We start from the raw sequence: 71,833 nt of genomic DNA, 5'->3' as shown, positions 1-71,833 counted from the left end.
CCACCCCCTCACCAGCCGCTCACCACCACTCACCACCCACTCACCACCCCTCACCACCCACTCACCACATTCTCACCACCCCCCTCACCACCACTCACCACCTGCTAACCACTCCGACACAACCCCCTCACCACCCGCTCACCACCCCCTCACCACCCACTCACCACCCCCTCACCACCCGCTCACCACCCACTCACCACCCTGACACAACCCCTCACCACCCGCTAAACACCCCGGCACAACCCCTCACCACCCGCTCACCACCCACTCACCACCCACTCACCACCACTCACCACCCACTCACCACCCCGACACAACCCCCTCACCACCTGCTCACCACCCCTCACCACCCACTCACCACCCACTCACAACCCCCTCCCACCCACTCACCACCCCACACCACCCACTCACCCACCACTCACCACCCACTCACCACCCCTCACCACCACTCACCAGCCGCTCACCACCCACTCACCACCCCTCACCACCCGCTAACCACCACTCACCACCCACTCACCACCCTGACACATCCCCCTCACCACCCCCTCACCACCCCTCACCACCCACTCACCACCCCGACACAACGGCCTCACCACCCGCTCACCACCCCTCACCAGCCCTCACCACCCCCTCACCACCCCCTCACCACCCCAACGCAACGGCCACACCACCCACTCACCACCCCTCACCACCCCTCACCACCCCCTCACCACCCCGACACAACGGCTTCACCACCCTCTCACCACCCCTCACTACCTGCTCACCACCCCCTCACCACACCCTCACCACCCGCTCACCACCCCCTCACCACCCCTCACCAACCCCTCACCACCCGCGCACCTCCACTCACCACCCGCTCACCACCCCTCACCAGCCCTCACCACCCCCTCACCACCCCAACGCAACGGCCACACCACCCACTCACCACCCCTCACCACCCCTCACCACCCCCTCACCACCCCGACACAACGGCTTCACCACCCTCTCACCACCCCTCACCACCTGCTCACCACCCCCTCACCACACCCTCACCACCCCCTCACCACCCGCTCACCACCCGCTCACCACCCCCTCACCACCCCTCACCAACCCCTCACCACCCGCGCACCTCCCCTCACCACCCGCTCACCACCCCTCACCACCCCCTCACCACCCTGACACAATGGCTTCACCACCCGCTCACCACCCCGACACAACCATCTCACCACCCCTTACCACTCGCTCACCACCCCCTCACCACCCCGACACAACGGCCTCACCACCCGCTCACCACCCCTCACCACCCCTCACCACCCCCTCACTACCCTGACACAACCCCCTCACCATCCCGACACCACACCGATACTACCCTGACACAACCACCTCATCACCCCCTCACCACCCAGACACCACACCGACACCACCCTGACACAACCACCTCACCACCCCCTCACCACCCCGACAGCATCCCTGTGGTGAATGTATAATATGTATAATTCACACTGTGTATCATTGTGTCCCTGTGGGCTCCATCTGTGAGCCGTTGCGCGGCTCTGCCCAAAGGGGGAGATGAGGAGCATGTACAGGGCTCCACCCTTGGCTCCGCCCATGTCTCTTCCCACAACCGGAAGTATAAAGTGCTGCAGTTTTGCGAGCCTGCCCTCAGTTCTTCTGGTCGCAGGCAGGCTCAGTTGTAAGTCGATTAAAGCCACAGTTTACTTCTACTCATGACTTGAGTGAATTGATGGTCGCATTAACCCCGACACCACCACTCACCATCCCCTCACCACCACCCCAATGTGCGATATGTTGCTTTACATACCGCTCCCATTGGAAGGTATTGGGGGATCCATGGTTATTTTGGAGAAATTCAGCTGGTTCTCTGAATACAAGTTAAACATGGGGAAAAGGTCTTTCCAAGCCTGGCAAGGGGGCACGAGCGGAGGTTGGTGAGCTGTTGTTTTCGGTGGTAGTGCCACTGACACCCTCACCACCCCCTCACCACCCCGACGCAACGGCCACACCACCCCCTCACCACCCCCTCACCACCCCCTCACCACCCCCTCACCACCCCCTCACCACCCCCTCACCACCCGCTCACCACCCCCTCACCACCCGCTCACCACCCCCTCACCACCCCCTCACCACCCGCTCACCACCCCCTCACCACCCCCTCACCACCCGCTCACCACCCCCTCACCACCCCCCTCACCACCCCCTCACCACCCCCTCACCACCCGCTCACCACCCCCTCACCACCCCCTCACCACCCCCTCACCACCCCCTCACCACCCCGACACAACGGCCACACCACCCCCTCACCACCCCCTCACCACCCCCTCACCACCCGCTCACCACCCACCCTCACCACCCGCTCACAACACCCTCACCACCCCCTCACCACCCCCTCACCACCCCCTCACCACCCCCGACACAACGGCCACACCACCCCCTCACCACCACCCCCCCTCACCACCCCCCTCACCACCCCCTCACCACCCCCCCACACCCCTCACCACCCCCTCACCACACCCGACACAACGCCACACCACCCTCACGCATCCCACCACCTCACCACCCCCCACCCCTCACCACCCTCATCCACCCTCACCCCCATCACCACCCCACTTCACCACCCCCTCGACACACCCGCTCAACCACTCACCCCCTCACCACCCCTCCTACCCACCCGACACAACACCTCAGCCACCTCACTTCCCAACCCGCAGCCCCCTCACGCCACCCCGACCAACCCCTACACAACCCGCTCACACCCTCTCCACCCACTCACCACCGCTCACCACCCTCCTCACCACTCACCTACGAAACGGCCACACCACCCCCCTCACCACCCCGACGCAACGGCCACCCACCCCCTCACCACCCCCTCACCACCCCCTCACCACCCCTCACCACCCACTCACCACCCCGACACAACACCCTCACCACCCGCTCACCACACCGACACAACCCCCTCACCACCCGCTCACCACCCGCTCACCACCCCGACACAACACCCTCACCACCCCCTCACCACCCACTAACCACCCGCTCACCACCCGCTCACCACCCCGACACAACACCCTCACCACCCGCTCACCACACCGACACAACCCCTCACCACCCCTCACCACCCACTCACCACACCGACACAACCCACTCACCACCCGCTCACCACCCCTCACCACCCCCTCACCACCCCTCACCACCCCTCACCACCCCCTGACCACCCCAACACAACCCCCCTCACCACCCCTCACCACCCCAACACAACCCCCCTCACCACCCCTCACCACTCATCACCACCCCCTCACCACCACTCACCACCCCCTCACCACCCTCACCACCCCTCACCACCCCGACACAACCCCATCACCACCTGTCCACCACCCCTCACCACCCCTCACCACCCCCTCACCACCCCTCACCACCCCCTCACCACCCCTCACCACCCCGACACAACGTCCTCACCACCCGCTCACCACCCCGACACAACCCCTTCACCACCCGCTCATCACCCCTCACCACCCCTCACCACCCCAACACAACGTCCTCACCACCCGCTCACCACCACTCACCACCCCTCACCACCCCGACACGTCCTCACCACCCGCTCACCACCACTCACCACCCCTCACCACCCCGACACAATGTCCTCACCACCCGCTCACCACCACTCACCACCCCTCACCACCCGACACAACACCCTCACCACCCACTCACCACCCCGACACAACACCCTCACCACCCCCTCACCCCCTGCTCACCACCCCTCACCACCCCCTCACCACCCCCTCACCACCCCTCACCAACCCCTCACCACCCCCTCACCACCCCCTCACCACCCCTCACCAACCCCTCACCACCCCCTCAGGGGGATTTCAAGAGGTGGGATGTGCTCCCACTATCATTGGCGGGGCGGTGCAGTCCGTGAAGATAACGATACTCCCGAGGTTTTTACGTGTGTTTCAGAACCTTCTGATTTTTATTCCAAAGGCCTTCTTCAGGAAGATTAATGCTTTGATCTCGAGATTTGTGTGGGCGAGGAAGGCTCCACGGATGAGGAAGGTGCTGTTGGAATGGGCAAGCAGGGGGAGCGGACCGGCCTTGCCAAGTTTGATGAACTACGACTGGGCAGCAAACATAACCATGGTGAGGAAGTGAGTAGTGAGGGAGGGGTCAGTGTGGGAGCAGCTGGAGGCAGCCCCATGTCAGGGCAGTAGCTTCGGGGCATTGCAAACGGCGCTTCAGCCGTTCTCACCGGCCAGGTACTCCACAAGCCCGGTGGTGGTGGTGGCCCTGAGGGTGTGGGGGCAGTGGGGACAGCATCTGAGGCTGGAAGGTGCATCGGCTGTCATAATATACACCAGTATATCATGGTGCAGACACACACTGATGGACACACAGAGGGACCAATCAACATGTACAAACACCGCAGCCAATCACCAGTTAGAATACACACACTATAAAGGCAGAGGGCACCACGGTTCCCGTTCATTCTGGGTGCTGCCTCTGGAGTGTAACAGGAACTTATTCAGCCCAGCACGGACTCACAACACGTGCTGAGAGAACCAACTGGTTCGGAAAAGGCTTAGGTCTCTAGTTCAAGTTAGCATTATTTAGACCCACAGTCCTCGTGTGTTAGTTAGTTAGAAGTAGTTAATAAAATTGAGTTGAACCTTCATCAGTGTTGGAAGTGTCTGTTCATCTCTCAAGCCTACACTAGTCAACACATCATCAGCTTTGGCACCGATTTGCGGGAACCAAAGGTTTGCTCCGGGGGGAGGGGGGATGGACACGGTGTTCCGGGGATCGAGCAGTTTGGACACCTGTTCATGGGGGGGCAGCTTTTCGAGCTCAGAGGGGCTGGTGGAGGAGTATGAGCTGCCCAGTAAGAATGGGTTCTGGTACTTACAAGTGAGGAACTATGTGAGGAAGCAGCTGCCGACCTTTCCCGACCTGCCGCCCCCGGGGTTGCAGGACAGGGTGGTGTCGAAAACAGGGGTTGGCGAGGGGAGGGTTTCAGAGATCTATAAGGACTTAATGGACTGGGAGGGCGCCCCGATAGGAGAGGTCAAGAGGAAGTGGGAGGAGGAGCTGGAGAGGGAGGTGGAGGCTGGGCTGTGCGGGGAGGCTTTGAGGAGAGTGAACGCATCCTCTTTGTGTGCTCGGCTTCGCCTAATTCAATTTAAGGTAGTCCACAGGACACATATGGCGGTGGCCAGGATGAGCAGGTTGTTTGAGGGGGTGGAGAATAGGTGTGGGCGGTGCACGGGGGGGGTCCTGCTAACCATGTCTCCATGTTCTGCGCTTGTCCGAACCTGGAGGGGTTCTGGGAGGGGTTCACGCGTGTGATGTCTTTCCTGTTTGTTCTGTTCGGTTTTGGTTATGTTTGACATATATATATCAGTGCCTTAATAAAAACATTTTTAAATAAAACAGCTTGGACCAGTCACCACGGGTTATGGCTGAGGGTGTCAGCGGATTGCCTGGTTGCTGGCTGACGTCAGCCAGTCCCAGAGGGATGTGGCACAGTCCCACAGGGATGTGCACAGTACCAGAGGGATGTGGCCCAGTCCCAGAGGAATGTCACACAGTACCAGAGGGATGTGGCACAGTACCAGAGGGATGTGACAAAGTCCCAGAGGGCTGTGACAAAGTCCCAGAGGGATGTGGACCAGTCCCAGAGGGATGTGGCACAGTCCCAGAGGGATGTGCACAGTCCCAGAGGGATGTGGACCAGTCCCAGAGGGATGTGGCACAGTCCCAGAGGGATGTGCACAGTCCCAGAGGGATGTGCACAGTACCAGAGGGATGTGGCCCAGACCCAGAGGGATGTGGCCCAGACCCAGAGGGATGTGGACCAGTACCAGAGGGATGTGCACAGTCCCAGAGGGATGTGGCCCAGTCCCAGAGGGATGTGGCACAGTCCCTGAGGGATGTGGCACAGCCCCAGAGAGATGTGGCACAGTACCAGAGGGATGTGCACAGTACCAGAGGGATGTGCACAGTACCAGAGGGATGTGCACAGTACCAGAGGGAAGTGCACAGTACAAGAGGGATGTGGCCCAGTCCCAGAGGGATGTGACACAGTCCCAGAGGGATGTGCACAGTACCAGAGGGAAGTGCACAGTACAAGAGGGATGTGCACAGTACCAGAGGGATGTGCACAGTACCAGAGGGAAGTGCACAGTACAAGAGGGATGTGGCCCAGTCCCAGAGGGATGTGACACAGTCCCAGAGGGATGTGCACAGTACCAGAGGGAAGTGCACAGTACAAGAGGGATGTGGCCCAGTCCCAGAGGGATGTGGCACAGTTCCAGAGGGATGTGGCACAGTCCCAGAGGGATGTGGCACAGTACCAGAGGGATGTGGCACAGTCCCAGAGGGATGTGACACAGTCCCAGAGGGATGTGGCACAGTACCAGAGGGATGTGGCCCAGCCCCAGAGGGATGTGCACAGTACCAGAGGGATGTGGCACAGTCCCAGAGGGATGTGGCCCAGTCCCAGAGGGATGTGGCACAGTCCCAGAGGGATGTGACACAGTCCCAGAGGGATGTGGCACTGTCCCAGAGGGATGTGCACAGTCCCAGAGGAATGTGGCCCAGTACCAGAGGGATGTGCACAGTACCAGAGGGATGTGACACAGTTCCAGAGGGATGTGACACAGTTCCAGAGGGATGTGACAGTCCCAGAGGGATGTAACACAGCCCCAGAGGGATGTGGCCCAGTCCCAGAGGGATGTGACACAGTCCCAGAGGGATGTGCACAGTCCCAGAGGGATGTGGACCAGTCCCAGAGGGATGTGGCACAGTCCCAGAGGGATGTGGCACAGTACCAGAGGGATGTAACACAGTCCCAGAGGGATGTGACACAGTACCAGAGGGATGTGGCCCAGTCCCAGAGGGATGTGGCCCAGTCCCAGAGGGATGTGGCACAGTCCCAGAGGGATGTGGCCCAGTCCCAGAGGGATGTGGCACAGTCCCAGAGGGATGTGCACAGTACCAGAGGGATGTGGCCCAGTCCCAGAGAGATGTGGCACAGTACCAGAGGGATGTGCACAGTACCAGAGGGATGTGCACAGTACCAGAGGGATGTGCACAGTACCAGAGGGAAGTGCACAGTACCAGAGGGATGTGGCCGAGTCCCAGAGGGATGTGACACAGTTCCAGAGGGATGTGGCACAGTTCCAGAGGGATGTGGCCCAGTTCAAGAGGGATGTCGCCCAGTCCCAGAGGGATGTGGCACAGTGCCAGAGGGATGTGGCCCAGCCCCAGAGGGATGTGGCCCAGCCCCAGAGGGATGTGCACAGTCCCAGAGGGATGTGGCCCAGTCCCAGAGGGATGTGGCCCAGTCCCAGAGGGATGTAGCACAGTCCCAGAGGGATGTGGCCCAGTCCCAGAGGGATGTGACACAGCCCCAGAGGGATGTGGCACAGTACCAGAGGGATGTGCACAGTACCAGAGGGAAGTGCACAGTACCAGAGGGATGTGGCCCAGTCCCAGAGGGATGTGGCCCAGTCCCAGAGAGATGTGGCACAGTCCCGGAGGGATGTGGCCCAGTCCCGGAGGGATGTGGCACAGTCCCGGAGGGATGTGGCACAGTCCCGGAGGGATGTGGCCCAGCCCCGGAGGGATGTGGCACAGTCCCGGAGGGATGTGGCCTAGTCCCAGAGGGATGTGGCACAGTCCCAGAGGGATGTGACACAGCCCCAGAGGGATGTGGCCCAGTCCCAGAGGGATGTGGCACAGTCCCAGAGGGATGTGGCACAGTCCCAGAGGGATGTGACACAGTCCCAGAGGGATGTGACACAGTCCCAGAGGGATGTGACACAGCCCCAGAGGCATGTGGCCCAGTCCCAGAGGGATGTGGCACAGTCCCAGAGGGATGTGCACAGTACCAGAGGGATGTGCACAGTACCAGAGGGATGTGACACAGTTCCAGAGGGATGTGCACAGTACCAGAGGGATGTGGCACAGTCCCAGAGGGATGTGGCCCAGTCCCAGAGGGATGTGGCACAGTACCAGAGGGATGTGGCCCAGTCCCAGAGGGATGTGGCACAGTACCAGAGGGATTTGGCCCAGTCCCAGAGGGATGTGACACAGTCCCAGAGGGATGTGCACAGTATCAGAGGGATGTGGCCCAGTCCCAGAGGGATGTGGCACAGTACCAGAGGGATGTGGCACAGTCCCAGAGGGATGTGCACAGTACCAGAGGGATGTGGCACTGTCCCAGAGGGATGTGCACAGTTCCAGCGGGATGTGGCACAGTTCCAGAGGGATGTGCACAGTACCAGAGGGATGTGCACAGTACCAGAGGGATGTGACACAGTTCCAGAGGGATGTGCACAGTACCAGAGGGATGTGGCACAGTACCAGAGGGATGTGGCCCAGTCCCAGAGGGATGTGGCACAGTACCAGAGGGATTCGGCCCAGTCCCAGAGGGATGTGACACAGTCCCTGAGGGATGTGACACAGTCCCAGAGGGATGTGCACAGTATCAGAGGGATGTGGCCCAGTCCCAGAGGGATGTGGCACAGTACCAGAGGGATGTGGCACAGTCCCAGAGGGATTTGGCACAGTACCAGGGGGAAGTGTCCCAGTCCCAGAGGATGTGGCACAGTACCAGAGGGATGTGGCACAGTACCAGAGGGATGTGCACAGTACCAGAGGGATGTGGCACTGTCCCAGAGGGATGTGCACAGTTCCAGCGGGATGTGGCACAGTTCCAGAGGGATGTGCACAGTACCAGAGGGATGTGCACAGTACCAGAGGGATGTGACACAGTTCCAGAGGGATGTGCACAGTACCAGAGGGATGTGGCACAGTCCCAGAGGGATGTTGCCCAGTCCCAGAGGGATGTGGCACAGTACCAGAGGGATGTGGCCCAGTCCCAGAGGGATGTGGCACAGTACCAGAGGGATTCGGCCCAGTCCCAGAGGGATGTGCACAGTCCCAGAGGGAGGCGGGGCATCGTTGGAGGCCCTGGAAAATACCGCGTCAGGACCACTAATGAACAAGCGTTGAGTAGAATGCGTTGACACCGCTGTCGAGACACTGGAGTCTGGCATTCGGTCGGCATTCGCTCAGCGCCAGCCACAGGTTTTGCCTCACGCATAATTCTCCGCCCAATCGCGTTTCGCGATTCTGGTTCACTGGACGAAGAGGCCCGTCCTGTGATTCTGTCTCCCTTCGACTCTGCGAATACACATCTGCCTCATATTTCTGCATCTGGGGTCTTAGTCCGCACTGACTGTCTGACAGTACAGAGCTCCTTCAGTACTAACCCTCTGGCCGTGTAGTACTCCCTCAGTACTGACACTCTAACAGTGCAGCAGTCCCTCAGGACTGACCCACTGACAGTGTTGCAGTCACTCAGTTCTGACAGTGCAGCACTCCCTCAGTACTGACCCTCTGACAGTGCAGCACTCCCTCAGTACTGACCCTCTGACAGTGCAGCACTCGCTCAGTACTGACCCTCTGACAGTGCAGCACTCCCTCAGTACTGACCCTCTGACAGTGCAGCACTCCCTCAGTACTGACCCTCCGACAGTGCAGCACTACCTCACTACTGACACTCTGACAGCGCAGCACTCCCTCAGTACTGACCCTCTGACCGTGCAGCACTCCCTCAGTACTGACCCTCTGACAGTGCAGCACTCCCTCACTACTGACACTCTGACAATGCAGCAGTCCCTCAGGACTGACCCACTGACAGTACAGCACTCCCTCAGTACTGACCCTCTGACAGTGCAGCACTCCCTCAGTACTGACCCCCTGACAGTGCAGGACTGCCTGAGTACTGACCCTCTGACAGTGCAGCACTCCCTCAGTACTGACCCTCTGACAGTGCAGCACACCCTCAGTACTGACCCTCTGACAGTGCAGCACTCCCTCAGTACTGACCCTCTGACAGTGCAGCACTCCCTCAGTACTGACCCTCTGACACTGCAGCACTCCCTCAGTACTGACTCTCTGACAGTGCAGTGCTCCCTCAGTACTGACCCTCTGACAGTGCAGCACTCCCTCAGTACTGATCCTCTGACAGTGCAGCACTCCCTCAGTACTGACCCTCTGACAGTGCAGCACTCCCTCAGTACTGACCCTCTGACAGTGCAGCACTCCCTCAGTACTGACCCTCTGACAGTGCAGCACTCCCTCAGTACTGACCCTCTGAAAGTGAAGCACTCCCTCAGTACTGACCCTCTGACAGTGCAGCACTTCCTCAGTACTGACCCTCTGACAGTGCAGCACTCCCTCAGTACTGACCTTCTGACAGTGCAGCACTTCCTCAGTACTGACCCTCTGACAGTGCAGCACTCCCTCAGTACTGACCCTCTGACAGTGCAGCACTCCCTCAGTACTGACCCTCTGACATTGAAGCACTCCCTCAGTACTGACCCTCTGACAGTGCAGCACTCCCTCAGTACTGACCCTCTGACAGTGCAGCACTCCCTCAGTACTGACCCTCTGACAGTGCAGCACTCCCCCAGTACTGACCCTCTGACAGTGCAGCACTCCCTCATTACTGACCCTCTGACAGTGCAGCACTCCCTCAGTACTGACCCTCTGACAGTGCAGCACTCCCTCAGTACTGACCCTCTGACAGTGCAGGGTGATTGAAGGAGCCGTCTGAGTTATGCATCACAAATTGCTGTGTTTTTTCAAGTCTTGGTGCATTTGGCCAGTACAATTGTGCTGGACAAATAGAACATTCCAGAGCTACATGTGGCTTATGGTGTTCTTTTGTTAGAAACCATTCAGGATCACACAGATATTTTTTCACATGACGAATTTAATCAGCGTAATTTAGTTGAATAAATGTGAAAAATCAGGAACAGGAGGAGGCCCATTTAGCCTCCTTCGAGACTGGAAAACGGTGTCAGATTCGCCGGGGTCACGATTGCCACTTGAGAGGCTGACAAGCTGCAGCCGCATATTAACACTCCGCTCCCCACACACTCATCCCAGTCAACAAGATGACAGCGTGAAGAGCGTCACCCCGGTTCACAGACATGGGGCTGGAGACCCTGCTAGACGCTGTGGAGGAGAGGTGGGCTACCCTATACCCCCGGGTGGGAAGGAGGTTGCCACCTGCCACAGTACACCGGGCCTGGGCGCAGATAGCAGATGCCATGAGCGCCGTGGGCCTCACTGCCAGGACCGGACAACAGTGCCGTTAAAAACTGCACAACCTCCTCAGGGTGGCCAGGGTGAGTAGGCAGCACTGTGTCCCTGGCACCAATCCCCGTCCAACACACACGTAACCACCCTCCCAAACCGGAGGGCAACCGAACACCCACCATGCACCACCTGCCAGCAACCATACAGGCCTCCATGGCCGGGTGCAGTGGCCATGAAGGCCGCCAGCTACCCAACCCTTGTGCTTCATGCGTCCGCCTGTCTAACACTGCCTTATCTGTCTCCCTCCCCCAGGGAAAGGACGTTCACAACCACCAGGAGAGTAAAAAGACTGGAGGGAACCACCGGACCTGCAGCCCCTCAGGGCAGAGCACCGTCTGTGTTAATGTGGTGAAACTCACTTTAACTTCCATCCATTGTGCCAACCATTTGCCGCACAGCTGTAGCTTATCGCTAATAGGGAATTGGCAATTCGAGTAATGTGAGCACCTCACTGCTCCCAAGTGGATCCCTGTGGGTACACGGGCCCTGTCACAGGAGGGTGTTACTGCCTAACATCCCAATCAGACTGTGAGGCCTGGACACTTTGCCTGAACCCAGGAGGTTTCAACATCGCAGGGGCAGCAGCCAATAATCAAACACCCAAGAGCTGGCCTTCAAAGCTGGGGACATCCCCATGGCCAGAGGGTGGGGGCAAGATTCTCCGAAATTGAAGCCAAGTGTTCGCGCCGTCTTCAACGCCGTCGCGTTTCAAGACGGCGTGAACAGGGCCCAGGCACAACCTATTCTGGCCCCCTCAGGGGGCCAACATGGCGCTGGAGCAGTTCATGCTGCTCCAGCCTCCTTACGTGGCACCAAATGGGTACCGCGCCAAACCGCGCATGCGCGGGGAACTTCGTACGCGCGCCGGCCCCTCGCCAACATGGCACCAGGGTTCTGGGGCCGGCCGCGGAAGGATTTAGGCCCGGGCGGGGAGAGGCCGGCCCGACTATCGGTGGGCCCCGATCGTGGGCAGACCCCATCGGAGGCCCTCCTCCAGTGAAGGAGCCCCCCATCACCCCCCCCCCCCCCCCCCCCCCAGGCCGCACACCCCCCAGCGTTCCCGCAGAGCTCCCGCCGGCAGCGACCAGGTGTGGACGGCGCCGGCGGGACTGTCATTTTTTACGCCGGCCGCTCGGCCCATCCGGGCCGGAGAATCGAGCAGCCCAGCGCGATTCTCGCGGCGTTGGTTTCGCGGGGGTGGGAGAATCGCATGCAGGTGTCGGGGCGGCGTGGCGTGACCCGCGCGGCACCCCGGTGATTCTCCCATCCGGCGTGGGGGGGTGGGGGGAGAGAATACCGCCCAGGGTGTGTGGATCGGGGAGGGAGGGGGCCAGGACTCAAACCCGGTCCCAGCTCTGTTCCCAGCACGGGCCTGGGGTCGGTGCCCAGGTTCCCCTTTCGTGGCTGAGGGTGCATGTGCAAGGCAGGGTCCCCCAGCACAAGTGGCTCATTGGGTGGCACACAGAGATGGCAGGGAATGTAAGGGTGGGGAGGAATCCCAAACTGATTGTCAGCTCTCACCCTCTACAATTCCTTACAGATATCACGGTATGGACGGTATTGATGACCCTGCAGCAGTTGCCCTCGCGACGGCAGTACAGGCAGCCAGATGCCGGAGAAGATGGCAGCCCATGTGCACGGCCCCGCCCCATACCTTGAGGACCCGGCTGCCCATCAGGCCTTTACACCTCGGGTTCATTCCAGGACTCGAGTGGAGGCCTGTGTGGCATCTCACAAGCTGCAGCCCACAAGTTTATCCATGAAGTTAGATGCCCTGTTTGCCCAAGCAGCTATCTTTATAAACTTTGACATGGGCCAAGCCCAACAGGATGTCCGGGCTGTAGGATTCTCCGCCATCACCTGGATGCCCCAGGTCCAGGGAGTGGTGGATGGCACACATGTCAGCTTGCGTGCACCAGGTCGTCTGGGAGCGCTCTTCACCAACAGTAAGGGGATCCATTCCCTGAAGGCTCACCTTATGTACAACAACCACCTCAATATCATGCACACTTCCCCAGGAGTATACACGACAGCCATATCCTGGGGAATTCGGACACCCCTGGCATCTTCGAGGTTTACCCCCGGATGACCAGTTGGAGGAATAAGGGGTACTCTTTTAGGACTTGGCTGATGACACCAGTATGGAGGCCAGTGGCCCGATGAGGAGACCTGATACAACAAGGCCCATTTGTCATTGAGCAGTGCATCGGTCTCCTCAAAATGCGGATCCAATGCCTCGACCGCTCTGGTGGACACCATCAATAATAGACGATGAGTGATAAACATAACTGAGTCTTTAATACACTAAACAGCAAGCCTCTAGCCTCTGGACCCTGGGTCCGGAGGCGGAGACTTGCCACTTTTATACAGAAGCCCCGAGGGGAGGAGCCGCAGGCGGAGCCAACCTGGACAAGCCCAAGCATGTACAACAAAGCACAGTCAATATAATACAATGAATACAATAACCAAAAACGTGGTTTACCACATTCACCCCCTGTTTAAAAAAAGCCGGCGGAGATGAAGTGGTGTTAAACGTCAAGTCTGTCTGGGGCCTTGACCTTCCGCCGTGATCGTCTCAGTCCCGGCTGTGGTGTTGGCACCAGCGTCGGGACCTGTGCATCCGGGAGCGTGTTGTCTTCTTCTTTACCCAGATGTTGAGTCGGCGAAGTGGGGGGTGGGGAGAGGGGGGGGGGGGGGGTGCTTGTCCTCGGTGGGCCTGCGGGTGTCAGTTCGCGAGGGAGGTGGTGTAGAGTGGGGGGTGGTGGTGGTGGTGATGGTCTCCGGGGAGCCTGCAGGAGCTAAATCCCGAAGGGAGACTGTGTCCTGCCGCCCGTCCTGGTGTGTCACGTAGGCCTATTGGGGGTTCGCGTGGAGCAGCTGGACCTACTCGACGAGGGGGTCGGTTTTATGGCTCCTCGCATGCTGCCAGAGAAGGACAGGCCCTGGGACTGTCAGCCAGGACGGGAGCGAGACCCCAGAGGTGGACTTCCTGGGGAAGGAAAACAAGCGTTCATGAGGAGTCTGGTTAGTGGCCGTATATAGAAGTGACCGGATGGAATGGAGAGCATCGGGGAGGACCTCCTGCCAGCGGGAGACTGGGAGACTTTTCGACCGTAGGGCCAGAAGGACGGCCTTCCAGACCGTTGCGTTCTCCCTTTCCACCTGTCCGTTTCCCCGGGGGTTGTAGCTGGTCGTCCTGCTGGAGGCGATGCCTTTGCAGGAACTGACGCAGCTCATCGCTAATAAAGGAGGAGCCCCGATCGCTGTGGATGTAGGCAGGGAATCCAAACAGGGTGAAAATACTGTGCAGGGCCTTGATGATGGTGGCAGAGGTCATGTCAGAGCAGGGGATGGCGAAGGGGAATCTGGAGTACCCATCAACGATGTTGACGAAGTACACATTACTGTCAGTGGAGAGGAGGGGCCCTTTGAAGTCAATGCTCAGGCGCTCAAAGGGGCGGGAGGCCTTAACCAGTTGTGCTCTGTCCGGCCGGTAGAAATGTGGTTTACACTCCGCGCAGACCTGGCAGTCCCTGGTCACGGACCTGACCTCCTCGATGGAGTAGGGCAGGTTGCGAGCCTTGATAAAGTGGAAAAAGCAGGTGAGCCCCGGGTGACAGAGGTCATTGTGGAGGGACCCAAGTCGGTCTACTTGTGCGCTGGCACATGTACCGCGCGATAGGGCATCTGGGGGCTCATTGAGCTTCCTGGGCCCATACAAGATGTCATAGCTGTAGGTGGAGAGCTCGATCCTCCACCTCAGGATCCTGTCGTTATTGATTTTGCCCCACTGTGTATTGTTAAACATGAAGGCAACCGACCGTTGGTCAGTGAGGAGAGTGAATCGCCTGTAGGCCAGATAATGCCTCCAATAACTCACAGCTTCTAATATGGCTTGTGCCTGTTTTTCAATGGAGGAGTGTCGAATATTGGAGGCATGGAGGGTACGAGAGAAGAAAGTCATGGGCCTGCCTGCCTGGTTGAGTGTAGCGGCCAGAGCAATGTCCGGCGCATCGCTCTCCACTCGTCCACAGCGTGCATCGTGGCTTTGGCGAAGTCTGCTTTGATGCGATCGAAGGCCAGTCGGGCCACAGTCGCCGGGGAAACATGGTGGACTTGATCAATGGGTGGGCCTTGTCCCCGAAGTTGGGGACCCACTGGGCATAGTAAGGGAAGAACCACAGGCATCTCTTCAGGGCACTGGGGTAGTGGGGAAGGGGAAGTTCCAGGAGGGGGCGCATGCGGTCGGGGTCGTGCCCTCGGACTCCATGTTCCACGACGTAGCCGAGGATGGCCAGGCGGGTTGTGCGAAAGACACATTTCTCTCTATTATAAGTGAGGTTCAGCAGTTTTGCGGTGTGGAGGAAGTGTCGGAGATTCTCGTCATGGTCCTGCTGGTTACGGCCGCAGATGGTGACATTGTTCAGGTACGGGAACGTGACCCGCAGCCCGTACTGGTCAACTATTCAGTCCATTTCCCTTTGGAAGACCGAGATCCCGTTAGTGACACCTAAGGGAACCCTGAGGAAGTGATAGAGGCGGCCATCTGCCTCGAAGGCAGTGTATTGGCGGTCCTCCGGGCGGATAGGGAGCTGGTGGTACACAGACTTTAAGTCGACTGTAGAGAAGACTCGATACTGTGCAATCTGATTGACCATGTCAGATATGCGGGGGGAGGGGAGTACGCATCGAGCTGCATATACCGGTTGATGGTCTGGCTTGTAATCGATGACCATCCTGTGCTTCTCCCCATTCTTGATGGCCACCACTTGGGTTCTCCGGGGCTGTTACTAGCCTCAATAATCCCCTCTCACAGGAGTCGCTGGACCTCTGACCTGATGAAGGCCCTGTCCTGGGCACTGTAGCACCTGCTTCGGGTAGCGACGGGCTTACAGTCCGGGATGAGGTTATCAAAGAGAGAGGGTTGGACGACCTTAAGGGTCGCGAGGCTACAGACAGTGAGGGGGGGGCAGGGGTCCGTTAAACTTTAGGGTAAGGCTCTGGAGGTGGCACTGGATGTCGAGCCCCAGTAATAGGGCAGCGCAGAGATGGGGGAGGACGTAGAGCCTAAAGTTGGTGTACTCTACGCCTTGCACAGTGAGGGTCGCAATCGCAACACAGTACCCTCGGATCTCTACTGCGTGGGATCTGGAAGACAGGGAGATTTTCTGGGTCGCGGGTAGGATGGGGAGGGAGCAGCGCCTTACCGTATCTGGGTGTATGAAGCTGTCCGTGCTCCCGGAGTTGAAAAGGCAGGCCGCCTCGAGCCCATTGATCTGGATGGTCATTGTCGACTTTGTGAGGTGGTGTGGGCGGGACTGGTCCAGTGTGACGGAGGCGTGTGTCGGAAGACAGTCGGTGGATCGGTCGGCGGTAGCGGCAGCCAGCGTACGGTCAGGCGAGCTGGGTTCCCGGGAGGCAGAGGAGGGGGTCCCAAGATGGCGGCCCCCATGAGTCGCGCGTGCCGGGCGAGGTGCAAGATGACGTCCAAGATAGCGGCCCCCGTGAGTCGCATGTGTTGGCTGAGATTAAAGATGGCGGCACCCATGGCTCGCACCTGGCGGGTGGCACGGCCGCTAGGTGCGGCCCCGACAGGCATCAGGCAGTACTGCTGGGCTGCTGGGCCTAGAAGATTTAATGGGGGGTCGGGCCTGGCAGGCTTTGGCGAAGTGGCCCTTCTTCCCACAGCCATTACAAGTCGCGTTCCGTGCAGCGTTGTCAGAGGTGAGTACCCTGCCAGCAGAACTGTCACTTCAGGCCTTTCTAAGCCATGTATTATCTTGTAAGTCTCTATTAGATCTCCCCTTAACCTTCTAAACTCCAATGAATACAATCCCAGGATCCTCAGCCGTTCATCATATGTTAGACCCGCCATTCCAGGGACCATCCGTGTGAATCTCCGCTGGACACGCTCCAGTGCCAGTATGTCCTTCCTGAGATGTGGGGCCCAAAACTGGACACAGTACTCCAAATGGGGCCTAACCAGAGCCTTATAAAGGCTCAGTAGCACATCGCTGCTTTTATATTCCAACCCTCTTGAGATAAATGACAACATTGCATTCGCTTTCTTAATCACAGATTCAACCTGCATGTTTACCTTTAGGGAATCCTCGACTAGCACTCCCAGATCCCTTTGTACTTTGGCATTTTGAATTTTCTCACCGTTTAGAAAGTAGTCTATGCTTGGATTCTTTTTTCCAAAGTGCAAGACCTCACATTTTCTCACGTTGAAATGCATCAGCCATTTCCTGCACCACTCTCCCAAACTGTCTAGATCCTTCTGCAGCCTCCCCACTTCCTCAGCACTACCTGCCTGACCACCTAACTTCGTATCATCGGCAAACTTCGCTAGAATGCCCCCAGTCCCTTCATCCAGATCATTAATATATATGGTGAACAGCTGTGGCCCCAACACTGAACCCTGTGGGACACCGCTGGTCACCGGCTGCCATTCCGAAAAATAACCTTTTATCCCAACTCTCTGCCTTCTGTCAGACAGCCAATCCTCAACCCATGCCAGTAGCTCACCTCGAACACCATGGGCCCTCACCTTACTCAGCAGCCTCCTGTGTGGCACCTTATCAAAGGCCTTTTGGAAATCCAGATAGACCACATCCACTGGGTTTCCCTGGTCTAACCTACTTGTCACCTCCTCAAAGAATTCTAACAGGTTCATCAGGCACGACCTCCCCTTACTAAATCCATGTTGACTTGTTCTAATCCGACCCTGCTCTTCCAAGAATTTAGAAATCTCATCCTTAACGATCGATTCTAGAATTTTACCAACAACCGAGGTTAGGCTAATTGGCCTATAATTTTCCATCTTTTGTCTTGATCCTTTCTTGAACAAGGGGGTTACAACAGCGATCTTCCAATCGTCCGGGACTTTCCCTGACTCCAGTGATTTTTGAAAGATCTCAACCAACGCTTCCGCTATTTCTTCAGCCACCTCTCTCAGAACTCTAGGGTGTAGCCCATCGGGGCCGGGAGATTTGTCAATTTTAAGACCTTTTAGCTTTTTTAGCACCATCTCTTTTGTAATGGCAACCATACTCAACTCAGCCCCCTGACCCTCTATAATTTTTGGGATATTACTCATGTCTTCCACTGTGAAGACAGACACAAAGTACTTATTAAGTTCTCCAGCCATTTCCTCGTCTCCCATCACTAGCCTTCCGGAATCAGTTTGAATTCGCCCAATGTCTACTTTGGCCTGTCGTTTGTTTCTTATGTATTGAAAGAAACTTTTACTATCATTTCTTATATTACTGGCTAGCCTGCCTTCATATTTGATCCTCTCCTTCCTTATTTGTGTCTTTGTTAACCTCTGTTTGTTTTTGTAGCCTTCCCAATCTTCTGATTTCCCAGTGCTTTTGGCCACTTTATAGGATCTCTCTTTTTCTTTGATACATTTCCTGACCTCCTTTGTCAGCCATGGCTGTCTAATCCCTCCCCGGATAATCTTTCTTTTCTTGGGGATGAACCTCTGTACAGTGTCCTCAATTATGCACTCAAACTCCTGCCATTTTTGCTCTGCTGTCTTCCCCACTAGGGTCTGCTTCCAGTCAATTTTCGCCAGTTCCTCTCTCATGCCCTCGTAATTACCTTTATTTAACTGTAACACCATTACATCCGATTTTGCCTTCTCTCTTTCAAACTGCAGACTGAACTCAACCATATTATGATCGCTGCTTCCTAAGTGTTCCCTTACTTTAAGATCTTTTATAAAGTCTGGTTCATTACATAGCACTAGATCCAGAATAGCCTGCTCCCTTGTGGGCTCCATGACAAGCTGTTCCGAAAAGCCATCTTGTAAGCATTCCATGAATTCCTTTTCTTTGGATCCACTGGCTACGTTATTTACCCAATCCACCTGCATATTGAAGTCCCCCAAGTGGTACCACAGTGGTGCCCTGCAGTACACATCCCCCTCCTGGAGAGCCGCCCGCTTTGTGGTAGTCTGCTGTGCCCACTACAACCTGGCATAGCAGCGGGGCGAGGTGCTGGCGATGAAGGAGGAGGGACATGGGGCATCGTTGGAGGAGGAGGGGGATGAGGAGAAGCCGGACCAGGAGGTGCTGGAGGGTGAGCCCGAGGAGGAGCTGCAGGAGCAGCAGGAGGATGGAGGACAGGCAAGAGGCCGGCAGGGAGGCCCTCAAACAGTCCTCAAGGCTTCATTCGCCATCTCAACCTCATTTCACCTCCCACCCTAACCACCCCCGGTATGACCCTTCCTACCCCTACCCACCCCCCTCCCAATTGCCCTGTTCCACCCTCCCAGGGTCTGTGTAACACCACTCCAGGGTGCTGGGCCCATGTTGGCGGGTCAATATACAAGGCAGGAGGGTGATGATAACCCACTGTGAGCTGAGCTCCGGTGCTCATCAATCAGTGCCTTAGTCTGACTCCTGCCTGTCTGCTGACAGTGCTCACACCCATCACATGCATGTGGCATGCCTGGGGTGGCAGCCCCGATCTAGGGTAACCCTGCCTGGGGGATTGGGGCTGGGGAGGGCAGAGACTGAATGGCGTAGTGGGTGCAGGCCGGACCGCAGTGCGGAATAATATGACAGAGGTTTCACATGTCCCCGGGGTGTAACGTGTTTTAATAGTGTACATTTATGACCCCTAACTGCCCCTAGCCACCAATGGTGCCCCCCGTGCCCCCCAGTTACCTCTGAGTGATTCTCTATCTGCTTAGCCCTCTGTGCTCTCTGCTACGTCTAGGTGTGTCCCCAGGATGAACATCAGGTGTGGGGGCAATCTGCCTCTTACTGTGCCCTGTGGCCTTGATGCATCAGGTGGGCGTCCTCTGAAGGACTTGGGACCGGAGAGCCCCGGCTGACTTGCCAATGCCACATGACTCGCCGTGCCACCCTGTTCCGCCGTTGACCCTAAGAAGCACCATTGTCAGGAGGGAGGGATCCGAGAAAGCTGGTTGCCATTGTCATCTCCCTGTGGGTCAGTGCCTGTAGGGCCCTCGGGGTCACCTGGGGATGGAGGGGCAACTGGATTGAGTCCCAGGGGCTCCTGCGTCATCTGGCTCAGCCACATCTGGCGGCACCCCATTCTCTGCGCCGTGGTGTCAATGCCCTCAGCGACGCTCTTCTGTGAACAGGCCACACTCTGCCGCGCCTCAGCAATGCCCACCTGAGAATGGGACAAGCTCCACAGTGCCTTAAATATGTCCACCTGCTTCAGGAACATGTTCACCAGTGACTGGGACATGTTGTCGAGGTGGTCAGCCATGGACGTCACTGATTGATCAAAGCCTTTGACACCTTTCTTCATGGTGCTGACATTGTGCTCCAGACTCTCCAATGCGACCGCCACCCTCGTAGTGTTGGCCTCAGTGCCACGCATTGCCGGCGGCACCTCCTGCGCCCACAGCCTCTGGGGCTCCTCCAGTCGACTATGGACCCACTGGAGTGTCACTGACATCCCCCTCTGAATACCATGGCACCACCCCAGCATCTACATCAGCTCGGGGATAACCTGGTCCAAAGGTTGGACATCTGACTGGGACCACAACACTGACAACGAATTTGGTTAGATCACAGCCTCTCTCTCTCTCTCTTATCTGTTTCTCTCGCTCGTTCTCTGTTTTTTCTGCCTCTCTCTCTGTCTTTCTCTGTTCTCTTTGTATCTGTCTCAGTCTTTGTCTCTCTCTCTCTCTCTCTGTATCTCTCCAATTCTCTTTCTCTTGCTGCCTCTCTGTTTCTCTCTCCGCATCTTTCTCTCTCTCTCTGTCTCTCTCCGCATGTTTATGGTGTCACAGATGTTTACAGCATGGAAACAGGCCCTTCGGCCCAGCTGGTCCATGCATCCCAGTTTCTGTAACTAAGCTAGTCCCCACTTTCCTGCATTTGGCCCATATCCCTCTGTACCCACCCTGCCCATGTAACTGTCCAATTGTTTTTTTAAAGGAAAAAATTGTACGCGCCTCTACCACTGCCTCTGGCAGCCCGTTCCAGATGCTCACCACCCTCTGTGTGAAGAAATTTCCCCTCTGGTCTCTTCTGTATCTCTCACCTTAAACCTATGTCCTCTAGTTCTAGGCTCTGCCTTTGGGAAAAGATGTTGACTATCTACCTTATCGATGCTCCTCATTATTTCATAGACCTCTATATGTTCACCCCTAAACCTCCTACACTCCAGGGAAAAAGGTCCCAGTCTATCCAGCCTCTCCTTTTGGCTCAGACCATCAAGTTATAGTGGCATCCTAGTAAATCTCTCTGCACTCTTTCTCGTTTAACAATATCCTTCCTATAATAGGGTGACCAGAACTGAACACAGTATTCCATGTGTGGGGGTCTTAACCAATGTCTTGTACAACTTCAACAAGACGTCCCAACTCCTATATTCAATATTCTGACCAATAAAACCTAGCGTGCTGAATGCCATCTTCACCACCCTGTCCACCTGCGACTCCACCTTCAAGGAGCTATGAACCTGTACCCCTAGATCTCTTTGTTCTGTAACTCTCTTTGTCTGTCTCTCTCTGTCTCTCTCCCTCTGGCTCTCTCTCACTCTCCAATATTCTCTCTGTCACTCTGTTTCTCATTCTCTATCTCTCGCTCTGGTCTTTGAAGGTGCCCCTTTAAAACCGAACTCTTTGACTGAGCTTTCAGTCGCCTGTGCCTACTATCTCCCGGTGGGAGGTTGGGTTTGATAGATTACTGGTGTGAAGCACCTTGGGGTTGTTTTTTGTCTTCAGGCCGCTATATAAATGCAGTGTTGTTGCTGGCGGTTTCAGACAGTCTCTGTTAAGTACAGAGTGGCCTCACATAACAAGGTGTTGCTTGTCAGAGACGAGCAGCCTAACCCTAGCTGTGCAGCAGAACCGTGAGTTAGAAACAGGAGCGTGACTGATCCTGTTCCCTGTCCCTCAAGGGGATTTCAGTGAGCTCCTCACCTCCTTACTGTTTTTCACAACCATCCCCCACATCTCTCCTGAGATCCAACTGCATTGGAAGCTTTCTCCTCCCGGCCTATTTCACACTGGAATCGGGGAGGGCTCTCAGTTTCTGGAGCTCACTTACTTTTCAATTAGATCACAGCAGTTCCGAATTCCAGTCCCCTCACTCCCCACACCCATTAATATCCCACCCAGTCTAATCCCCCTCACTCCCCACACCCATTAATATCCCACCCAGTCTAATCCCCCTCACTCCCCACACCCATTAATATCCCACCCAGTCTAATCCCCCTCACTCCCCACACACTTTAATATCCCACCCAGTCTAATCCCCCTCACTCCCCACACCCATTAATATCCCACCCAGTCTAATCCCCCTCACTCCCAACACCCATTAATATCCCACCCAGTCTAATCCCCCTCACTCCCCGCACCCTTTAATATCCCACCCAGTCTAATCCCCCTCACTCCCCACACCCATTAATATCCCACCCAGTCTAATCCCCCTCACTCCCCGCACCCTTTAATATCCCACCCAGTCTAATCCCCCTCACTCCCCGCACCCTTTAATATCCCACCCAGTCTAATCCCCACTCACTCCCCGCACCCTTTAATATCCCACCCAGTCTAATCCCCCTCACTCCCCGCATTCTTTAATATCCCACCCAGTCTAATCCTCCTCACTCCCCACACCCTTTAATATCCCACCCAGTCTAATCCCCCTCACTCTAGCACCCTTTAATATCCCACCCAGTCTAATCCCCCTCACTCTCACACCCTTTAATATCCCACCCAATCTAATCCCCCTCACTCCCCGCACCCTTTAATATCCCACCCAGTCTAATCCCCCTCACGCTCGGACCCTTTAATGCCCAGTGGATGGCACATTAGCACAGTGGTTAGCACCGTTATGTCACAGTTCCAAAGTCCCAGGTTCGATTCCTGTATCTAACCCCGTGCTGCAGCTGTCCTGGGAATGTTTGATGGGGACAATATAGAGGAAGCTTTACTCTGTATCTAACCCCATGCTGTACCTGTCCTTGAAGAATTTAATGGGGACAGTGTAGAGGGAGCTTTACTTTGTATCTAACCCCATGTTTTACAGAGTTGACAGAATTTACAGTACAGAAGGATGCCATTCGGCCCATAAAGTCTGCACTGGCTCTTGGAAAAAGCACCCTACCCAAGCCCACATCTCCACCCTATCCCCATAAACCAGTAACCCCACCCAACACTAGGGGCAATTTAGCATGGCCAATCCACCTAAGCTGCACATCTTTGGACTGTGGGAGGAAACCGGAGCACCCGGAGGAAACCCACGCACACACGGGGAGAACGTGCAGACTCTGCCAGACAGTGACCCAAGGTGGGAATCAAACTTGGGAACTTGAAGCTGAGAAGCAATTGTGCTAACCACTGTGCTACCGTGTTGCCCGTGTTTAACTTGTCCTGGGAGTGTTTGATGGGGACAGTGTAGAGGGCGCTTTACTCTGTATCTAAAATTACTCAGGCAGCTTGATACTGTCACTGTGCCTGTGATGTAATACTCTCCAGATTAAATATGCAATCATTTTCCGACAAGCACCATACTTGTGGGAGACACCCAGATCTGCACAAACCTCCCATCAGTCTAACCACAGTGAGCAGCCTGCAATTGGCCCTGTCTGTAAATACCAGCGCCAGTCTGCACAATGACGTTTCCTCAGACTGCACAATGGTTAAACAGTGAGCAAAGCCAGGAGAAAATCACTACCTCTCCCCGATCACACAAGGAGCTACTCCGTACCAGTGAAAGCCGATTAAAAAGAAACAAACAACCAATGCTAATATTCATTCCCAAAGGGATAGAAATCACGTGCATCAACAACTTATGTCAGACTACACCGGAGATTTCCCGACGGCGTGGGGCTGCCCACAATGGGAAACCCCATTGGCAGGCTGGAAGAACGGAGAATCCTGCGGCTGGCAGGGGCGTGCCACACCAGAAAACGGGTGAAGCGGTAAGGAGGATCCTGCCCCCGGTCTCCATACCCCTTGGTTAAACCACACTTGGAGCACTGTGCAAAGTTCTGGACTCCATATCCCTCTGTTCGACCACACTGGGAGCACTGTGAACAGTTCCGGTCTCCATATCCCTTGGTTAGGCCACACTTGGAGCACTGTGAACAGTTCCGGTCTCCATATCCCTCGGTTAGGCCACACTTGGAGCACTGTGAACAGTTCCGGTCTCCATATCCCTCTGTTCGACCACACTGGGAGCACTGTGAACAGTTCCGGTCTCCATATCCCTCTGTTCGACCACACTGGGAGCACTGTGAACAGTTCCGGTCTCCATATCCCTCGGTTAGGCCACACTGGGAGCACTGTGAACAGTTCCGGTCTCCATATCCCTCTGTTCGACCACACTTGGAGCACTGTGAACAGTTCCGGTCTCCATATCCCTCGGTTAGGCCACACTTGGAGCACTGTGCAAAGTTCTGGACTCCATATCCCTCTGTTCGACCACACTGGGAGCACTGTGAACAGTTCCGGTCTCCATATCCCTCGGTTAGGCCACACTTGGAGCACTGTGAACAGTTCCGGTCTCCATATCCCTCGGTTAGGCCACACTTGGAGCACTGTGAACAGTTCCGGTCTCCATATCCCTCTGTTCGACCACACTGGGAGCACTGTGAACAGTTCCGGTCTCCATATCCCTCTGTTCGACCACACTGGGAGCACTGTGAACAGTTCCGGTCTCCATATCCCTCGGTTAGGCCACACTTGGAGCACTGTGAACAGTTCCGGTCTCCATATCCCTCGATTAGGCCACACTTGGAGCACTGTGAACAGTTCCGGTCTCCATATCTCTCGGTTAGACCATACTTGGAGCATTGTGCACAGTCCTTCTCTCCATATCCCTTGGTTAGACCATATTTGGAGCACTATGCACAGTCCTTCTCTCCATAGCCCTTGGTTAAACCACACTTGGAGCACTGTGCACAGTTCCGGCCTCCATATCCCTTGGTTAGACCACACTTGGAGCACTGTGCACAGTTCCTGTCTTCATATCCGTTGGTTAGACCACACATGGAGCACTGTGCACAGTTCCTGTCTTCATATCCTTTGGTTAGATCATGCTTGGAGCACTGTGCATAGCTCAGGTCTCAATTTCCATTGGTTAAACCACACTTAGAGTACAGTACACATTTATGGTCTCCATATCCCTTGGTTATATCAAAGAAGGAAGTGTCAATATATCAAAGGAGGAAATATTGAGTATCCTAAATTGCATTAAGGTAGACAAGTCCCCGGCGCCGGATGGGATCTATCCCAGGTTACTGCAGGAGGCAAGGGGAGAAATAGCTGGAGCCTTAACAGATATCTTCACATCCTCTTTGACCACAAGCGAGGTTTCAGAGGACTGGAGAGTAGCCAATGTTATTCCCTTATTAAGAAAGGCAGCAGGGATAACCCAGCAAATTATAGGCTAGTCAGCCTGACCTCAGTGGTTGGGAAGTTTTTGGAAAAGATACTGAGGGACAGGATATATGCACATTCACATTGATGGGCAGCACGGTAGCATGGTGGTTAGCATAAATGCTTCACAGCTCCAGGGTCCCAGGTTCGGTTCCCGACTGGGTCACTGTCTGTGCGGAGTCTGCACGTCCTCCCCGTGTGTGCGTGGGTTTCCTCCGGGTGCTCCGGTTTCCTCCCACAGTCCAAAGATGTGCGGGTTAGGTGGATTGGCCATGCTAAATTGCCCGTAGTGTCCTAAAAAGTAAGGTAATGGGGGGGGGGGGGGGGTTGTTGGGTTATGGGTATAGGGTGGATACGTGGGTTTGAGTAGGGTGATCATTGCTCAGCACAACATCGAGGGCTGAAGGGCCTGTTCTGTGCTGTACTGTTCTATGTTCTATGTTCTATTTACAGGAAAATGGATTAGTTAGTGGCAGGCAGCATGGTTCTGTACGGGGAAGGCCCTTGTGTCACCAACTAGATTGAGTTTTTTGAAGAGGTGACAAAGAAAATTGATGAGGGAAGAGTTGTGGATGTAGTTTATATGGACTTTAGTAAGACGTTTGAAAAGGTCCCTGATGGCAGATTGGTACAAAAACTAAAATCACATGGGATTCGGGGTGGGCTAGCTAGATGGATACAGAATTGGCTTGGTTATAGAAGATAGAGAGTAGTGCTGGAAGAGTGGTTTTCAGAACGGAGATCTGTAGTTAATGGTGTTCCGCAGGGATAAGAGCTGGGACCTCTGTTGTAGTATGTATAAATGATCTGGAGGAAAATGTGATTAGTAAGTTTGCGGATGAAACAAAGTTTGGTGGAGTTGCTGATAGTGCCGAGGATTGTCAGAGGATACAATAGAATCTAGATAGATTGGAGACTTGGGCACAGAATGGCAGGTGAAATTTACCTGGACAAATACGAGGTGATGCATTTTGGAGGATCAAATCTAGGTATTGTTATGAGAGCAGCATTTTCAGAACCACAAAATGTATCATGGAGTTCAACCAACCTCTCCCTTTAATGGATTGTTGCTTTTGAAGCATACGACTTGGTCTCCAGGTGTGGTATTACAATTATGGACACGTGGGTTTTTAAACACAAAACAACGTTTATTCCATGAATTCAACTTAACCTTTTTAAATAAACATTGGAGCACTTACCACCCCTTCAAAGATAACCCCGAAAATAATACAACACTAAATAATCCCTCAAAATGTTCCTTCAAACCTCCAAAAGACTGAATGCTTTTAAATAGAACCACATCAGGTTAAAGACATTACTATTATGAGTTTAAATCACCCAAATGATTCAGAGATAGTCTTTCCTGGCAGAGATCACAGCAGATCCAGCTTACTGCAAACACACAGACACACCCAAGCTCTTTTCCTCAAAACAAACTAAAACTCCCAAAAAGCAGAAGTGAGCACAGCTCAGCTCCCCCCACCCTCTGACATCACTTCAGTAATATGAGGTGCTCCATTTCTTAAAGGTACATTGCTTTGGAGTATTGTGTGCAGTTCTGATCACCACATTATCAGAAGGACGTGGAAGCTTTGGAGAGAGAGCAAAGAAGGTTCACCAGGATGTTGCCTGGTCTCGAGGATGTTGGCTATGAGGAGAGTTTGAATAAACTAGGATTGTTTTCACTGGGAAGATGGAGACTGAGGGGAGACCTGACAGAGGTCAACAGAATTATGAGAGACATAGTCAAGATGGACAGTCAGAGGCTTTTTCCAAGGGTGGAAGTGTCACAAGGGGGCACTGGTTCAAGGTGAGAAGGGGAAAGTTTAAGGGAGATGTGCAGGGTAGGTTTTTCACACATGCTCTTCAGTTTTAGCTGGAAGTCAGGCTGCCAAGAAAGAACTGTCTGAGGATGTGGTGGAAGCAGGGACATTAGCAATAGAGCATCTGGATGGGTACATGATTAGGGAGGAAATAGAGGGATACGGACCTAGTAAGGACAGAAGGTTTTGTTTTTAGTTGAGGCATCATGATCAGCACAGGCCTGGAGGGCCGAAGGGCCTGTTCCTGTGCTGTACTTTTCTTTGTTCTCTTTTTTCTTTGTCAGACCACATCTGGAGCACTGTGCACAGTTCCGATCTCCATTTCCCTTGGTTAGACCACACTTGGAGCACTGTTCACAGTTTTGTTTTCCATATCGTTAGAAAAGCCAAGGTAGTTTTAAGGGAGTTATATTTTGATTGGTATAGATGAGAAATTAGATCTAGTTTTAGGCAGGTTTAATAATATGCTTCAGTACCTGGAACGGACTTATAGTTAGACCCATGCTGGAAAAAGGTGTTACTGTGTCGGGGGGGGGGGGCTGGTTGGGAAGTTCCAATGTGATATAGGGTGCTGTGGCATGAAGAGTAGATAAAGTTGCTTGACAGCTAGAGGCCCTTGTAAGGGAAAACATGCTCTTCAGTTTTAGCTGGAAGTCAGGCTGCAGAAAGACCGCCAGAGATGGAGCATCTTCCACAGCTCTGCTGACAGAATTTGGAGAAAGGGGAAGAACAGGAAGGCAGAACTCCTAGCTCGGCTCAAAGCATTAAAATGCAACAAAAGCAAGTTCCAGAGGAACTAAAGGGCGGTTGGTTCTGGAATCTGGAAATAGAAGATAACGTTCTTTTCGAAAGCACAGAAAATGCTGAGACCGGATTGTCTGGTGAAGAGTTAAGATTCTAAAGGTATCTGAAGTAATTCTAAAGGTTATTGAAGTATTTCTAAAGCTTGGGATACCTTATTACAGCCTCCAACCTTTTAAGTAATCAGGAAGACAGTATTAGCTGGTTAATCAGAGTTGTGTTCACAGTGAAAGTCAGTCGCGAAGAAGAAATCATAAAAGGTATCTGTGTAAACACATGGGGTGGATTCGCTGGTGGAAGTGTAGCAGAAGCTCTGGTCAAGAGTCCTTTGGAAGATGTGGAGTGGATTTTGGCATACAAACCACTGAGGGAAGGCATGATAACGAGAGATAGTTTTAAATCATGTTTTGGGGAGTGGAGTCAGGAAACTCTTATGTGACAATCATCTGTGGGGATTCGGAGGAGAAAACTATAGACACTAACTTGGGCTCAGAGTGGAGTGTATGTTTGACCACAGCCAATCATTGTGTTTTAAAAAAGACTGTGTGTGCTTATGAGACCCCTGTAGTTTCAAATGTACTGGGTCACCCATCTTAATCAAAACCTGAGACTAATTCCCGTACCAGCCTCCCCGAACAGGCGCCGGAATGTGGCGACTAGGGGCTCTTCACAGCAACTTCATTGAAGCCTACTCGTGACAATAAGTGATTTTCATTTTCATTTCATTGTTAACCTAAGGGAAAAATAAAGGAATATTGGATGACACTCCATTCTTTTACATTTAATGATTTTGTTCTTGTTCTTAAAGCTAATTAGGGGTCCTGTGACTCTGTTCCTCCATTTTATGGTAAAGAAAGGTGAATGTTAGAGCCAGGATTCAATTCTGGGATCTTCCTGTCCAGTTATAACATCAGCTGGGATTATAACAATATTCCTCGGTTAGACCACACTTGGAGCACTGTGCACAGTTCCAGTCTCCACATTGTTCAGCTAGACTACACTTGAAGCACTTTACACAGTTCCGCTCTCCTTATCCCTTGGTTAAAGCACACTTGGGGCACAATGCACTGTTTGACACTCCATATCCCTTGGTTAGACCACACTTGGAGCACTGTTCACAGTTCCGATCTCCATATCCCTGTTAGACTACATTTGGGGCACTGTGCCCAGTTCTGGCCTCTATATCCCTTGGTTAGACCACAATTGGGAGGACTGTTATCAGTTCTGATCTCCATATCCTTCTGTTAGACGACACTTGAAGCACTGTGCACAGTTCTGGTCTCCATATCCCTCTGTGAGACGACACTTGAAGCACTGTGCACGTTTCCAGTCTCCATATCCCCAGGTTAGACCACACTTGGAGCACTGTGCAGTTCCAGTTTCCGTATCTCTCGGTTAGGCCCCTCTGGGAGCACTGTTCACAGTTCATCTCTCCGTATTCCTTGGTTATACAACACTCGGAGCACTGTGCACAGTTCTGGTCTCCATATCTCTTGGTTAGACCACACTGGGAACATTGCGCACAGTTCTCGTCTCCATATCCCTCGGTTAGACCACACTCGGAAGTACTGTACACAGTTCTGGTCTCCATATTCCTTGGTTACACCACACTCTGAGTCCTGTCTTATAAAAGTTTATATATACACTGTGGATGAAGGGAAAAAAGATTTACCAAGAAGACCCCAGACCCAAGTGGTTGTAACGATCTGGAAAGACTGAATAGGCCAGGAGTCTTTTCTCAGGAAACGAGAAGGCTGAAGAGGTGACTTGATTGAGGTCTTTAAAATTCTGGAAGGCTTTCGATTGGGTTGATGGAGAGGTGTTTCCATTTTTGTCAGAGAGAGACCAGAACTCGGGGCCATCAATATTCAACAGTCACTAATAAATCTAATGGGAATTCAGGAGAGATTTCTTTACCCAGAGAGTGGGGAGAATGTGGGACTCGCTCCCACAGGAATGCGGAGAATGTGGGACTCGCTCCCACAGAGAGTGGGGAAAATGTGGGACTCGCTCCCACAGGGAGTGGGGAGAATGTGGGACTCGCTCCCACAGGGAGTGGGGAGAATGTGGGACTCGCTCCCACAGGGAGTGGGGAGAATGTGGGACTCGCTCCCACAGGGAGTGGGGAGAATGTGGGACTCGCTCCCACAGGGAGTGGGGAGAATGTGGGACTCGCTCCCACAGGGAGTGGGGAGAATGTGGGACTCGCTCCCACAGGGAGTGGGGAGAATGTGGGACTCGCTCCCACAGGGAGTGGGGAGAATGTGGGACTCTCTCCCACAGAGAGTGGGGAGAATGTGGGACTCGCTCCCACAGCGAGTGGGGTGAATGTGGGACTGGCTCCCACAGGGAGTGGGGAGAATGTGGGACTGGCTCCCAAGGGGAGTGAGACTGGCTCCCAAGGGGAGTGAGACTGGCTCCCAAGGGGAGTGGGACTGGCGCCCACGGCGAGTGGGACTGGCGCCCACGGCGAGTGGGACTGGCTCCCACGGCGAGTGGGACTGGCTCCCACGGCGAGTGGGACTGGCTCCCACGGCGAGTGGGACTGGCTCCCACGGCGAGTGGGACTGGCTCCCACGGCGAGTGGGACTGGCTCCCACGGCGAGTGGGACTGGCTCCCACGGCGAGTGGGACTGGCTCCTACGGCGAGTGGGACTGGCTCCCACGGGATGTGGAGTGAATGTGGGACTTGGTCCCATGGGGATTCGGGAGAATGTGGGATGCACTCCCATGGGGAGAATGTAGGACTGGCTCCCATGGCTAGTGAGGAGAATGTGGGACTCCCTCCCATGGGAATTCGGGAGAATGTGAGATGTGTTCCCACGGGGAGTGGGGAGAATGTGGGGCTCGATCCCACGGGGAGTGGTTGAGGTAAAACTTGTCAATGTATTTGTGGGGTAAACATGGGGGAGAGAGGAATAAAAGGATATGGTGATGGGGGGGGGGGGATGAAGAGGGATGGTGCGAGAAGGCTCGTGTGGGGCAGGAATGCCGAAAGGGAGCCGATAGGCCGAACGGGCAGTTTCTGTGTTGCAATCATGGCCTTGTGGGTCGGAGGTCTTTAGAAAAATGGCTTCAGCTCTCGTTCCACGGTGTAATCTCAGAAGTGTACATGATTGATATTTCAAAACCATACATACGCAAAAGCAAACATTGGTGAAACCTTCTTTATTAATCTTTCTTGAAGAATTCATTACTCTCATTCCATTCCACATATCAGAAAATATTTAAGACAGTATCAGATTTCACAGACACCCCATAAATTGAACATTTATTACAAGTGATTTGAAAGCAATCAACACAATAGCCCAAAATCTCTCTTCCCCTCCTGAACCACAACTAACCCCTCTTCCCCAATGCCGGTGCATTTAGAATGGGAAATCCTGGGCTGGAGTGTCCGCCCCACATATCTGTTTCAGCGGGATGCTCCGTTACGGCAGCTGGTCAATGGGGTTTCCCATTGTGGGGCAGCCCCACGCCGGCGGGAAACCCCCGGGCTGCCGGTAAAATGGAGCATCCCACCGGCGAAGAATCCAGCCCCCGATGTCAGCCTACACACTGCAGCCACACCCTCCCACCATTAGCGGCACTGCCACACCACATTTGGCACCCAGGGACAATCGGAGGGTGGCGAGTTCAGACTCTCCTCGTGGCGAGTCCTAACTCAACTGGGAAGCTTCCCCCCCCCCCCCCCCCCCCCCCTCCTTCTCCATCCTCTTATTAAGTAACTACCTTCTACTCACTAGATTCTGCTGGGGAAGCAAACCCATGTTTCAGCCAGAGACTTTGCTGTAGTTCAGTCAGTTTTCTTTGCATTAGTACATTGAACGAGTTTTTAAAACTAAATTTAGAGTAAGGGGCAATTTAGTGTGGCCAATCGCCTACCCTGCACATCCTTTTGGGTTGTTGGGGTGAGACCCATGCAGACACAAGGAGAATGTGCAAACTCCACACGGACAATTATCCCAGGGCCGGGATCGAACCAGGGTCCTCGGCGCTGTGATGCAACCGTGCTGCACTACACTGATGGTTTAAGTAGACTCTGTAGACTGTTTGCTATAGTGTGCTGTTTAAGTAGACTCTGTAGACTGCCTGCTGTAGTGCGCTGTTTAAATAGACTCTCTAGACAGCCTGCTGTAGTGCGCAGTTTAAATAGACTCTGCAGACTGTTTGCTATAGTGTGCTGTTTAAATACTCTGTGGAATTTTTGCTGTGGTGCACTGTTTAAATAGACTCTGTAGACTGCCTACTGTAGTGCGTTAACTAGACTCTGCAGACTGGCTGATGTAGTGCGCTGATTAACTAGACTCTGTAGTCTGGTTGCTGTGGTGCAATAATTAACTAGACTCTGCAGTCTGTTTGCTGTAGCGTGCTGTTTAACTAGACTCTGTAGGCTGCCTGCTGTAGTGCACTTATTAACTAGTCTATGTAGACAGTTTGCTGTAGTGCAGTAATTAACTAGGCTCTGTCGTCTCTATGTTGTAAATCCCAATTCCTTATCCACTCTGTGACTCAGTCTGCTTGCAGTTTAGATACACAGGCTGCCTTTTTTCCCCACACCTAGCAGTGCATCTTCCCGTAACAAGCCATTGACCGCCAATGAGACTTTGCGGCTCACTCTTCCGCTGTCGGGGAACCCGGTGCGAGGGGTGGACTTCGACGAGGCCAGAAGATCCCTCCCTGTTACGAATGCGGACGCGTTTGTAAGGGCAGGCCATGGACAGAAGTATGGATCTGAATCACCAGACTCAGTGCAAAGATCCCAGGCCTCTGCCTCACACTGCGAGAAGTTGCCACTCCTCGGGTGAGGGGCACCAGAGAATGAGGCACGTTTTGAAGATAGTTCTCCCCAAAAGACTGCCAGCATCCCCTTCGCCTCACCCTTATCACTCAGTCCACTGTTGATCCCAGCCCCACTTAGACTTGCATAGTTACAAACCCGTGCACAACGTTCTCACTGGACCAGGCACAGTGACAGCAACCCCCCCTCCCCACCCACGCTACCCCTTCACAGTTGAGCAATGGGATCCCCTCCCCTTTAAATTCCGAGGGCAGGTCGCACAGACGAGGTTTCAATGCACTCCGGGTCTGGGAGATGAAGGGGGCAATCGAATTGAGAGGTTTGAGTGGATTAGAGGATTTGACAAGAGTCGAGAGAGATAAACTGTTTCCTCTGGTGCGGGGGGGGGGGGGGGCTACAAGAGAGTGGGCAACAGAACCTTAAAACTGGAGCCGGGACGTTCACTTCCTCACACAAAGGGGGAAGTGGGAATCTGGAACTATCTGTCCCAAAATTGGGCTGTTGAGGCTGGGAGGCGTCAATTGTAAAATTTCAAATTCGAGATTGGAGTGTTAGGAAGCCAGGGTGGGGAGAAGGAGTGAAGATCCAGAAGAGCCACAATCTGACTGAAGTGGAGGAATAGGCTCGGGGGGGGGGGGGGGGGGGGATGGGCCTCCTCTTGTTCTTGTGTAACAGGCTTGAGGGGGCTGAATGGGCCTCCTCTTGTTCCTGTTTAACAGGCTCAGGGGGGCTGAACAGGACAAGGCGGATCTGAGAAGGGTCAAACGAACCAGGGGCTGTGAGGAGTACAATACTGCAGCGAGACGAAAGGCCAAACGTCACGACAGAGAGTACTCGAAGCAGGAGAGGTAAGAGAGATTTTACAACTCTAATAATCATTGCCGGGTGGCATTAAAAATATAACCCAAAGGCATGGCCAGCTTCCGGAGATCAGCAATAGCGTTGCATATGGCAGCATAGACACACAGGCACACACACACACACAGAACACAAAAAGGGATTAACATCTCCCCCCCCCCCCCCCCCCCACCACAGACGAACCCTGCTGGAGCCCCACACTGGGATCAGAGATTATTACAATTATCCCCCCCCGCCCTCCACCCTCCCCTTACTATCACCCCTTCCCCATATAGGGATTGAGAGGTAAATAGGCCAGTCATAAATAGACACACTATACAGAAGGCAGAAGGGGAGGGGGCGAGGGGGGGATACAGGGGGAGAAGTGGGGTGAGGGTGGGGTGTGAGGGTGGGGTGTGAGGGGGTTAACAGTTCTTGGCCCCTCGATCCTGGGGTCGTTCAGCGACGTCTGGTGAAGTTTTAACATTCAGTTGCTTCACCTGAGAGAGAGAAAGAGAGAGAAACACAGAGAAAGAGAATATAATCAGTTTATTGTTCAGTCACGGTCATGAATGGGAAGATCCCACAGCCACTGTTTCATAGGATGGGGCGGGTGGACGGGGGGACATGCATTTTGCCCCGCTCTCCTGCCCATTCCTTGGCATCTCTCACCCCCTTCACTCTCTCCAACTCCCCTACCTCCTTCCCTCCATCCCTCACCACTCCTTCCCTCCCCCACCCCACCCTCCCTCCCTCTCCTACCTCTGCCCCCTCCATCTCTCACTCCTCCCTCCCTCTCACTCCTTCCTCCCCGTATCTCAACCACCCCCCATCTCTAACCCCTCCCTCGTGTTATGATATGCAAACAGGCAACCAATGAACACACAGAATAGGACACAACCAATGGGCAGTCAGGACACTCAGATGTGGCATCACCACAAGGGGGCATGACATAAACACTATAAAAGGGATGAGGCACTCACACCTGACTCTTTCCACAGACAGACATCTAGAGAGTTAGACAGGGCTGATCAGCAGCATCTTACCCCAGCACGTGGCTTAGAGTAAGCTGGTACAGTTAGACTGAGTTACTACAGTTAGATTAGCAGAGGGTCGAACTCATTTGCGAATTGTGTTAATAGTTCAATAAACACGTTCAACTCATTTCAGAGTCTGGAGCATCCTTTAGTTAAGACTGCATCAAGTAGCAGCCTGTGTTATCCGAAGCAGCATAACACAACCGCCTCCATCTCTCACGCCCTCCCCTTTCCCTCCCTCCATCTCTCACTCCACCCTCCCACCCTCCATCTCTCAACCCCAATCCCTCTCACCCTCCCTCCCTCTCAACCCCCCTCCATCTCTCGCCTCACCCACCCTCCCTCCATCTCTCGCCCCTCCCTCTCTCACCCCACCCTCCCTCCCTCTCACCCCACCCTCCCTCCCTCTCACACCCCACCTCTCACCCACCCTCCTTCCCTCCCTCTCACCCCACCCTTCTTCCCTCCCTCACTCCACCCTCTCTCCCTCTCTCCCTCTCACTCCCACCCTCTCTCCCTCCTTCCCCCTCACTCCATCCTCTCTCCCTCTCACCCACCCTCCCTCCATCTCTCACCCCCGTCCCTCTCACCCTCCCTCCCTCTCACCCTCCCTCCCTCTCACCCTCCCTCCCTCCATCTCTCGCCTCACCCACCCTCCCTCCATCTCTCACCCCTCCCTCTCGCACCCCACCCTCCCTCCCTCTCACCCCACCCTCCCTCCCTCCCTCTCTCACTCCACCCTCTCCCTCCCTCCCTCTCTCACTCCACCCTCCCTCACCCCACCCTCCCTACCTCTCACCCCACCCTCCCTACCTCTCACCCCACCCTCCCTCCCTCTCACTCCACCCTCTCCCTCCCTCCCTCACCCCACCCTCTCTCCCTCCCTCCCCCTCTCACCCCACCCTCTCTCCCTCCCTCCCCCTCTCACCCCACCCTCTCTCCCTCCCTCCCCCTCACCCCACCCTCTCTCCCTCCCTCCCCCTCTCACCCCACCCTCTCTCCCTCCCTCCCCCTCTCACCCCACCCTCTCTCCCTCCCTCCCCCTCTCACCCCACCCTCTCTCCCTCCCTCCCCCTCTCACCCCACCCTCTCTCCCTCCCTCCCCTCACCCCACCCTCTCTCCCTCCCTCCCCCTCTCACCCCACCCTCTCTCCCTCCCCCCTCTCTCCCTCCCTCCCCCTCTCACCCCACCCTCTCTCCCCACCCTCTCTCCCTCCCTCCCCCTCTCACCCCACCCTCTCTCCCTCCCTCCCCCTCCCTCTCACCCCACCCTCTCTCCCTCCCTCCCCCTCTCACCCCACCCTCTCTCCCTCCCTCCCCCTCTCACCCCACCCTCCCTCCCCCTCTCACCCCACCCTCCCTCCCCCTCTCACCCCACCCTCTCACCCCACCCTCTCACCCCACCCACACCCTCCCCCCTCTCTCCCTCTCTCCCTCCCTCCCCCCTCTCCCTCCCTCCCCCCTCCCCCCCTCTCCCTCCCTCCCTCCATCTCGCACCCCTCCCTCCATCTCTCCATCTCGCACACCTCCTTCCCTCCATCTCGCACCCCTCCTTCTCGCACCCCTCCCTCCCTCCATCTCACACCCCTCCCTCCCCCTCTCACCCCACCCTCCCTCCCCCTCTCACCTCACCCTCCCTCCCCCTCTCACCCCACCCCACCCTCACCCCCCCACCCCACCCTCACCCCACCCCACCCTCTCCCTCCCTCCCTCTCTCCCTCCCTCCCCCCTCTCTCCATCTCGCACACCTCCTTCCCTCCATCTCGCACACCTCCTTCTCGCACCCCTCCCTCCCTCCATCTCGCACCCTTCCCTCCCTCCATCTCGCACCCCTCCCTCCCTCCATCTCGCACCCCTCCCTCCCTCCATCTCGCACCCCTCCCTCCCTCCATCTCGCACCCCTCCCTCCCTCCATCTCGCACCCCTCCCTCCCTCCATCTCGCACCCCCTCCCTCCCTCCATCTCGCACCCCTCCCTCACTCACCTGGTTGGAGGAGATGTTGAGCCGTTGCGGCTCCGCTGTTGGACCGGGTCCTGGAACAAGAGGCACAATTTACAGGTGGGATTTTTCAGCGGTGCCCTCTCAGCGACTAGAATTCCTGCCCGAGGTCCTCGGACCTTTAAATGGTTCCCGTCCCGACTGTGGTGATCTTGTGGCGGGTGTGGCCGATAAAGCCAGCCCAACATGTCCACATTGAGAATCTCATTCCAACAAGTCATGGAAACCCTCTGGCCAACCAGAACCAGCCTCCTCCTGCCCCCCCCCCCCCCCCCCGCGCCAGTACCCCCACCCCACCCCACCCCCTTCGCCCACCTCTCCCGCCCCTCCACCCCGGCCCCCATACAATCCTGGTCGACCCACCCTGTTGTCTCTTGTCACAAAACTGGGATTAATCACCCTTTGACATCGGTCAAACATTTCAAAGAAGTTGGTAGTGACCAGCGAGTTCCTGAACAGGTGTGTGGGGAACACATATTCAGATGAGTTGAGTTGTGTGTTGGGAGAGGAGGGGGGAGGGGTTGGAAATAGACGCCTTCCCTCTTTTACTCTCCCAACGTGGAGGGGTAGAGAGAGAGTGGCTACCTTGGCCCCAAGGTTTATAGGACCAGCATTTATTGCCCATTCCCTAATTGCCCGTTCAACTGCTGCAGTGCCTGAGGTGTAGGTATACCCACCGTGCTGTTAGGGAGGGCAGTTCCAGGATTTTGACCCAGCGACAGTGAAGGAACTGCTGATATATTTCCAAGTCATGGTGGTGAGTGACTTGGAGAGGAACCTCCAGGTGGTGGGGTTCCCAGTTATCTGCTGCCTTGTCCTTCTAGATGGTAGAGGCCGTGGGTTTGGAAGGTGCTGCCTAAAGAGTCTTGGTGAGTTGCTGCAGTGCATCTTGTAGAATGTGCACGCAGCTGACACTGTGTCAATGGTGGCAGGGGTGCCAGTCAAGCAGGGCTGCTTTGTCCTGGATGGTGTCGAGCTTCATGAATGTTGTTAGAGCTGCACTCATCCAGGTAAGTGGAGAGCATTCCATCACACTCCTAACTTGTGCCTTGTAGATGGTGAACAGACTTTGGGAGGTCAGAAGGTGAGTTACTAACCGTAGGATTCCTAGTCTCTGACCTGCTCTGGTAGCCACAGGATTAATGTGGCTGGGTCCAGTTGAGTTTCTGCTCAATGGTAACCCGCAGGATGTTGATTATGGGGGATTCAGCGAAGGCAATGCCGTTGAATGTTAAGGGGCCATGGTTAGATCCTCTCTTGAAGGAGATGCTCCTTGCCAGATTCTGGTCAATGGAGCCCCCAGTAGTGTAGGACGGGGGAAATTGAGTGATTGCAGTGCCGTCTATATGAAATGAAATTAAAAAATGAAATGAAAATCGCTTATTGTCACAATTAGGCTTCAATGAAGTTACTGTGAAAAGCCCCTAGTCGCTACATTCCGGCACTGGTTCGGAGAGGCTGGTACGGGAATCGAACCGTGCTGCTGGCCTGCCTTGGTCTGCTTTAAAAGCCAGCGATTCAGCCCAGTGTGCTAATTTGTAGTAAAACACAAAACAAACACAAACCTCTTATTCTGGTTAAACTTGCACCTGCATTTCCCAGCTAGGAGAGAAAGATAAAGCAGTTATCAGATCATTAAAATAATAGCACATCGAAGAAACAAAGTTCAAAGTCCAGACTGTTTGCACAATACGCCAACTAAGAGATAATGTTCAAATCTGTAAAGTTACAGAGTAAAGCTCCCTCTACACCGTCCCCATCAAACAGTCCCTGGACAGTTACAAACAGGGTTAGATACAGAGTAAAGCTCCCTCTACACTGTCCCCATCAAACACTCCCAGGACAGTTACAGTTTTGGTCACCAGACCCACGATGTGATTTGGTGTCAGATTGCGCCTTTGTGTGAAGTCTGTTGTATAAGCAAGTTGTTGAACGGAATTCAGCGGCGAAGCAGCAACAGCAAAAGATCAGTCAGTGGAAATATAAATTTCACAAGAGACCGTTGATGAAAATGCTGGCTGGAAGCCAGAGTCGGTCACAGGGATTCTGTTGTGCCACACAGGGCCGTACTGTGGGCGCTGGGCAAAGGACACAGGTCACAGAGGCTTCAAGCCAGCCGCCGCTCCAGATGCACCAGAGACACACCTTGCTCATCCGAGATATAAAACAGCAGAGGCCTTTATCATGTTAATTGATTGGCTAGATCAGGAAATGAAGGATGTGTGTGGATTGTCGACCATTATCACCACATTATGACTGGATGATAAACAGCTTCCAGAACCAGTTTAATAAGTGACTGAGAGATTAAGGGGAGACCATTCAGCCCCACCAGCCTGTTCTACCATTCCATAGTGCTTCCTCTTGTGGAGAAGGAGGCGCCCCATTGAAGACAGAGATGAGGAGGAGTTTCTTCCGTCAGTGGGGGTGACACTTGTGGCACAGTGGCTAGCACTACTGCCTCACGCACCAGGATCCCGGGTTCGATTTCCAGCCTCGGGTGATGGCCTGTGTGGAGTTTTGCACGTTCTCCCAGTGTCTGCGTGGGTTTCCTCCGGGTGCTCCGGTTTCCTCCCCCAGTACAAACATGTGCAGGTTAGGTGGACTGGCCATGATAAATTGCCCTTGGTGTTCAAAGATGTGTAGATTAGGTGGGGTTACGGGGATAGAGTTGGGGAGTGGGCCTAGGTAGGATGCTCTTTCAGAGGGTCAGAGAGTCTCGAAGGGCCGAATAGCCTCCTTCTGCACTGTAGGGATTCTATGGTTATGGATCTAATAATATAATAATAACTTATTGTCACTTATTGTCACAAGTAGGCTTCAAATGAAGTTACTGTGAAAAGCCCCTAGTCGCCACATTCCGATGCCTGTTCGGGGAGGCCGGTATGGGAATTGAACCTGTGTGCCGGCACTTTCAACCAGCTGTTTAGCCCACTGTACAAAACCAGCCCCTAGATCTGTGCAATTCTTTATTGCAGAGGGCTGGAGACAGGCTGGGTCATTAAGTATGTTCAAAGAAAGAGCAGGGTGACAGGGTGTTCTCCCAGTGTGTGCGTGGGTACGTTCCAGGGTGCCCCGGTATCCTCCCACAGTCCAAAGATATGCAGGTTAGGTGGATTGGCTATGCTAAATTGCCCTTAGTGTCCAAAATTGCCCTTAGTGTTGGGTGGGGTTACTGAGTTATGGGGATAGGGTGGAAGTGTGGGCATGGGCAGAGTGCTCTTTCCAAGAGCCAGTGCAGACTGGATGGGCCGAATGGCCCCCTTCTGCACTGTAAATTCTATTAAAATGACGGGGGATAGGGGACAAGGCGAGCTGTACTTGCAGAATGCCAGCAGGATCAGGATGGGCTGAATGGCTGCAGGGCAGAGGAAGGAAGGGGAGGAGGCCACACGAGACCATGGTGTGCTTCGCCGCGGAGACTCACCCATCAGGATAATCACTCCGATCACACAGAGCACGGCAGCCACAATGAGTCCGACGACACGCAGTCTGTAATAGTCTGTGGAGAGAGAGAGAGATATCAGAGAGAGGGAGAGAGAGAGAAAGATCGGAGAGAGAGAGAGAGAGAGAGAGAGAGAGAGAGAGATTAGTGAACAGGGGCTGAAGGAAAGACAATGCGCCAACAGCGGAGCAGTCTGGGGTGAAGATCATCACACGGTTACATTCACTTACCTGAGAAGGGACAGGCCATCATTTTAAATCGCTGATTCAGTGTGGATGCGTAATCAGCTCCTGGAGTTTCTCCATTTACAGCTGGAGGAGATCTCTCTCTCTCTCTCTCTCCCTCTGCCAGAGGGACATTGATTTGGGCCCCCTGCCCTGCCCCCTCCCCTCCCTCCCCCGCTGCCCCCTCCCCCCCCCGCCCTCCCCTCAACCCCCAACTCTCCAGATACAAGGTCCATAATCCAGACAAGCCATCCCCCACGTCAGAAGGGGACTGCAGGAGGTTACAGGGATAGGAAGGGTTGTAGGTTCTGGAGGAGGTTACAGGGATAGGAAGGGTTGTAAGTTCTGGAGGAGGTTACAGACATAGGGAGGGTTCTAGGTTCTGGAGGAGGTTACAGAGAGAGGAAGAGTCAGAGGGGATGGGGAGGTGAGCGAGAAAGGAAGGTTGGAGGGGGTTACAGAGATAGGGAGGGTTGGAGGGAACGGAAGGAGGTTACAGTGCTAGGGAGGGGTTATAGAGGATGGAGAATGTTATAGAGATTGGGAGGGCTTTAGGGGCTGGAGGAGATCACAGAGATAGGGAGGGGTTATAGGAGACGGGAGGTGGTTAGAGAGATAGGGAGCAGAGGGAGATTAAAAAACCTTGCGTGGAAACAAAGAGCCCATTGCCGGTTTGAGAATAACCTGGTTCCATCAGTGGGGATCATAGAATTTACGATGCACAAGGAGACCAGTTGGCCCATCGAGTTTGCACCGGCCTTTCGAAATAGCACCCAACTTAAATCCACTCCTCCACCCTATCCCCATAACCCAGTCACCCCACCGAGCCTTTTGGCATGAAGGAGCAATATAACATAGCCAATCCATCTAACCTGCACATCTTTGGACTGTGGGCGGAAACCGGAGCACCCGGAGGAAACCCACACACACATGGGGAGAACGTGCAGACTCCACACAGTCACCCAATGTCGAAATTGAACCCGGGTCTCTGGAGCTGTGAGGCAGCGGTGCTAACCACTGTGCCACCGTGCTGGGACGCAAGGCTGTTCTATTACCAGGTGCTAGATAAATACACATGGCTGTGCTCAGGTTCCTTGACCAAATTCTCAACTCGGGGACACGGTTAATCAACGGCATTCCCTAACCGAGTCAGCATTCAGCCATGTTGGACAAAGTGAAGTCAGAACAGCAGACATTTCGGAGAGACTCACCGTAAGTGAAACGGGCATCACGGTCAGCAGGTTCTGGAAGAGGATGAGAAACCGAGATCAGTAACAATACAGATTTTCCCACTGATGTACCGTCAATTACCACGGGACAAGAATGGTGGAACAATCGAGGCTTTATTGAACAAGATGTTGTGCCTCCTGCAGCTGGAACCAGAATGGCTGCAGCGCAGGAGAGCACACACTTTTATACACCGCCGACTGGGAGGAGCCAGCAGGCAGGGATTTACCATCGTACCTGTAATATACGGGCAATGCCGTAATACATATAATATGCCACTAGTGGCGACTACCACATTCACCCCCTGTTTAAAAAAAAAAGACCGGTGGGGGTGGTGAAAACATTACAAATTAAGTCTGTTGGGGGCTTTGACTCTCCGCCGCGGTCGCCTCGGTCCAGGTGGTGATATGGGCGCGACTCCGGGAGCGTGTTGTTCTCGTCTTTGTCATCCGAGTGCATCCAGTGGGAGGATGGATCCCGTTGGGGTGGGGGTTCGCTGGAGGCGGGAAGTGGTGTCAGGTCTACAGTCGTAGGTGGGGACCCAGCGGGTGCCAGGTCCCGGAGGGAGAATGTGACCTTTCGTCCATCGGGGTGTGCCACGTAGGCGTACTGCGGGTTTGCTGTAGGAGGTGGACTTTCTCAACCAAGGGATCCAATTCATGGCTCCACATATGCTTCCGGAGGAGGACAGGTCCAGGAACTGTCAGCCATGTTGGGAGCAAGACCCTGGAGGTAGACTTCCTGGGAAAGGCAAACACACATTCGTGAGGGGTCTCATTTAGTGGCAGTACAGAGGAGCGACTGGATGGAATGGAGCGCGTCGGGGAGGACCTCCTGCCAGCGGGAGATTTTTAGACCACAGGGCCAGCAGGACAGCCTTCCAGACCGTGCCGTTCTCCCTCTCCACCTGCCCGTTTTCCCGGGGATTGTAGCTGGTCGTCCTGGTCGAGGCGATACCCTTGCTGAGCAGGAACTGACGCGCTCATCACTCATGAAGGAGGATCCTCGATTGCTGTGGATGTAGGTGAAGATGCTGTGCAGGGCTTTGATGACCGTGGCAGAAGCCATGTCGGGACACGGGATGGCGAAAGGGAACCGGGAGTACTCGTCAATTACATTGAGGAAGTACACGTTGCAGTCGGTGGAGGGGAGGGGCCCTTTGAAGTCTACGCTGAGGCGCTCAAAAGGGGCGGGAGGCCTTCACCAGGTGCGCTCTATCTAGCCGGTAGAAGTGCGGTTTGCACTCTGCACAGACTTCGCAGTCTCTGGTGACGGTCCTGACCTCCTCAATGGAGTAAGGCAGGTTACGGGCCTTGATGAAATGGAAGAACCGGGTGACCCCCGGGTGGCAGAGGTCATAGTGGAGAGCCCGGAGTCGGTCCACTTGATAGGGCATCCGGGGGCTCGTTGAGCTTTCCCAGGCGATACAAGATCTCATAATTATAGGTGGAGAGCTCGATCCTCCACCTCAAGATCTTGGTCATTTTTAATCATGCCCCGCTGTGTATTATTAAACATGAAGGCAACCGACCGTTGGTCAGCGAGGAGTGTGAATCTCCTGCCGACTAGGTAATGCCTCCAATGCCGCAAAGTTTCCACAATGGCTTGGGCCTCCTTTTCGACAGAGGCGTGCCGAATTTCGGAGGCATGGACGGTGCGGGAAAAGGAGGCCACGGGTCTGCCCACCTGGTTGAGAGTGGCGGCCAGAGCTACGTCTGATGTATCGCTCTCCACCTGAAAGGGAAGGGACTCGTCGACCGTGTGCATCGTGGCCTTGGCGATGTCCGCCTTGATGTGGTTGAAGGCCTGGCGGGCCTCAGTCGTCAGGGGAAAAACTGTGGACTTGATGAGTGGGCGGGCCTTGTCCGCATAATTAGGGACCCGCTGGGCGTAATAGGAGAAAAACCCCAGGCATCGTTTCAGGGCTTTTGGGCAGTGGGGGAGAGGAAGTTCCAGGACGGGGGCGCATGTGGTCGGGGTCGGGCCCTAGGACTCTATTTTCCACTACGTAGCCAAGGATGGCTAAGCGGTTGGTGCGGAACACGCATTTCTCCTTATTGTATGCGAGGTTAAGGAGTTTGGCGGTATGGAGGAATCTTTGGAGGTTTGTGTCGTGGTCCTGCTGATCGTGGCAGCAGATGGTGACGTTATCTACGTACGGGAAGGTGGCCCGCAGCCCTTACTGGTCAACCATTCGGTCCATCTCTCGCTGGAAGACCGAGACCCCATTGGTGACGCCGAAGGGAACCCTAAGGAAGTGGTAGAGGCGGCCATCTGCTTAGGGAGGGAGCAGCGCCTTACCGTAGTGGGCTGGATGAAACTCTCGGTGCTCCCGGAGTCAAAGAGGCAGGTCGTCTCGTGCCCGTTGATCTTCACCGTTGTCGTCGCGGTCGCGAGGTTGCGGGGCCGGGACTGATCCAGGGAGATGGAGGCGAGTTGTGGAAGATGTTGGGAGGTCCCGGGCTGATCAGCGATGGCGGAGGTAGCGGTAGGCGGCGAACGGTCAGGCGAGCAGGGGTCCGGAGGTGCGGTCCAAACTGATGCCGAAGATGGCGCTGCCCACATGGCGGGTGGCAAAGATGGTTGGCGCCCATGGGCCGCATGTGGCTTGTGGAGGGGAAGATGGCGGTGCCCCTGGGTCGCACGTGGGAGGGTGTAGAAATGCCGGGTCTGGAAACAGCGCCGACCGACCAGGCCTGGCAAACGGAAACAACATGCCCTTTCTTCCCACACCCGTTGCAGGTCGCGCTCTGCGCCGGGCAGCGCTGCCTGGGGTGTTTGCTTTGTCCACAAAAGTAACACTTGGGCTCCCCAGAGTTGGCTGGCTGACGCGCGGTGCAAGCTTGCGGTGAGCTGGAGTCGGCAGCTGGTGGGGCCGACGATGCCCACGAGGGTGCCGCGGGGTCAGGGGTTTAGGACTGCAGGTTATGGGAGGCCACTTCTAATGAGTTAGCGAGCTGCCTAGTCATCGCAAGATCAAGTGTACCCCTTTCCAATATTCGCTGGCGGACGTACGTAGACTTCATACCTGTGACGTAAGCGTCTCTAATTAAAAGCTCGGTGTGTTGGACTGCCGAAACTGCCTGGCAGTCACAGTTCCTACTTAGGATCTGTAGGGCCTGTAAGAAATCGTCCAGAGTCTCCCCTGGGAGTTACCTTCTCGTGGACAGGAGGTGCCTGCAGTACACTTGATTCACCGGTTTAACGTCATGTCCCTTCAGGAGCGTCATCGCTTCGGAGAAAGTGGGCGCATCCCAGATGAGGGGAAAAATGTCAGGGCTCACCCGTGAGTAGAGGACTTGGAGCTTCTGTGGGTTCTTCAGTGGCTGCTCTGAGGTAGCCTTCGAAGCAGGCTAGCCAGTGCTCGAAGGTGGACATGGCGTTGGCTGCGTGAGGACTCAGCTCCAGGCGATCAGGCTTGATGAGGAGATCCGTCTTTTAAAATCTTGTTCAATAAATTGATGTGCCGTCAATTACCACGAGACGAGAATGGTGAAACAACTGAGGCTTAATTGCACAAGATGTTGTGCCTCCTGTAGCTGGAACCAGAATGGCTGCAGCGCAGGAGAGCACACACCTTTACACGCCGCCTGCTGGGCAGAGCCAGCAGGCTGGGATTTACTGTCATACCTGTAATATATGGACAGTACCGCAATACATACAATATAATACATCCCAGTGACAGGCACTCGGAAAGCTCTTCACCGTCACTGCCCTGTGGGTGTCGGCTGAGGAGTATAAAACGTGTGAGGGGAGATGCACTTGGGATCTCACCCGCAACCAGATGTGTGAAAGCTGCGATGTGGAACCTATACCCCAGTGAGAGTCAGTGTGTGTGGAACCCGTACCCCAGTGAGAGTCAGTGTGTGTGGGACCCGTACCCCAGTGAGAGTCAGTGTGTGTGGGACCCGTACCCCAGTGAGAGTTAGTGTGTGTGGGACCCGTACCCCAGTGAGAGTCAGTGTGTGTGGAACCCATACCCCAGTGAGAGTCAGTGTGTGTGGAACCCGGACCCCAGTGAGAGTCAGTGTGTGTGGAACCCGGACCCCAGTGAGAGTCAGTGTGTGTGGAATCCGTATCCCAGTGAGAGTCAGTGTGTGTGGAACCCGTACCGCAGTGAGAGTCAGTGTGTGTGGAACCCGTACCCCAGTTAGAGTCAGTGTGTGTGGAACCCGTACCCCAGTTAGAGTCAGTGTGTGTGGAACCCGTACCCCAGTGAGAGTCAGTGTGTGTGGAACCCGTACCCCAGTGAGAGTCAGTGTGTGTGGAACCCGTACCCCAGTGAGAGTCAGTGTGTGTGGAACCCGTACCCCAGTGAGTGTCAGTGTGTGTGGGAACCCGTACCCTAGTGAGAGTCAGTGTGTGTGGAACCCGTACCCCAGTGAGAGTCAGTGTGAGTGGAACCTATACCCCAGTGAGAGTCAGGGTGTGTGGAACCTGTACCCCAGTGAGAGTCAGTGTGTGTGGGACCTGTACCCCAGTGAGAGTCAGTGTGTGTGGAACCCGTACCCCAGTGCGAGTCAGTGTGTGTGTAACCCGTACCCCAGTGAGAGTCAGTGTGTGTGGGACCCGTATCCCAGTGAGAGTCAGTGTGTGTGGGACCCGTATCCCAGTGAGAGTCGGTGTGTGTGGGACCCGTACCCCAGTGAGAGTCAGTGTGTGAGGAATCCAGTCCATAGCATCATGGGTGAATCTTAATGACCCCTTGGTTTGAATTGAAAAAGGGTTCAGGAAATAGGCAGGAATTTCTTCAGCCAGAGGGTGGTGAATCTGTGGAACTCTGTGGAAGGCTGTGGAGGCCATATCATTGAGTGTCTTTAAGACAGAGGTTCTTGATTAATAGGGGCATATGGGGAGAAAGCAGGAGAATGGGGATGAGAAACTTATCAGCAATGATCGCATGGCAGAGCAGACCTGATGGGCCAAATGGCCGAATTCTGCTCCTATGTCTTATGGTTTTACTCGTACCCAGTTGTCAGGTGTACCTGTTTCCTGAACCCCTTGTTTGATACAAACTGAGGGGTTATTAAGAGTCAGCAATGATGCTGTGGGTCTGGTCGCATATAGACCAGATAAGGATGGTCGGCTACCTCCCTCTAAAGAGAGGCATTAGTCAACCCAGCCTTTTGACAAAATATGACAACCCAACAGTTTCAAGGTCGCTGTCACTAAACCCAGTATAAATATCCAACTTTACTCAAACTCCAGCAAGGAGCCAGCACTGGCCCGACGGCCTGTGTGGCCTTCTGTTTGCTGTCCGGTTCTGTGACTCTGTACCAAGCAACCTTCATGGATATCCACCTTGATCCTTTCATAACCTCCTTGCTCCTCAGTTCTGGAAAGACCGGGACACATTTTCAGTGAGAGCTTTGACCAAATATACAAATCAACCCCGCCGAGGTTTGAACAAGGCCAGGTGACGTCTTTCCCTCAGGTTCCAATTAGCGATGGACTCAAAAATAGATTACGGACCACGACAACACTCTCTCACACACACTCTGTCACTCATTCAACACACACACACACACACGCACAGCACACACACACACACCCCAACCCTCAGGGAGAACAGGAAATGAGGTACTCACCATTCACAGCCCAAACTCCTTGAGTTACTGCAAAGCAACCACAGCAAAAGTTATTTTCTTTTATATAATCTTTATTCTCACAAGTAGGCTTACATTAACACTGCAATGAAGTTACTGCGAAAATCCCCTAGTCGCCACATTCCAGCGCCTGTTTGGGTACACAGAGGGAGAATTCAGAATGTCCAATTCACCCAACAAGCATGTCTTTCAGGACTTGTGGGAGGAAACCGGAGCACCCGGAGGAAACCCACGCAGACACGGGGAGAACGTGCAGACTCCACACAGACAGTAACCCAAGCGGGATTCGAACCCGAGACTCTGGCGCTGTGCAGCAACAGTGCTAACCACTGTGCTACCATGCTGCCCGACAGAGGCAGATATTAAAAGCAAACCGTGGCAATGGCCATTTATCACAGTAACGTCTCTTCGCCCCATTGACCCGACGTGACCCGTTCTGCCTCCGGCTCCCTGCGTCAGACAACATTCTGAGAGTTCCCGATCCTCCCTCCATCCCAGACCCGGACACCTCCCCCACTTCCCAATCCTCCCTCATTCCCAGACTCCCAGCGTCGGAAATCTCCGCTACTTCCCAATCCTCCCTCCATCCCCAGTTCTGTCCCTGCATACTGGGGGCCTGGAAGGGATGGATCTGTGTCTGTGTCCTAGGGGTCCAGGAACGGGTCAGTCTCTGCGTCCTCGAGTTACGGAGATGGGTCAACCCATGTGTCCTAGGGGCCCGGGAATGGGTCTCTCCCTGTATCCTGGGTGTGCTGGAACCCAATGCCCTGGGCAGCACAGGTCCACCACCTCCCAACACCAGCAGAGCCACAAGGTCTTGGGTCTGTCACTCGAACCACCAGCGCAGCACCCTGAATCTGTCAGAGTCCAAAACAAGGACTGTTGTGATTAACACACATAGTTACTGCAATCTGAAGCTGTTATGTTAGGCACTGATGTGACAGCGAGCCCACCGGGGTGAGGGATGGGGGCTGAAGGGCATGCACCTCACTGGGCCGAAGGCCCAACCTGTTCAAAATCTCGCCCCCAGGCTACAATCTCCAGCAGCGAGAGCCGGCCCACGTCAGTCACACTGTTGCTGCAACTCGAACACTGCCCTCCTTTTGTGTTCAAGGTCAAGCCCATAAACACAAACAGTTGGAGCATTGTTCTGCCGGCAGCTCCCTTTCCCCTTCCCTCCCTCCACCCCTCTGTCCCCACCCCAGCCGTCCACCCAACCCAGCTCCAGACTGTCATCGGCTCCAAGAGGATTTGCCTTATGGCATCGCAGCATGCCAGCCCTGATCTAATCTCTCTCACTCGCTTTCTGTCTCACTCCCTTCAAAGAGTCAGATGGTCACCGGATCTCCTGGAACCTGATTTCATCCCCAAACTCCCAATGTCAGCACCGAACCGCACCGCGCGGACCAGCACCGAGCGAGCACCGAACCGCACCGCGCGGACCAGCACCGAACCGCACCGCGCGAGCGAGCACCGAACCGCACCGCGCGAGCGAGCACCGAACCGCACCGCGCGGACCAGCACCGAGCGAGCACCGAACCGCACCGCGCGGACCAGCACCGAACCGCACCGCGCGAGCGAGCACCGAACCGCACCGCGCGAGCGAGCACCGAACCGCACCGCGCGGACCAGCACCGAGCGAGCACCGAACCGCACCGCGCGGACCAGCACCGAGCGAGCACCGAACCACACCGCGCGGACAAGCACCGAGCGAGCACCGAACCGCACCGCGCGGACACCGAACCGCACCGCGCGGACCAGCACCGAGCGAGCACCGAACCGCACCGCGCGGACCAGCACCGAGCGAGCACCGAACCGCACCGCGCGGACCAGCACCGAGCGAGCACCGAACCGCACCGCGCGGACCAGCACCGAGCGAGCACCGAACCGCACCGCGCGAGCGAGCACCGAACCGCACCGCGCGGACCAGCACCGAGCGAGCACCGAACCGCACCGCACGGACAAGCACCGAGCGAGCACCGAACCGCCCCGAGCGGACAAGCACCGAGCGAGCACCGAACCGCACCGCGCGGACAAGCACCGAGCGAGCACCGAACCGCCCCGAGCGGACAAGCACCGAGCGAGCACCGAACCGCACCGCGCGGACCAGCACCGAGCGAGCACCGAACCGCACCGCGCGGACCAGCACCGAGCGAGCACCGAACCGCACCGCGCGGACCAGCACCGAGCGAGCACCGAACCGCACCGCGCGGACCAGCACCGAGCGAGCACCGAACCGCACCGCGCGGACCAGCACCGAGCGAGCACCGAACCGCACCGCGCGAGCGAGCACCGAACCGCACCGCGCGGACCAGCACCGAGCGAGCACCGAACCGCACCGCACGGACAAGCACCGAGCGAGCACCGAACCGCCCCGAGCGGACAAGCACCGAGCGAGCACCGAACCGCACCGCGCGGACAAGCACCGAGCGAGCACCGAACCGCACCGCGCGGACAAGCACCGAGCGAGCACCGAACCGCACCGCGCGAGTGAGCACCGAACCGCACCGCGCGGACCAGCACCGAGCGAGCACCGCACGGAGCGGACCAGCGCCGACCGAGCACCGCACGGAGCGGACCAGCGCCGACCGAGCGCCCACGGAGCGGACCAGCGCCCCGCGAGCACCGCACGGAGCGGACCAGCGCCCCGCGAGCACCGCACGGAGCAGACCAGCGCCGCGCGAGCACCGCACGGAGCGGACCAGCGCCGAGCGAGCACCGCACGGAGCGGACCAGCGCCCCGCGAGCACCGCACGGAGCGGACCAGCGCCGCGCGAGCACCGCACGGAGGGGCCAGCGCCGAGCGAGCGCCCACGGAGCGGACCAGCGGCGAGCGAGCGCCCACAGAGCGGACCAGCGCCGAGCGAGCGCCCACGGAGCGGACCAGCGCCCCGCGAGCACCGCACGGAGCGGACCAGCGCCGAGCGAGCGCCCACGGAGCGGACCAGCGGCGCGCAAGCACCGCACCGCGCGGACCAGCACCGAGCGAGCACCGAACCGCACCGCGCGGACAAGCACCGAGCGAGCACCGAACCGCCCCGAGCGGACAAGCACCGAACCGCCCCGAGCGGACCAGCACCGAGCCAGCACCGAACCGCACGGAGCGGACCAGCGGCGCGCGAGCACCGCACGGAGGGGCCAGCGGCGCGCGAGCACCGCACGGAGCGGACCAGCGGCGCGCGAGCACCGCACGGAGGGGCCAGCGCCGCGCGAGCACCGCACGGAGCGGACCAGCGCCCCGCGAGCACCGCACGGAGGGGCCAGCGCCCCGCGAGCACCGCACGGAGCGGACCAGCGGCGCGCGAGCACCGCACGGAGCGGACCAGCGCCCCGCGAGCACCGCACGGAGCGGACCAGCACCGAGCGAGCACCGAACCGCACCGCGCGGACAAGCACCGAGCGAGCACCGAACCGCACCGCGCGAGCGAGCACCGAACCGCACCGCGCGGACAAGCACCGAGCGAGCACCGAACCGCACCGCGCGGACAAGCACCGAGCGAGCACCGAACCGCACCGCGCGGACAAGCACCGAACCGCCCCGAGCGGACCAGCACCGAGCGAGCACCGAACCGCACGGAGCGGACCAGCGCCCCGCGAGCACCGCACGGAGCGGACCAGCGCCGAGCGAGCACCGCACGGAGCGGACCAGCGCCCCGCGAGCACCGCACGGAGCGGACCAGCGCCCCGCGAGCACCGCACGGAGCGGACCAGCGCCGAGCGAGCACCGCACGGAGCGGACCAGCGCCCCGCGAGCACCGCACGGAGCGGACCAGCGCCCCGCGAGCACCGCACGGAGCCGACCAGCGCCCCGCGAGCACCGCACGGAGGGGCCAGCGCCCCGCGAGCACCGCACGGAGCGGACCAGCGCCCCGCGAGCACCGCACGGAGCGGACCAGCGCCCCGCGAGCACCGCACGGAGCGGACCAGCGCCCCGCGAGCACCGCACGGAGCGGACCAGCGCCCCGCGAGCACCGCACGGAGCGGACCAGCGCCCCGCGAGCACCGCACGGAGCGGACCAGCGCCCCGCGAGCACCGCACGGAGGGGCCAGCGCCCCGCGAGCACCGCACGGAGGGGCCAGCGCCCCGCGAGCACCGCACGGAGGGGCCAGCGCCCCGCGAGCACCGCACGGAGCGGACCAGCGCCCCGCGAGCACCGCACGGAGGGGCCAGCGCCCCGCGAGCACCGCACGGAGGGGCCAGCGCCGAGCGAGCACCGCACGGAGCGGACCAGCGCCCCGCGAGCACCGCACGGAGGGGCCAGCGCCGAGCGTGCACCGCACGGAGCGGACCAGCGCCCCGCGAGCACCGCACGGAGCGGACCAGCGCCGCGCGAGCACCGCACGGAGCTCCGAGCGGACCAGTGCCCCGCGAGCACCGCACGGAGCGGACCAGCGCCCCGCGAGCACCGCACGGAGCGGACCAGCGCGGAGCGAGCACCGCACGGAGGGGACCAGCGCCGCGGGGGGCACCGCACGGAGGGGACCAGCGCCGAGCGAGCACCGCACGGAGCGGACCAGCGCCCCGCGAGCACCGCACGGAGCGGACCAGCGCGGAGCGAGCACCGCACGGAGGGGACCAGCGCCGCGGGGGGCACCGCACGGAGCGGACCAGCGCGGAGCGAGCACCGCACGGAGCGGACCAGCGCCGCGGGGGGCACCGCACGGAGCGGACCAGCGCCGCGCGGGCACCGCACGGAGCGGACCAGCGCCCCGCGAGCACCGCACGGAGCGGACCAGCGCCCCGCGAGCACCGCACGGAGCGGACCAGCGCCCCGCGAGCACCGCACGGAGCGGACCAGCGCCGCGCGGGCACCGCACGGAGCGGACCAGCGCCCCGCGAGCACCGCACGGAGCGGACCAGCGCCCCGCGGGCACCGCACGGAGCGGACCAGCGCCCCGCGAGCACCGCACGGAGCGGACCAGCGCCCCGCGAGCACCGCACGGAGCGGACCAGCGCCCCGCGAGCACCGCACGGAGCGGACCAGCGCCCCGCGAGCACCGCACGGAGCGGACCAGCGCCCCGCGAGCACCGCACGGAGCGGACCAGCGCCCCGCGAGCACCGCACGGAGCGGACCAGCGCCCCGCGAGCACCGCACGGAGCGGACCAGCGCCCCGCGAGCACCGCACGGAGCGGACCAGCGCCCCGCGAGCACCGCACGGAGCGGACCAGCGCCGCGGGGGGCACCGCACAGAGCGGACCAGCGCCCCGCGAGCACCGCACGGAGCGGACCAGCGCGGAGCGAGCACCGCACGGAGCGGACCAGCGCCCCGCGAGCACCGCACGGAGCGGACCAGCGCCCCGCGAGCACCGCACGGAGCGGACCAGCGCCGAGCGAGCACCGCACGGAGCGGACCAGCGCCCCGCGAGCACCGCACGGAGCGGACCAGCGCCGCACGGAGCGGACCAGCGCCGCGGGGGGCACCGCACGGAGCGGACCAGCGCCCCGCGAGCACCGCACAGAGCGGACCAGCGCCCCGCGAGCACCGCACGGAGCGGACCAGCGCCCCGCGAGCACCGCACGGAGCGGACCAGCGCCCCGCGAGCACCGCACGGAGGGGCCAGCGCCCCGCGAGCACCGCACGGAGCGGACCAGCGCCCCGCGAACACCGCACGGAGCGGACCAGCGCGGAGCGAGTGTGACACGGAGGGGCCAGCGCGGAGCGAGTGTGACACGGAGGGGCCATCGCGGAGCGAGTGTGACACGGAGGGGACCAGCGGCGAGTGAGTGTGACACGGAGGGGACCAGCGGCGAGTGAGTGTGACACGGAGGGGCCAGCGCGGAGCGAGTGTGACACGGAGGGGACCAGCAGCGAGTGAGTGTGACACGGAGGGGCTAGCGCGGAGCGAGTGTGACACGGAGGGGACCAGCGGCGAGTGAGTGTGACATGGAGGGGACCAGCGGCGAGTGAGTGTGACACGGAGGGGACCAGCGGCGAGGGAGTGTGACACGGAGGGACCATCGCGGAACGAGTGTGACACGGAGGGGCCAGCGCGGAGCGCGGAGCGAGTGTGACACGGAGGGGCCAGCGCGGAGCGAGTGTGACACGGAGGGGCCAGCGCGGAGCGCGGAGCGAGTGTGACACGGAGGGACCATCGTGGAGCGAGTGTGACACGGAGGGGCCAGCGCGGAGCGAGTGTGACACGGAGGGGCCAGCGCGGAGCGAGTGTGACACGGAGGGGCCAGCGCGGAGCGAGTGTGACACGGAGGGGCCAGCGCGGAGCGAATGTGACACGGAGGGGCCAGCGCGGAGCGAGTGTGACACGGAGGGGCCAGCGCGGAGCGAATGTGACACGGAGGTGCGAGCGCGCAGCAAGCTCGGGGGGGGGGCGACCAGCTGCGAGCGAGTATGGCTCAGGGGGGGGGGGGCCAACGGCGAGCGAGTGTGGCTCAGAGGGGGGACCAGCGGCGAGTGAGTGTGACACGGAGGGGACCAGCGGCGAGTGAGTGTGACACGGAGGGGACCAGCGGCGAGCGAGTGTGACACGGAGGGGACCAGCGGCGAGCGAGTGTGACACGGAGGGGACCAGCGGCGAGCGAGTGTGACACGGAGGGGACCAGCGGCGAGCGAGTGTGACACGGAGGGGACCAGCGGCGAGCGAGTGTGACACGGAGGGGACCAGCGGCGAGCGTGTGTGACACGGAGGGGACCAGCGGCGAGCGAGTGTGACACGGAGGGGACCAGCGGCGAGTGTGTGTGACACGGAGGGGACCAGCGGCGAGTGAGTGTGACACGGAGGGGACCAGCGGCGAGTGAGTGTGACACGGAGGGGACCAGCGGCGCGTGAGTGTGACACGGAGGGGACCAGCGGCGAGTGAGTGTGACACGGAGGGGACCAGCGGCGCGTGAGTGTGACACGGAGGGGACCAGCGGCGCGTGAGTGTGACACGGAGGGGACCAGCGGCGAGTGAGTGTGACACGGAGGGGACCAGCGGCGAGTGAGTGTGACACGGAGGGGACCAGCGGTGAGTGAGTGTGACACGGAGGGGACCAGCGGCGAGCGAGTGTGACACGGAGGGGACCAGCGGCGAGCGTGTGTGACACGGAGGGGACCAGCGGCGAGCGTGTGTGACACGGAGGGGACCAGCGGCGAGCGAGTGTGACACGGAGGGGACCAGCGGCGAGCGTGTGTGACACGGAGGGGACCAGCGGCGAGCGTGAGTGACACGGAGGGGACCAGCGGCGAGCGAGTGTGACACGGAGGGGACCAGCGGCGAGCGAGTGTGACACGGAGGGGACCAGCGGCGAGCGTGAGTGACACGGAGGGGACCAGCGGCGAGCGTGAGTGACACGGAGGGGGCTTCGGCAAGGAGGATAGTGGAAGGGATTAGAAGTGAATTTTGTGACGACGGTTATTCCAGCGGCAGCTTTGTTACCCGAGTCTTGCACCGGGCAAATTCGTTTAATTGAAGCGTTCTAATTTTAGACTCAAAACCAGCCATTAAAAACAGTTGAGATGAAAAACACCAGAGGCTCCAGGCGGGGAGGGATCAAACTCCTGATTTGTTCATCGTTAGGCCGCACGTGAAGGTAATAATTTTGACATTTTGCAGATAACACGAGTCTTGGCAGCGCAGCAGGCGGTGGGCGCAGCCACGGGGGCTAGACAAGGCGGCTGATCCGAGTTAAACTCAACTGAAAACATTTCCGGCGACCTACAACCTCCCCACTCCAACCTTTCACCCCCCACCCCCCCCCCCCCCCCCCTCCACTTGCTAGTCAAGAATCCCAATTTCCCAATATTCACTGACCCTGCCTCCATCACTCTCCCGGGGGGAGTGGAGCCTCAGACTCACAACCCTCTTGAAAAATCCTTGAAGGGATCAGGGTAACCTCAGGAGAAAGGAACTCGAGTTGCGAGATATGGCTCTCCCCCCCGCCCCCCACCTCCCGCCAAAATAGGGGGCATCGAATACCAAAACAAGGAAATCATTGCTGAACTTTTGCGTGCCTGTCACCGCTGCCCGGTTGGAGGATTATTCGCAGGGTCTTGCCTGTGTGCTGCCAGAATCAAAACTGAAACTCCTTGGGACTCTGAGAAAGCATTCCACTTTGATATAATCCAACCATCACTGTTACCGAGCAGAGTGCGGCCTTTTGGGCCAATTCACTCGCCTCCAATCAATCAAACGGAGTCCCAAATTCATCTCTCTCACTGGTGCTGTCCAGTCTGTAGTCTTCTGTTCAAACCAGCGCAGGCGAGCAAAGTGATCTCTCCTGCAACTTCTGGATTATTCTGATTCAATTAAAGAAACAGGCCATTGATCTTTAAGGGACATGTCCATTAATCGGCCATCGGTCAAAAATAAGGACGGCGAAACAAAAGAAAGGCGAATAAATAGGAAGGACCCTCACAGGAGGGAGGTTTCCTAGAACGTTCCCCCGGGGATGAGGGAAACTTCAGCTGATGGGAAGAGTCTGGGAGAATCTGGGGTCGTTCTCTATAGAGCAGGAAAGGTTAAGGGGGCGATTGAATAGAGATGGTCAAATCATGAGGGGTGGGGTTGGATAGAGTCGATAAGGAGAAAGTTTCCCAGCGGCAGGAGGCTCGGTAACCAGAGGGGACACAGATTGAAAAGAATCAGAAAAAGGACCGGGGTGGGGGGAGTGGGGGGACTTTCAAAAGGGGCAATTGGATAAATATTCAAAGGTGGGAAATTTGTAGGAATGTGGGGGGGGGGGGGGTACAGCAAGGGGAGGGAGTAGGGACGATCGTTCAAAGAGACAGCACGCACACGGTTGGCCAAATGGTCTCCTTCTGGGCCAGGAGATTTATAGGATAGTCTGAAAATTACACAGCAGTCTCTCTCTCTCTCTCTCTCTCTCTCTCCCGCTGCCCAGAAGTAATCCGGAACTGGGAACATTGCCAATCTCCTTACAGAGGGAGAGGAAAGCACTTCTGTAAAAAGAACGTCTGCACTCAGAATCAGCCCATTCGGCCCATCTGCCCCATCCTGCTGTTCCTGCCACACACCAGCTTCTTCCCACCCACCTCTTCATCTCTCCCACCCACCCCCAAACCCCTACCACCATATTCTTCTATTCCTCTCTCCCGCATGTGTTTCTCCAGCTACCCCCGATCTATCTCCATAAAGTAATTTGATATGGTGGATTCAAAGCTGGCTTAGCTGTAGGAGACAGAGGGTGATGACAGGCGGCTGTTTTAGTGACTGGAAGCCAGTGTCCAGTGGCATATCACAGGGATCTGAGCTGGGTCCCCTACAAATTGTCATTTATATAAACAACATAGATGACTATGTGGGGGTGTGGGGTAGGATCAGGAAGTTTGCAGATGACACAAAGACAGGCCAGGTGTTTAACAGTGAGATTGAGTGTCTTGGGTTACAGGAAGATGTAGATGGGATGGTCAATTGGGCAGAAAAGGGGCAAATGGAATTTAGCCCTGAAATGTGAGGTGATATACTTTGGAAGGCGTAATTTGGCAAGGAAGTATTCAATGAATGTTCTTAGTTCCCAATGTCAAGCCAAAGAACAATACAGCACAGGAACAGGCCCTTCAAGCCTGCCCCGGTCATGATACCAACCTTGGCAAAACCCTCAGCACTTCCTTGTACCATATAACGCTGTACCCATCGTATCCATGTATTTATCAAGATGCCTTTTGAACACTGTTAATGTGTCTACTTCCACAACCTTCCCTGGCAACGCGTTCCAGGCACTCACCACCCTCTGTGCAAAAATCCTGCCTCGCGCATCTCTAAACTTTACCCCATGGACCTTAAACGTACGCCCCCTGGTGACTGGCCCCTCCACCCTGGGAAAGAGTGCCTGCCCATCCACTCTATGTCCCTCATAATTCTGTAGAATTCTATCAGGTCACCCCTCAACCCCCGTCGTTCTAATGAAAACAGTCGAGTCTGTTCAGCCTCTCTGTGTAGCTAAGATTCTCTAGACCAGACTACATCCTGGTGAACCTCCTCTGCACCCTCTCCAAAGCCTCTACATCGTTTTGGTGTGGCAACCAGAATTGTGTGCAATATTTCAAGTGCAGCCTTACTAAGGTTCTATACAACTGTAGCATGACTTGACAGTTTTTATACTTGATGCCACGTCCAGTGAATGCAAGCATTCAGTCAGATGGGCACTTAGAAGGTCATAACATTCAGGGCTAAGTGCTGGCAAATGGGATTAGGTAGGTAGGTCAGGACATTTCATGTGTCAATGGGACGAAGAGCCACTTCCGCGCTGTATTGTTCTGTGATTCTGCGGAATATATCGACACAATTCACCTCATATACTCCCGATGGATACGAGGCTCTCATTCTCCCCACTCCCAGTGGGAGCAAATACCACATAACCACCACTCCCTGTGGTAGTGAGTCCCACATTCTCCCTACTTCCTGTGGACATCAGTCCCACATTCTCCCCACTCCCTGTGGGAGCAAGTCCCACATTCTCCCCACTCTCTGTGGGAGCGAGTCCCACATTCTCCCCACTCCCTGTGGGAGCGAGTCCCACATCCTCCCCACTCCCTGTGGGAGCAAGTACCACATCCTCCCCACTCCCTGTGGGAGCGAGTCCCACATTCTCCCCACTCCCTGTGGGAGCGAGTCCCACATTCTCCCCACTCCCTGTGGGAGCGAGTCCCACATTCTCCCCACTCCCTGGGTTAAACTCCCATTTCTTCGGCCCCGCCTCAGGGTGTGTCACAAATCCTTTCGTGGACAACAAACGGCTGCTTGTTGAAGTGAGGTCACTGTTGTAATGCAGAAAGCTCAGCAGCCATTTCATGCACAGCAAGATCCCACAGATAGCAACATGATCGTGACCTAGATCCCCTGCTTTTATTAAATGTGTTTTTATTGAGGGATTAATAATCCACCCCAGGATACCGGGGAGAACTCTCCCCCCTCCCTCCCCCCCCCCCACAAATAATTCTTCCTCCAAATAGCATGCCATGGGATCTTTCACACCCTCCAGAGTGGGCAGACGAGGGCCTCAACTGAAACCAAAGGGTTGTACCTCTGTCAGCCCAGCGCCCTCTCAGCCCCTGTGCCAAGTGGCAGCAACCTGGATTTCGGGGGCCCAGTCTCAAGGCCTTACTTCGAGGACGAGCGAGAAAGCGCTCAGCTCGCCGAGCCACGTGGTTTTTCCCGGATTCCTGCTCCAAGGTCGAGCAGAGGAACCCATTCACCACAGCCGCCACTCTGGTTCCATTAGACATTTATTGATTTGCTTCTCACTGTTTTCCTGCAGTTAATGATCTGTGCCAAGTCAGCTTGGCAAGTGGAGAGAATGTCCCACCCACCTTATCGTCCAATGTCGTCTGATACACCCAGCTGTAATCGGGAGCAGGAATTCTCAACGCCCCTTTCATAACATGGCGAAGGTACACTCAGAACATGGGGCCCAGTCAGCCCACTCCAACCTGTTACACGGGGACAGTCGGAGGCCCATTGAGGCCCCCTCCAACCCCCGAGCCTGTTACACAGGAACAGGGGGAGGCCCATTCAGCCCTCAATCCTGTTCCTTCACTTCAATCAGATCTGTATCTTAACTCCATCTCCCCACCTGGACGCTCTAATGCAACAAAAACCTATCATTCTCAGTTTGGAAATTTCCAATTGAAATTTCTCCCCCCAGCCTAGCTTTGGAAGAAAAGGTCCCAGATTCCCTCCCCCAATTTGTGCGAGGAAGTGCTTCCTGACATCCCCCCTGAATGGTCTGGCTCGAGCCCTGGGGCGACAACCTCAAGCTAACATTTCAGCCCCGGGGTGGTTGTCAGTGTAGGTTGCCTGACCCGGAGATCGGATTCCTCACGCTGTCTAGTTACTGTGCCCTCCGGCAGTGCTGGGAGGTGTGTGCGCATGAGGGTGCCTCCATGTGCTGTTGGCAGGACGGTATTGACAGGTCTTCATGGGGAATAACTATCTCGCAAACTCTCACATTCTGAGGGCCTAACTCCAAAACAAATTAGCCGAGCGACGGGCTCTCAAACCGACTGAGGTAATGATGTCAGCGGTCTGGCGCTGCACCCCCCCCCCCCCCCCCCCCCCGCCTTGCCCGAAATGCAAGGTCAGGGCGCCGTGCCATCGGTGAGGGTCGGCAGTGAGGGGGAGGCAAAGGGGGTGCCGGGTCAGGGTCAGCCCTGGGGGGGGGGGGGGCACCGTGCAGGGGTAATCAGTGAGGGGGCAGGGCGCCGAACAGGGATCAGCCCCAAGGAGGCGCCGTGCCGTCAGATGGGTGGGCCATCTTTCGGATTGGACGTTGGGACCCATCACGGCCACCATTTGGAAGAAGAGCCGTCCATCCCTCAACCCACAAGGCCAAAAACAAAACGGGTGAGTTGGCCCCGAGTGCTCAAGAGTCCCTCAGGGGGAAAACGTTGGCCGGTATTCCCCAGTCCCCCAGCTGCGTGCTTCTCAGCTGCGCACCATTCGTTGGCGGCGGGGTTCTATCTTCCCCGCCGCTTGTCAGCGGGGCTTCCCGTTGTGACCACTCCAATCCGCTGGGAAACCGGGAGGGGGGAGGGCAGTGCGCACTGACAGCAGGAAAAGCGAAAACAATGGTTTGGAGTGCCGGCTCCAGAATCTCGATAATCGGACAACTTTTCTGAAGAAACCGGACACCTCGGATTTTCACCGGGGGCCCGCTGACCCCGCGCGTCCCATCGCCTTCTGTCGCCCCAGGACATCCCAAAGAAGGACTTGCCAACTGTTGCAATCAAATCCCGAGAATTAGGAGGAGGGGGTGGACCATCCAGGCCCTCAAGACTCATCTCCACAACCCCCCCCCCACCAATCCCCACCCCCACTCACTCAGTAAGCTCATGGCTGATCGGGTTGTGATCTTAACCCCATTTTCCTGTCTGTCCCCCTCATAACCCTCTGACCCCTCTCTCTCTCTCTTTCGCTCCCTCATTCCAAACATTTCTCACAGATTGACCCCTTTGACCTCCTGTGGCTCAGGACGGGATCTTTCCAACTGATTTTCTCTCCCGCGGAGCACCCTGTGAATCTTTACCACACCGAGAGGGGGGCTATATAAACGTGGTTTGTTGTGAAGGTGTCCTTTGGCACCCCAATGAGATTGAGAACGGTCACGCTCAGGAAGCCAATGGGGTCTGGGGGAGGGGGATTTTCACCCTTTCCCCTCCCGAGGTGCGATTCAAGGTAATCAAAGGGCGCACACCCCCCCCCCCCCCTCAGCTTTGTCACGGGTTTGAGAGAGAGAGAGCCCCCCCCTCCGCGCCCACCCAGTGGGGGTGGGGGCCCACTTGGTGGAACAGGAAAATAAAAGCAGCTCCACTCGATTACAGCACGGTCTAAAAGTTAGACTGAGCTATAAAACATCAGGTGAACATCGCATAGAGTCACGCTGAGCCATAAAAGGGGGAGCAATTAGCATCAGCAGAGGAGGCATTGAGCTTTAATCAGCTTTCAAGGTTAACATTCTCAAGAAGGTTATGCACAACAGCGCTGGGAGCAAAGGGTCGCAGCAACAACACACTGCACTTATATAGCACCCTGGAGCTAGCAAAAATATCCCAAGGTAATTCACGGGAACATTTTGTCCAAAATGGAGACGTTCAGAACCGACAGAGACAGACAGAGAGAGGGCGAGAGAGAGAGACAGGTGGAGAGAGAGAGGGAGAGGGCGAGAGCGTGTGAGACAGATAAATAGACAGAGAGAGCGAGAGTGCATGAGAGAGACAGATAGACAGAGAGCGGGAGAGACAGGTAGAGAGAAGCTGTGAGGGGGGGCATGTAGAGAGAGAGAGGTGCGCAAGAGACAGGTAGGCAGAGAGAGAGGGCAAGAGCGCTGAAAGAGACAGATAGACAGTGTGAGAGGGCGAGAGCGAATGAGAGGGACAAAGAGAGAGAACGCATGAGAGAGACAGGTAGACAAAGAGAGAGGGTGTGAGAGAGACAGGTAGACAAAGAGAGGATGAGAGAGAGAGACAGGTAGACAGAGAGAGGGCGAGAGCGAGTGAGACAAGAGCGAGAGGGCAAGAGTGAGAGAGACAGAGACCAAGAACACATGAGAGACAGGTAGACAGAGAGAGGGCGAGAGCGGGTGAGAGACAGGGAGAGAGAGAGAGAAACAGATAGAGAGAGGGTGGGAGAGAGACAGCTAGACAAAGAGCGAGAGTACGTGACAGGAACATGTAGACAGAGAGAGAGAGGCGAGAGTGCAAGAGGGACAGGTAGACAGAGTGAGAGAGAGAGGGAGAGAGTGCATGAGAGTCAGGTAGACAGAGAGCGAGAGCGCACAAAAGAGACAGGTGCAGAGTGAGAGAGCGTGCAAGAGAGACAGGTAGACAGTGAGAGCGCGCAAGAAAGACAGGTAATCAGAGAGAAGGCGAGAGTAGGTGAGAGAGACAGGTAGACTGAGAGAGAGAGAGTGCAAGAAAGACCGATAGACAGAGAGAGAGCCGAAAGAGAGACATGTAGACAGAAAGGGAGCATGCATAAGAGGGACAGATAGACAGAAAGAGAGGGTGAGAGAGAGACAGACAGGGAACGAGAGAAACGGGTAGAAAGAAAGAGAGAGAGGGCAAGATTGTATGAGAGACAGGGAGACAAAGAGAGAAGGAGAGAGCGTGTGAGAGACAGGTAGAGGGAGAGGGCGAGAGCATGTGAGAGAGACAGATAGACTAATATACAGACACGTAGAGAGAGGTAGTGAGTGAGAGAGAGAGAGAGAGAGAGAGAGAGAGAGAGAGAGAGAGAGAGAGAGAGAGAGAGAGAGAGAGAGAGAGAGAGAGAGAGAGAGAGAGAGAGAGATAGACGGGGCAAAAGATCGGCAGGAGTTTGGGGTCAAGGTTACAATCCGATGGACCGCAATCTTATTGAATGGGAGGGGGGGGGGAAGCAGGGCCTGAATGGCCCTCTCCTGATCCTGATCCAGGTGTTTGTCCATGTACACTGTACCAGCCACCTGCTTGCCCAGGTCTGCCACCCTGTATAGCCCTTGTGGCTGCGTCCACCGCCTGCTGCGCTGCCAAGTCTCGTGTCATCTGCAAAACGCCAAAATTATTACCTTTCCGCGTAGCCTAACAATGCACAAAACAGGAGTTTGGTCCCTTCCCGCCTGGAGACTCTGGTGTTTTTCATCTCAAATGGTTTTAATAGCTGGTTTTGAGGTCTAAATTTAGAAAGCTTCAATTAAACATCTTTCCCCGGTGCAAGAGTCGGGCAACATAGTTGCCGCTGCCAAAAACCGTCACCACTAAATTCGCTTCTAATCCCTTCCACTATCCACCTTGCCGACGCACTCCCGGCTTCAAACTCTTCCCGATTAATCCCCTCCCTCTCGGGTGTTTCATTTCCTCGTTTCCCCACCCCTGTTCCGTTCACCGCTTCCAACCGGTCTCTCGCTCGGGGAAGAACTGTAATTTTCCAGCACCTTCCACCCCTCCAGAGGACGCCCCAGATGAGATCAGCTGCAACGGTACTGAATAGTGGGTGTGTGTTGGGGGGGGGCTCGAGTGGCCGAGATGGCATGGCTCCTAATCCGTATGTTCCCCTTTCGGAGTGAGGGGAGGGTGGCGTCTGCGATAACCGATTCACTTCATCCCCACCTCCAAGACGTGTGCAAAGAAGGATTACATCGAGTCACGACTCCCATCGGGAGAGATATTTTCCAAAACCCTATTATAAGGCTGTGAGTCAGTGCAGACAGAATGTTTCTAGCATCCTCCTCCCCCCACTTCCACCAACACCTCAACCACCCCCCCCCCCCCCCCCCCCCCCCTCTGGGAGGGAGCAGAGCCAAACTGTTTACACAGACCCGCACAATGGCCAAGATCAAGGAAAGATCGATCTCTTGCTGGGGCATTACCATGGAGGGGGAGGGGGGTGTCAATACATTAAAAGGCTACAGGAAGATGTCAAGCGGCACTACCTCAAGAGACCCACAGCCCTGGTCCTGCGTGTGTGTGTGTCTCACTCACATTATAAAGAGCCTCTGCTGCGATACCGAAACCGGTCCTCACTCTCGCAGAGAAGAAACGTCTTTGCAACCAGAGGCACAAGAAATAATAATAATAATCTTTATTGCCACAAGTGGGCTTACGTTAACACTGCAATGAAGTTATTGCGAGAAGTCCCTAGTTGCCCCATTCCAGCACCTGTTTGGGTACACGCAGGGAGAATTCAGAATGTTCAATTCACCTAACAGCGCGTCTTTCGGGACTTGTGGGAGGAAACCGGAGCACCCGGAGGAAACCGACACAGACACGGGGAGAACGTGCAGACTCCGCACAGACAGTGACCCAAGCCGGGAATCGAACCTGGGACCCTGGAGCTATGAAGCAAGTGCTACCCACTGTGCTACACCCAAATCTAACACCCATTAAATCCCCAACAAGCGATTATGCCTTACCCACTGCGAGGAACATCATCCCAGTCGCTGCCCCAATCATCTTGTCCTAATAAATCCAAAAAATATATACATGTATGTATGCATTTCATCACGCCATAACAAAAATATTACTGTCCATTTTTCTTTAAAGCTACGTGTACATATTTAACCTTTGGAGAAAAAAGTGTTTATTGCACTCAAAACTGACCCAGGAAAACAAGTTTAACTTTGGAGAGAGGGGAGAGAGAGATAAATTAGTTCCCATGCCCCCCTCTCCGCCCCCTGCCAGAGAAACTTACAGCAAGAATCGATTTTAAAAAGAGTTTTTAAATCAGCAATGGAAAGTTTGGAAAACTTTTATCTCTTCCCCACCCAACCTTTCGCCCGAACACACTGCCAAAAAAAAAGGAACAAGTGTTTTATTTCATCCAATTGAATTTCTTTTGACAGTGTGGAGTGAAAAATATTGGGACAACTGGATTGGAGAGAGGGAGGGAGGGAAGGAGAAAGGGTGTGGGGAGGGAGAGAGAGAGGAAGGGGTGTGGGGAGGGTCGATACGGAGGAGTCTCTTAAATACTCCCCCCCCCCCCCGCCCCCCCCGCCCCAGTTGAGCATATTTTAGTTTATTAACAGTTTCTTTATGTACAAGAACAAATCCCCACCCCAGCCATTGAGAACCTCGATCCTGTTCCAGTCTGGGGAATGCTTCAGAGATTGGATTGGAAAAGAATTAACACGTCCATTTGATTCGGTAGGGTGTGTGTGTGTGTGTGGGGGTGGGGGCGCAGGAATGGTGGGATTTCCATTGCTGCTTTTGGGAGAAAGAGAAAATCCACAAGGTTTTGAATCAAACAGGTCGGTAGGAATTTTCCCCCACATAAAAATAAAAAAAAATGGATGCCTGTATTGTGTCAAAAGGACGGGCCTGGCTTTGCTGTTTGTTCAAGTGATGCAGACACAAGAGAGGGAGAGAGTCTGCCATACGACATTGCCCCCACCCACACACACACCCTCACCGTCTCCCCCCCACACACACAAACAAATATTCCTTCCACCCCACCCAACACAGACTAGCAAACAAATATTACTTCCCCACACACACAGACTAGCAAATAAATACCCCCCACACAGACTAGCAAACAAATACCCCCCCCCCACATACACACAGAGACTACCAAACAAATATCCCACACACACAGACTAGCAAACAAATATCCCCCCACACACACACACACACACAGACAGACTAGCAAACAAATATCCCCCCCACACAAACAGACTAGCAAACAAATATCCCCCCCACACAAACAGACTAGCAAACAAATATCCCCCCCACACAAACAGACTAGCAAACAAATATCCCCCCCCCCCCCCCCCACAGACTAGCAAACAAATATTCCTTCCCTACCCCACTCACACATGCAAACAAATATTACATCACCCCCACCCCCAAATAAAGACCACCAGAGATGCTGCTTGCGGCCAGTTCTTACTTACACGCTACAAGTATTCCTGTTCCGAAGACGAGGAAACTGGGCAAGGTTAAACTCAGAACAGCGAGGAGTGAAAATGCAACAGTCACCCTACTTAAATATTCACTCCACACCCACAGCTCAGGGGCGGAGGGACGAGCCCAGGCTAGTTAACCCTTTGCTAGGGAATATTTTTTCCCAACACTGCATCCTCCCGACTGGCTCTGGGTGGAGGGGTGTACAGAGCGAAAGGGGCCGTGTGGGGAGTTCTCTCCGGGAGAGAGGGAAGGCTCGAGGAGGGGGAGGCTTACCCGTTCCAGGTCATTAAGATCCCGAAAGGTGGAAGGGAAGGCGATGTTTCCACTTGTGTTGGGTGGGGCAGGGTTGGAACACCAGGGCCAGGATTCCCCATTGCGAAGGATGGAGAATGTGGCCTCGCCGCTGGCGAGGGGCAGGATTCTCCCCTCCCGCCATTTGTCAATTGGACTTACTGTTGAAGCCACCCCAGCTCCCACAAGGAGTGGGGAGAATGTGAGACTTTGTTCCAGAGGGAGTAGGGAGAATATGAGACTCACTCCCACAGGGAGTGGGGAGAATGTGGATCTTGCTCCCACAGGGAGTGGGGAGAATGTGGATCTTGCTCCCACAGGGAGTGGGGAGATTGCGGGACTTTGTTCCACGGGGAGTGGGAGGAATGTGGGGCTCGCTCCCACGGGGAGTGGCAAGAATGTGGGACTCGCTCCCGCATGGAGTGGGGTGAATGTGGGACTCACTCCCGCGTGGAGTGGGGAGAATGTGGGACTTGCTCCCACAGAGAGTGGGGAGAATGTGGGACTCGCTCCCGCGGAGAATGGGGAGAATGTAGGACTCGCTCCCACGGAGAGTGGGGAGAATGTGGGACTCGCTCCTGCTCGGAGTGGGAAGAATGTGGGACTCACTCCCGCTGGGAGTGGGGAGAATGTGGGACTCGCTCCCACTGGGATTGGTTGATGTGAACAGGGTAGATGCAGGACGGATGTTCCCGATGGTGGGTGCATCCAGAAACAGGCATCACAGTCTGAGAATAGTCTGGAGATCATTTAGGATGAGAAATTTCTTCACGCGGAGAGTGGTTGGCCTGTGAAATCTGTTATGACAGGAAATAGTTAAGGGCAAAACATTGTGGGTGGGATTTTCCGTCCCACTGCCCCCGTTTTCTGGCCATCCCACCATCAACGGGATTCTCCATCCCGGAATCTGACAAATGGGGATTCCTATTATGGGCACCCCACGCCATCGGGAAATCCAAGTGTGTGACTGCACTGCTGGCGTAACGGAGGACCCAGCCAACGGAGAATCCAACCATGTCGGCTTTCAAGAAGCAGTTAGATACAGCACTGAAGGCAAAGGGGATCAACGGATATCGGGGGAAAGTGGGATTAGGCTATTGAGTTGGATGATCAGCCATGATAATAATGAATGGTGAAGGAGGTTGTCATCTCTGAGGCACAATCGGTTAGCGCGTTTGGCTGTTAACCAAAAGGTTGGTGGTTCAATCCCACCCAGGTACGAAGTGCGATCCCACCTACAGATGAATGGCGGAGGAGGCTCAAAGGGCCAAATGGCCCCCTTCTGCACCTGTTTCCTATGTTCTATGTGTCAATGTATTTCAGGGAGTAGCTGGATAAACATATGTGCAAGAGAGGAATAGAAGATGGGGGAGGAGATGAAGTACTGGCTCTCCGACCGTGCAGCATTCCCTCAGTACTGGCCCTCCGACAGTGCAGCACTCCCTCAGTACTGACCCTCTGACAGTGCAGCACTCCCTCAGTACTGGCCCTCCGACAGTGCAGCACTCCCTCAGTACTGACTCTCTGACAGTGCAGCACTCCCTCAGTACTGACTCTCTGACAGTGCAGCACTCCCTCAGTACTGACTCTCTGACAGTGCAGCACTCCCTCAGTACTGACCCTCCGACCGTGCAGCACTCCCTCAGTACTGGCCCTCCGACCGTGCAGCACTCCCTCAGTACTGACCCTCCGACAGTGCAGCACTCCCTCAGTACTGACTCTCTGACAGTGCAGCACTCCCTCAGTACTGACCCTCCGACCGTGCAGCACTCCCTCAGTACTGACTCTCTGACAGTGCAGCACTCCCTCAGTACTGACTCTCTGACAGTGCAGCACTCCCTCAGTACTGACTCTCTGACAGTGCAGCACTCCCTCATTACTGACCCTCTGACAGTGCAGCACTCCCTCAGTACTGGCCCTCCGACAGTGCAGCATTGCCTCAGTACTGGCCCTCCAGGGCAGCACAGTGGCCTAGTGGTTAGCACAACCGCCTCACGGCGCTGAGATCCCAGGTTCGATCCCGGCTCTGGGTCACTGTCCGTGTGGAGTTTGCACATTCTCCCCATGTCTGCGTGGGTTTCGCCCCCACAACCCAAAAATGTGCAGAGTAGGTGGATTGGCCACGCTAAATTGCCCCTTAATTGAAAAAAATAATTGGGTAATCTAAATTTATTTTTTTTAAAAGTACTGGCCCTCCGACAGTGCAGCACTCCCTCAGTACTGACCCTCTGACAGTGCAGCACTCCCTCAGTACTGGCCCTCTGACAGTGCAGCACTCCCTCAGCACTGACCCTCTGACAGTGCAGCACTCCCTCAGCACTGACCCTCTGACAGTGCAGCACTCCCTCAGTACTGACCCTCTGACAGTGCAGCATTCCCTCAGTACTGGCCCTCTGACAGTGCAGCACTCCCTCAGTACTGGCCCTCTGACAGTGCAGCACTCCCTCAGCACTGACCCTCTGACAGTGCAGCACTCCTTCAGCACTGACCCTCTGACAGTGCAGCACTCCCTCAGTACTGACCCTCTGACAGTGCAGCATTCCCTCAGTACTGGCCCTCCAGCAGTGCAGCACTCCCTCAGTACTGGCCCTCCGACAGTGCAGCTCTCCCTCAGTACTGATCCTCCAATAGTGCAGCGCTCCCTCAGTACTGACCGTCTGACAGTGCGACACTCCCTGAATATTGGCCCTCTGACAGTGCAGCACTCCCTCAGTACTGACTGTCTGACAATGGGACACTCCCTGAATATTGGCCCTCTGACAGTGCAGCACGCTCTCAATATTGATCCTCTGATAGTGCAGCACTCCCTCAGTACTGACCCTCTGGCAGTGTAGCACGCCCTCAATATTGACCCTCTGATAGTGCAGCACTCCCTCTGTAGTGACCCTCTGATAGAGTAGCACTCCCTCAGAACCGACCCTCCAACAGTGCAGCACACCCTCAATATTGATCCTCTGATAGTGCAGCACTCCCTCAGTACTGACCTTCTGATTGGGGGATTCAGTGGTTGGGGATGGGTGGATTCGGGATTAAGGGGTTTAGGGTGGTTTATATTTGGATATCAGGTTTCTGGGAGTGAGTTGAAGACTGGAATCTGATTGAGGGATTCAGGGTGGTTTTTATATAGAAATTCACATATCTGGGAGTGATTTACAGACTGGAATCTAATTGAGGGGCTTGGGGTAGTTTATATATCGAACAACAGATACCCGGGAGTGAGTTACAAACTGGAATCATAGAATCTTAGAATCATAGAATTTTACAGTGCAGAAGGAGGCCATTCAGCCCATTGAGTCTGCACCGGCCCTTGGAAAGAGCACCCTACTTAAGCCCACCCTTCACCCTATCCCCGTAACCCAGGAACACTAACCAACCTTTTGGACACTAAGGGCAATTTATCATGGCCAAGCCACCTAACCTGCACATCTTTGGGCTGTGGGAGGAAACTGGAGCACCCGGAGAAAACCCACACAGACATGGGGAGAAAGTGTAAACTCCACACAGACAGTAACCCAAGGCCGGAATTGAACCTGGGTCTTTGGAGCTGTGAGGCAACAGTGCTAACCACTGTGCCACAGTGTAGTCTAATCGAGGGATTCGGGGTGGTTTACATATGGAATAACAGATACCCGGGAGTGAGTTACAGACTGGAATCTAATCAAGGGGTTCAGGGTGGTTTATTTCTAAATAACAGGCCGCAACAGGTACCCGGTGGTGAGTTACAGGTTGGAATCTAACCAGGAAGTGTAAATAAGAATTGTGCTGTGACAGTGAAACCAAAACCCTTTGTAATTAACATGTCTGAGATTGGATTACAGCTTTCCACATTGTGTTAGAAAATGGATGAAGTATTTTAATTCCCGACCTTACTAAAGGCACAAGTCCCTCATGGTTATGGGTACAATTTGCTTTTGGGACCTGGAATGTGTTGGGTAAGGTTGCTGAGTTATTCTCGGAAAGGGGTATTGGAAATCCAATTAAAAGGCAGCAAGTCAGTGAGTCCCTGGAATGGAAAATTATGTTGACATTTTTCTGGACAAGATACAGAATGGGCACCACAGGGAGGGAAATGGAGAGTTTTTAAGAAAGACATCAATAGCGAGCGACAGGCAGAGGGGTGGAAGAGAGACATAGATTGAGTGAGAGAGGGAGACGCACGGAGAGGGAGAGATAGGTAGAGAGAGGAGAAGGACAGAGAGAGAGGAGAGGGGGAGCGGCTCACGGAGGAAGGGACAGACAGAGAGGCAAGGAGGAAGGGACAGGCAGAGAGAGAGAGAGGAGGGAACAGCTTAGGAAGATAGGGACAGGCAGAGAGAGGAGAGAGTGGCTCCGGCTTAGGGAGGGAGAGGCAGACAGAGAGAGGAGAGAGCGAGCAGTTCAGAGAGGGAGGGACAGGCAAAGAGACACGGAGAGAGAGAGGAGGGAACAGCTTAGGAAGATAGGGACAGGCAGAGAGAGGAGAGAGTGGAGGGAGCGGCTTAGGGAGGGATGGGCAGACAGAGAGAGGAGAGAGCGAGCAGTTCAGAGAGGGAGGGACAGGCAGAGAGAAGAGAGAGGGAGCAGCTTAGAGAGGGAGGGACAGGCAGAGAGAGGTGAGAGAGAGAGAGGGAGCGGCGTAGAGAGGGAGGGACAGGCAGACAGGAGAGGGAAAGGGAGCAGCTTAGAGAGGGAGGAACAGGCAGAGAGAGAAAGAAAGAAAAAGAGGAAGCAGCTTAGAGGGGGAGGGACAGGCAGAGAGAGGTGAGAGATGGGAGCGGTTTCGGGAAGGAGGAACAGGCAATCTGCTGGTTTTAATGCAGGGGTAGATAAATCCTTGATAAGCAAGGGGATAGGTGGGATCGAGGTTACAATCAGAGGGGCTGAATGGCCTCCTCCTGCTCTAGTGTGTATGTTTGTAATGAGAGACAGACAGAGAGAGAAAAGGAGAGATAGAGGGGGTGATTCTCCAATATGGAGCCTAAGGGCGCGATTCTCCACAAATGCGGCGAGTCGTAAAGGCTGCCGTGAAACTGGCCGTGTTTCACGGCAGCCTCCGCGCCCCCTACCGGGACCTGATGCTCCTCCCCTGGGCGGGGCTAGCAGCGGGGCCCCGTGAAGCACGGCATCGCAGCCTTAGCGGCCGTCGCTAAGTCCGCGCGCCAAGCATCACGACGGCTGACGCGCACGATGACGTCAGCCGCGAATGCGCGGGTTGGACGGCTCCAATCCGCGGATGACATCATCACGCAGACGCGTCAAACCCGCGCATGCGCGGGCCGTCATGCCCCTCAGCCGCCCCGCGGACTGATCCTGCGGGGTGGCGGAAGAACAAATAGTGCGCGGGTATTGGACCCTCTGCCGTGCCCACCGATCACAGGCCCATGGTTGTCCGGGACGGGCACTTTGCGGCCGTTTTCACGAACGCTGAAAGCAGGTGTGATCGCGGCCGTGAAAACGGCCGTAAACTCCGCGGTATTCGGCCCATCGGCCTGCGGAGAATCGCTCTTCGCCATAAAAAACGGCGAGCAGCGATTCGTGTCGGGGGGCGGCCGGAGGGGGGGGAGAATAGCGGGAGACCGTGAAAATTGTCGGGAAGGCCCTCCCACTATTCTCCGACCCGTTGTGGGCAGCGGAGAATCGCACCCTAAGTGTTTGTGAACGCGTCGTGTTTCACGACAGTGCGAACCGGGCCCGGGTACGACTGATTCTGACCCCCGCAGGGGGCCAGCACGGCGCTGGAGCAGTTCACGCCGCTCCAGCCTCCATTCGCTGGGCCAAATGGCCGCTGCACCAACCCGCGCATGCGCATTTGGGCCGTGCCAAACTGCGCATGTGCGGGGGACTTGTTTAGCGCGCCGGCCCCGACTCAACATGGGGTCGGTGTTCAGGGGCCGGCTGCGCCAGAAAGTAGGCCCGGGGGAGGAGAGGCCGGACGGCAACCGGTGGGCCCCGATCGCGGGCCAGACCCCATCAGAGGCATCCCTTCATTCACCTGAGGAAGGAGCAGTGCTCCAAAACCTCGTGTTTGAAACAAACATGTTTACTTTAACCTGGTGTTGTAAGACTTCTTACAGAAATGACAGAGCAATTAAACAACGACTCTAGTTCTGCCTTCACAGAGAACGACACAAGTAGTTTCCCAGAAACACAAAGGAATCACATGTCTTATGGGAAGGAGGAATTTAAGGAAATTAGTATTACCAATGAAATAGTACCGGATAAATTAATAAGTCTGAAAGCTGGTAAATCCCCAGGATCCTGATAATCTACGTCCCACAGAGGATGTAACCAGTAGAATAGATAAGGGAGAACCAGTGGACGTGGTGTATTTGGAGTTTCAGAAAGTTTTTGATAAACTTCCACATGAGATATTAGTGTGCAGAATTAAA

General features: G+C 56.0%; 1 protein-coding gene across 1 annotated transcript; it reads right to left on the bottom strand.

The window, feature by feature from the left end:
* Positions 1-31,317: 31,317 nt before the first annotated feature.
* fxyd1 (FXYD domain containing ion transport regulator 1 (phospholemman)) lies at positions 31,318-65,334 on the bottom strand. Its single transcript, XM_038813366.1, has 8 exons — positions 65,162-65,334; positions 63,686-63,731; positions 47,320-47,346; positions 41,716-41,748; positions 40,263-40,337; positions 38,404-38,440; positions 36,824-36,873; positions 31,318-34,302 (listed from the first exon to the last, which is right to left on the bottom strand). The coding sequence occupies exons 2-8, from the start codon at positions 63,723-63,725 to the stop codon at positions 34,283-34,285; spliced, it is 282 nt and encodes a 93-aa protein (XP_038669294.1). The 5' UTR covers positions 63,726-63,731; positions 65,162-65,334; the 3' UTR covers positions 31,318-34,282.
* Positions 65,335-71,833: the final 6,499 nt, after the last annotated feature.

This window comes from Scyliorhinus canicula, chromosome 12, assembly GCF_902713615.1.
Source record: "Scyliorhinus canicula chromosome 12, sScyCan1.1, whole genome shotgun sequence".
Taxonomy (NCBI): domain Eukaryota; kingdom Metazoa; phylum Chordata; class Chondrichthyes; order Carcharhiniformes; family Scyliorhinidae; genus Scyliorhinus; species Scyliorhinus canicula.
This window is presented reverse-complemented; position numbering and strand designations above follow the sequence as displayed.

What these genes read in the sequence shown, in the direction of transcription:
- fxyd1 (XM_038813366.1), bottom strand. Translation starts at nt 63,725, where the DNA reads ATGATTGGGGCAGCGACTGGGATGATGTTCCTCGCAGTGG. An exon ending in GATGATGTTCCTCGCAGTGG is followed by an intron (nt 47,347 to 63,685) that starts GTAAGGCATAAT and finishes GTTGCTTTGCAG; the next exon opens with TAACTCAAGGAGTTTGGGCT. An exon ending in TGATGCCCGTTTCACTTACG is followed by an intron (nt 40,338 to 41,715) that starts GTGAGTCTCTCC and finishes CTCTCTCCACAG; the next exon opens with ACTATTACAGACTGCGTGTC.